This window comes from Camellia sinensis, chromosome 10 (genome assembly GCF_055761805.1).
Source record: "Camellia sinensis isolate YWXY chromosome 10, ASM5576180v1, whole genome shotgun sequence".
Classification (NCBI taxonomy): domain Eukaryota; kingdom Viridiplantae; phylum Streptophyta; class Magnoliopsida; order Ericales; family Theaceae; genus Camellia; species Camellia sinensis.
In genome coordinates, this window is record NC_138970.1 from 21,967,398 (window position 1) to 22,037,471 (window position 70,074).

The window sequence follows — 70,074 nt, forward strand, 5'->3', positions numbered from 1 at the left end:
TCACATGGGGTTGTCGGGTTGGGTCAACCGAAGCACCAACGCACCTTCCTTTGTCCGGTGGGTAGATACATACAAATTGTACGAAAATGACAGCTACTTTTTATTTTTGTTTTTTTTCAGCTTTAGAAAAGTAAAATTAAATGGAAACAATATAAAAAACAAATTCTATGATTGGACACTGGTAATAAAACAGATTATGAATTTTTATTTTTGTTAATTTTAATCATAATTTTTTTATTTATATTTAATTTAAATTATTATTTATTTTCGACAAGTAAAATTAATAAAAAATAATAATATTTTAGTTATTAAATTCAAGAGTAATATTATAAAAACTAATTAATTTATTAATTAAAACACAAACTAAATACAATATTATGTTAAGTAGTGAAACTCACATATATGTCTTGTATTTTAGTTAGTGTGTTAGTACGCTAAGGGCATGTTTGATTGGGTGGATTAGAGCATGGGATTAGGATTATTAATCCGTGGGCCCAATTATCTCATGTTTGTTTTAACATTTTGGTTTAGGATTATTAATCCAATGGATAATTAATCCAACAAATTTGTAGGATTATTAGTAATGGGGTAGGGGTGGGATTATTAATCCAATGGATATTAATCCAATTGGATAGTGAATCCTACACTAATTTAATAGGATTATTAATACTTCACTATTAGTCTTTTGAATCAAACATGACCTAAGTGTTTCTAGCATTACTCTAAACTCAATGTAGGTTTACGTAAGATGTTTAGAATATATTTTTTTTGAGTTTAATAATTAAAATATTTTTTTTTATCAATTTTACTTAAAAAATAGACAATAAATTTTCTTTTGAACCAAAAAATAAAGCAATTAAAAGATTATGATTAAATTGATGAAATTAAAAAATTAAGATTTATTTTGTTATAAAGGTTAAACATTGAATTTTTTTTTTTTTCCTTTCGTAATTTTCCAAATTTAAATTTTGAATAGTTAAGCAAACAAGTGAATGGTATTGAAATTTTGTATAATGAATATATCATGTTAATTTACGCCAAATGTCATCTTTAATCTTGATGATACAGTCCGTCCCGTGTGGATGGGTCAGGCTAGCCCGGGTTCTTCAGGTTCCGGTTTCGGGTGGTGATTCCGTCAAATGACCTGCAAGCAAGTCCAAAGGGGAACGGGGCAGTCCCCCAGTGAACCCTCCGGCGAGAGAATTAGTAGAGGAAAAACAGAAAAATGTAGGGAAGAAGATGGAGAGATAAAAAGCTTAACATTTTCTTGTGCTTCTCTTGTTGCTTATATCCTTTGGTAATCATTTCACTGTCCTTTGTGACGTGCCCCCTTTCTGCCGAAAGCCTGTGCCGTAGCTTACCTTGTTCAGGGTGAGGGGGCTCTGTTCCGACGGGGAGGTGTTGTCGTAATAAATGCTGTGATGGGCTGCATTAATGGTGATGTGTTGTGGCAATAACTCTGCAGATCTTTGTCTGCTGATGTGGCCTGTGTCTCATCTGTCATGTGTCCGAATGCCCTTGGCCCTCCACGTCCAGGTGGACTCCAGCTGTCCTGGGCTTTGCCAATCAGGTTATGCTATGGGTCCAAGGCGATGAGTTCGGGGCGGTTTGCCGTGGGCTGTATGCCTCGTGGGCCTGTCCATGTCAGTAGTCCCCCATTTCCGAGTGCAGCTTTAGTCCAACGAAGGGAATAGTAAGAAGGAAGAGAAATTCGAACCGAGTGGAGAGGTTTACAGGAAGCCGTGCCGATCGCCAGGGTAATTGAATCGGGAGAAGCTGACCGTGAGGGTGGCCGAGCGGGAGGCGTCGGCCGAGAGGCGTGCCGACCGCGAGGGTGGCCGAGTGAGAGGGGTCGACCGAGAGGCGTGCCGACCGCGAGGGTGGCCGAGTGAGAGGGGTCGACCGAGAGGCGTGCCGACCGCGAGGGTGGCCGAGTGAGAGGGGTCGGCCGTGGGGCTTGCCGGCCAGGACGGCGCGGGGCTCGAAAAGAGAGGGGGTAGGGTGGGGCCATGTGATGATTTGAAATGGAAAAGACAGGGGAAGGGGAGGGGACAGTGCATCGTGGCCATACACGTGGTAATATCGTGGGGGAAGTGAAGCGTTGGAGCAGAAATGAGACGATAGGTCACGAGTGGGGTTTTGAAAAGGCGGCTTTGGCGGTTGATTTGAAAGGTTTTGAAACGGGCAAAAATTAATGCGGAGGTAAACCGTGGGTTGTTGGTATAATGCGTTTCAACTGCCTGTGTACAAAAACCCAAAATATCCAAGTGTTAATTCCTTCACTGCATACGACATACCTGTGTAACATTTTCTGAACTTCCTCGTTCCTGCGTCAGAAGTGAGTTGCAAGCAAACCCTAGAAATGGCACAAGAAGAAGGAGTTAATGTGAGGGTGGACCCGTTGAGGGATGATGATGGGGAGGAGTTAGCAGCGCAATACAGGACGGAGGCACGGATGTTGGGGGCGGGGGTGGGTGAGACGTTGGGAGAATCGCAGGCGTCGGCCCTGATATTGGCCCCAAAGCCACTAAGCCAGGTGGAGCCAGAGCAGTGGCACACTAAGGCGGACAAATCCACACTCACGGTGGCGGGTTTGGAGGTGATTAGGGAGCGGTACCAGATTCTGGCGGAGGTAGAGTTACTGCTGCCAACATCAGGGGAAAGGCCGTCTACTGCGAGGCCAGGGGAGTTTTCCCTGTACGAGGAGGCGCTAAAAGGGGGGCTGAGGTTGCCACTGCCTCAAGTGGTGGTTGACGTGCTGAATCGCCTGGAGGTAGCGCCGGGGCAACTGATGCCCAATGCTTGGAAGATTCTGTTGGCCTGTGCGAGTGCGTGGCCTAAGGCGAACGGGGGGGGAGGCCATGACGGTAGACGAGTTCTTTTCGTGTTACAAGGCGTCAGGGCAGCAAGAAACTTGGGTCACCTTACAGGCGGTGATGCGGAGGGGATTGGTGGCGGGACTGCCCACGTCGATCAAGGGGTGGCGGCCGCGGTGGTTCTACGTGACTGTTAATGGGGGGATGGGGGTGCGCACCATCTGGAAGGTGCCAACCAGGTCGATGGAGTCGAGACTGGGGGCGATGGCGGAAGAGAGGGTGAAGCGGGTGAAGAAGTGGAGAGAGAGAGAGAGAGAGAGAAGGCCAGATGGGACGAGCTTGTCCAACCGTCTGCACTGTTTGAGGCGGGCCTGGGACCGCAGCCGGAAGGCGGAGACCTCGGCCGGGCGGAATTGGAGGCGAGGAGAAAAGCTCAGGAGATAGAGGATCGGGCCATTCTGGCAAAGGCCGAGAAGTTCAAGGAGGCGCAGAGGGACCGTCCGCCTCAACCGATCGCGCGGGAGAGAATCCGACCGCGCCCAAGGCCGTTGGGTGAAAAAGACTTAAGCAGTTTTGAGCCGCGGCCGCCGTCTGTAGACCCTATAAAGGAAAAGGCTGGAAAGGCGGTAGAAACTCTAAAAAAGAAGAAGAAGAAGAGGAGTGCCCCAGAGGAAGCAGCAGATGCGTCTGGGGCCAAGAGGGCTAGGGCGGCCCCAACTGAGGTGGAGGTCCCCGTGGCCAAGGACGCCCCAGAGGTGGTGGAGATCATCCCAACGGTGGAGGTTGTGGAGATTGCTCCATCAGTGCAAGTAGAGGCTGGGTCGACTGAGGCAGTGCCGAGCAAAATGGAACAGGTCCAGAAGAGGACTGACCCCCAGGAAGGAGGGGTTCGTCTGGTTACGGCGATCTATCATGCGCGCGCGGTAGCTGGAAGGTTGGAGGGAGAAGAAGGCCCAGCCAGGGCGGGGGCAGACCGCCTGGTGAAGATTGTGGAGGAGACGGCTCTGCGCGCGGCATCAGGGTATAACGAGGCCGACCTGCTGAGGGGGTTATGCTCCGCCCAAATAGAGGTAACTACCTTGGCAGGGGCCCTCCTTAGGAAGGCAGGGGCTGCCAAGTTGAAGGCTGAGGAGGCCAGGGTCCAGTTGGCCAAATTGAGGAAGGACAGTGCCGACTGGAAGACTGCCCATGCCGATCTGCCAGCAGTCAAGTTGGAGCTCGAGGACACACGCCGCAAGGTCGTGTCGCTCGAGTTCTAACTGGCTGGTGAACAAAAAAAGTTGGAGGAGTCTGAGAGGGCCTGCGCTGTGGCAGTCGAGCGGCATGAAGAGGCCATGACCAGTAATGAAGAGCTGGTTAGGCAAAAGGATGAAGCGGATTCCAGAATTGGAGATTTGTTGAAGGAGTTGGGGGAGGAGCGCGCCAGAGCAGAGGAGGAGAAGGGGAGGCTTCTGAGGGCGTGGGAGATAGAGAAGGCGAAGGCGGTGGCGGAGCTGGAGAGTCTGAAAAAGGGGGTGGAGGAGGAGAGGGCGACGGCGGCGGCTGAAAGGGGGGCCCTACAAAGAGAGCTGGACGAGGAGAGGGCGAAGGCAGCGTCTGAAAAGGCGGCCTACCCTGATCTGTGCGTCGCAGTAGTGGAGCAATATAAGGGGTCCTCCGAATTTTAGATGGTGGTGGACGCCGCTGTCCCCAGGAGTCTAGCTGGTCAAGAGTCGGGGGGGGGGGGGTGGGCCCATCAAGGAAGACTGCTGGAGGTAGGACAGAGACAGAGGTGATTGAAAGCTTCCAGCAGTCAGATTTCTATAAGCACGAAATGGCCGAGTTCTGGGACAGTGGTTGGAAAATGTTCAAGCGCAGAGCTGAAGAGCTGTTCCTACACTTGGACCTTAGTAGTGTGACGATAGGGGAAGATGATGTGGCCCAGACCCCCCTGGACGAAGGTATTGAAGAAGAGGATCTGGCATCTAGCGAGGAGGAATAGCCAAGAAGAAGGAAAGCTGGGCGTGTTCTATGTTTTTTTTTGTTTTTTTTGAACTTGTGAACACATTGTAAAGGAGTGAATGAATGAATGAACGTATGAAGAATTTACTTGTAATGAATTTGTGTACAAAGATTATTTGGCTTATGTTGCTAGTTGAATTTTTATTTATTTTGCTTATGTTGCCAGAATGAATGAAGTGTTATGATAGAAACTGGTCGTAAAGATTGGGTCAATAAAAATATCGTGTAAACTGAAAGTTAAAAGTTCCTCCCTGCGGAGTGCGATTGGAGTTGTATGAAAATTGAAAGGATAATTCAAAAATTGGAGTAGGCAGGTTGCAAATTGTAACTAAATAGCTGGCGAATAATCTGATTAGTGAATGAAATACGTGAGAGTATGTGAGGAGTTTAACTAGGAAAAACGTGGTCCTGGAACTGTGAAGAAACTTCATAATGTGACTAAGTGTTGAAAATGTGGTTCTGCTAGGCTTTGAAATGCTCGGTCTGGCCAAGGCTTTGAAGTGCTCGGTCTGGCCGGGGCTTTTGAAGTGCTCGGTCTGGCCGGGGCTTTTGAAGTGCTCGGTCTGGCCGGGGCTTTTGAAGTGCTCGGTCTGGCCGGGGCTTTTGAAGTGCTCGGTCTGGCCGGGGCTTTTGAAGTGCTCGGTCTGGCCGAGGCTTTTGAAGTGCTGCAAGTGGAAAAGTTATTGGGGCCACATAGAGACAGTTGAATTACGAAAACCGAGGCCATCAGTCGGAATTTACATTATGTATAGAAAGGGGAATACAACAATGTTGACAATACAAAAGTATGGACTTATTGGTAGTAACGCTTCAAATGTTCTGCATTCCAGGGATGGGGCAGGTCTCGGCCTTCCATGTCTTGAAGTCGGTAAGTGCCTGGTTGTGGTCGGGCTTTCACAACGTAGGGCCCCTCCCATTTGGCTGCCAGTTTGCCCTCGGTTGAATTCTTTATGGCAAGAGTCACTTCTCGTAAGACAAGGTCCCCTACGGAGAACTCTCGTGGTCGAACTCGGCGGTTGTAGTGTGTTCTCATTTTTTGCTGGTACGAAGCCAATCTGACAACAGCGGTCTCTCTGAGCTCTTCAACGAGGTCCAAGTCGGTTCGGTGGAGTTCGTCGGCTGCGGCCAGATCTGGATGTAAGATCCTGGGAGTGGGCAAACCGACTTCTACCGGAATAACCACCTCAGCGCCATATGTTAAGCGAAAAGGGGTTTCACCAGTGGGAGTGCGAGCAGTGGTTCGGTAAGCCCAGAGTACATTTGGCAGTTCCTCATCCCAAAGGCCTTTAGCAGCTTCGAGCTTGGTTTTGATGATTTTCAGAAGGGAATGGTTGGTGACCTTAACTTGGCCGTTTGCTTGAGGGTGACCGGGGAAGGAGAAGCACGGTTGGATCTGGAGATCTGCACAAAATTTTCTGTACTTCGCGTTATCGAATTGTTTGCCATTGTCAGAGATGATGGCTTGAGGGATGCCAAATCGGCAAATGATCGATTGCCAGATAAACCTGGTGGTGTTCCGCTCGGTGATTGTGGCAAGGGGTTCAGCCTCGACCCACTTGGTGAAGTAATCAATGGCAACGATTGCGAACTTGGTCTGACCTCGACCGGTGGGAAGCGGACCGACCAGGTCGATCCCCCACTTGGCAAACGGATAAGGGCTGCAGAGTGTGATTAACTCTGTAGGAGGAGCATGAGGGATGTTGGCGAAGCGTTGACATTTATCGCATTTGAGCACGAAGTCGGTCGCATCCTGATTGAGAGTTGGCCAAAAGTACCTAGTACGGTGTATCTTCTGGGCAAGGGACCTGCCTCTTGAGTGATTACCACAAATCCCCTCATGGATCTCCTGCATTACATAAGTTGCTTGCGCTGGATTGAGGCACCGTAGATATGGCCGGGAGAAGCCGCGTTTGTACAATACATCGTCGACAATGACGTAATTGGACGCTCGGGATTGGACTTTGGAAGCCTGCTGCTGGTCATTTGGGAGTGCTCCTATGGTCAAGAATAGGAGGATGTCGGATGCCCAAGGGATAGGTTCATTTTGAATGTATTGTATAGCTTGTAGATCGGGTGAAACGGCCGGGTGGTGTAGATATTCAACGCGGACATCATGGCTGAGAGTAGGATGGTCAGTAGAAGCCAACTGAGCCATCTCATCTGCTTTGGATTTTTCTGCCTGAGGAATATGCCTGATGTGGAAGGTATTGAAGAGGCGAGCAAGGGGGAGTGCCAGGTCTCTGTAAGCTCGCATCGTGTCGTCCTTGGCATCAAAGTCCCCCGTCATCTGACCGACGACGAGTTGGGAGTCGCTGAAAACTCGGAGGTGGCTGACCCCTATGTCCTTGGCGAGGTGGAGTCCTGCTATTAATGCCTCGTACTCGGCTTCATTTTTGCTTGCTTCAAATAAGAAACGGAGGGCACATTTGAAGTAGCTGCCCTCAGGAGAGGTGTGGATGAGGCCGGCACCGCTTCCTTCTCTTCGGGACGACCCGTCGACATTAAGAGTCCAAGAATGAGGATCTTCTGGCTCTGTTGGAGTTGGTAGGGGCGGAGGTGTTGTGGTCGGGGTCGGCTTGGTGAACTCCATGATGAAGTCAGCTACAGCCTGCCCCTTAATTGCTGTCCGAGGGCGGTAAGAGATGTCGAACTGGCTGAGTTCTACGGACCATTACATCAGTCTACCTGAGAGTTCTGGTTGCTGCATGACCTTCTTCAGGGGTTGGTCGGTGAGGACCACAATGGAGTGAGCTTGGAAGTATGGGCGGAGTCGTCTGGAGGCAATGACTAAGGCTAGGGACAGTTTTTCCAGCAAAGGGTAGTTCTGCTCCGCGCCCCTGAGAGCCCGACTGATGTAATAGACCGGCCGTTGGATTGAGCCATCTTCTCTGAGGAGAGCTGCACTGACTGCGGTTCCTGATACCGCTAGGTAGAGGAAGAGGGGTTCGCCCGTGATTGCTTGGGAGAGAAGGGGGGGTTGGCCATGCATTGCTTTAACTGTTGGAAAGCCTCTTCGGATTCAGCTGTCCATTCAAAAGTCTGCCGAAGAACTTTGAAGAAGGGCAAGCACTTATCTGTCGCTCGGGAGATGAACCGGTTGAGGGCCGCCACTCGGCTCGTGAGTCTCTGAACTTCTTTGACCGTCCTAGGCGACTGCATCTCAACCAAGGCCTTAATCTTCTCAGGGTTAGCTTCGATGCCGCGCTGACTGACCATAAAGCCCAAAAATTTGCCAGACCCTACGCCAAAGGCGCACTTCTCTGGATTGAGCTTCATCTGGTACTTGCGCAAGGTGGCGAAGGTCTCACGTAAGTCAGCAAGGCGATCGGAAGAGTATTTGCTTTTGACTAGCATGTCGTCGACGTAGACTTCCATATTCCGACCTATTTGGTGGTGGAAAACGGCGTTAACCAGCCGCTGATAAGTGGCCCCAGCATTCTTCAATCCGAACGGCATTACACAGTAGTGGTAGGTACCTCGGTCGGTGATAAATGATGTGTGCCCCTGGTCGGATGTGTGCATCAGGATTTGGTTGTACCTAGAGAAGGCATCCATGAAGCTGAGCATTTGATGACCGACCGTGGCGTCGACTAGCAGATCTATGCGGGGAAGGGGGTGGCTGTCTTTGGGACAAGCTCGGTTCAGGTCAGAGTAGTCGACACAGAGCCGCCATTTGCCATTGTGTTTGCGGACGAGGACCACGTTGGACAACCACCTAGGATAGTCCACATTTTTGATGAATTGGGCCTCGAGGAGTTTGTCAACTTCGGCGGCTATGAGGGTGTTGCGCTCCGGATGGAAAATGAGTTGCTTCTGGCGGTGGGGTCGAAAGTGGGGCTCGATGCTGAGGCGATGGGTTATGAAGGAGGGGTCGATGCCTGGCATGTCAGAATGGGTCCAGGCGAATACATCTCTGTGCTCGGTCAGGAGAGCAGTAAGGTCGGCCTTGACTTGGGAAGGTAATTGGCTGCCAATCTTGGCAGTTCTGATTGGGTTGGTGGGATCAATGTTAACTTCAATAAGTTCCTCTACAGGTTCACCTCTAACCAGCTCGTCCTCATCTCGGACGTCAAGCCCTTCGATGATCATGGCCTCTTTTAGCTTGACTTCCTTGAGTGAGGCGACATAACACTCCCTGGCCACGGTCTGCTCTCCTTTGGCAGTGCCGACACCGAGATCGGTAGGAAATTTGATGGCAAGATGATATGTAGATGTGATGGCTTGGAAGGCGTTGAGGGCTGTGCGGCCGAGGATGATGTTGTAAGCAGAGGGGCAGTCGACCACAAGGAAGGTGAGCAACTTAGTGGTCTGCCGCGGGTGCTCGCCAATGGTGATAGGTAGATCGATGGAGCCGATGGAGGTAATGCGGTCACCGGTGAAGCCGACCAGAGGGGTTTGGAGAGGAGACAAGCTCTCTTCCCCAATCTTGAGCTGGCGGAAGCAATTGAGGAAGATAATGTCTGAAGAGCTGCCGTTGTCTACGAGGACTCGTCTGACTTTGTAGTTGGAGAGGATGGCGGAAATGACAAGGGGGTCATCATGTGGGTAACGGACTCCTGCACAGTCGGTGTCGGTGAAGGTGATGGGTTCGATCCATTGTTTTGACTGTTTGGGAGGTCGGTCCACCGTCGCCACCGCTTTGTCTGAGCCCTGCCTTATTTTTCTGAGTTCTGCCTTCTGAGCCGAGCGGGATGGTCCCCCGCAAGCAAGGCCGCCTGAGATAACTCGGATTTCTCCGACTGGTGGAGGGGGATTACCAGGAGGCTGAGGCTGTGGTGGTGGGCGATCGTGGCCTTGGTTAGGTGGGCCTTGGTTGCGGGGTGGTGTTTGTCGGTGATTGTTCCTGGTGAGGTCGGTTCTTTGTCTCTGTGGAGGGCGGTTATCTGTGAACCGGCTGAGGCGGCCCTGGCGTATGAAGGTCTCAATCTGATCTTTGAGGTTAATACACTCGTCGGTGGTATGACCATGGTCTTGGTGGAAACGGCAGTATTTGGACTGATCTTTTCGAGTGGAAGGGTTTCGGGAAGGTAGGGGCCACTTGAGGGGGTAGTCCCGTTGGATCTGATTAAGGACGTGCTCCATAGGGGAGTTGAGAGGTGTGTATCGCTCAAACCGACCGGGCGGTCTGGTCGGAGTCGTCCGGTCGGCACGGGGGGGTCGGTCATTATAGTGGGGTGTTTGGTTATTATACTGGGCGGTCCTTGGTTCAGAGTCTTTCCTCTTGTCTCTAGGGGTCGGATTTTTAGGGGTGGGTTCTTGTCGAGCGGCCAGAGAATCTTCAGCATTCATGTACTTCTGGGCTTTGGATAGAAGGGCTGCCATGGTGGTTGGAGGGTTTTTGGAGAGGGAAAAAAGGAAATCCGACGACCGCAGGCCGGCCATGAAAGCCGTGAGAATGACCTTGTCGTCATTCTCAGCTACTTGAAGGGCTTCGGTGTTGAAGCGGGTGACGAAGCTGCGGAGCGACTCCCCCTCAGTTTGACGAATGTTAAGGAGTTGGATGGCTGGGCGTCTCTGACGCTGGGCTCCGATAAAATGGCTCAGGAAAGAGTTACTGAGGTGTTGAAAGGTGGAGACGGAGTCCGCCGGTAACTGGCTAAACCACAACCAAGCTGATCCCTTCAGTGTCACTGGAAAAGCTCGGCACATGATCTCGTCAGGAAAAGCGTGGAGGATCATGAGGGTGCGGTAGGTTTCCAGATGGTTGATTGGGTCCGTCGTGCCATCAAAGGAGTCAATGGTGGGCATTTTGAACTTGGCAGGCAATGGTTTGTCGCGGATGGAGGCAACAAAAGGAGAGTTGGCGGTGACTGAGGGCTTGTGCTGAATGTTCTGCATGACCCCTTGTAGTTGGAGCTTCATAGCTCGGAGTTCAACGTCCCAGAGGGGAATGTTGTCGCCATGGTCGGTCAGTGGAGGCTGGACACTGCTGGCTTCCCCCTCAGGGGCGAGTGCCACGACTGACGGTCGTGGAGGTGGAGGTGGAGGTGGAGGTGGAGGTGGTAGGCTCATATGTGGAGGAGGAGGGGGTTGTAAACCTTCTGGGTTGGGCGGAGGGGGTGGTGGAGCAGTGTGGCCCGGGGTTCTTTCTTGGTTGGGTGGAATGTCTGGGGGTGGGGCGGTTAGGTTTCTTTGGAGTAAGGCGTTGATCAGGGCCTGGTTTTGCTCGGCCATGCGGTTAATGCTGTTAGTAAGTTCGATGATGTATTGTGGTGGGTTGTTTGGATGGGAAGGGTCTGTTTGGTGATCGGTGGTATTATGGTGAGAAGCCATGGATCTAGTCGTGACCATACACCTGGACGGGTGAGAGGAAAAGGTAACGGTGAAAAGAGAGGGCTCCGGCGATAGTGAACACAACTAGCGCACGAATAAACCACAAAGTTTCCCACAGACGGCGCCAACTGATGATACAGTCCGTCCCGTGTGGATGGGTCAGGCTAGCCCAGGTTCTTCAGGTTCCGGTTTCGGGTGGTGATTCTGTCAAATGACCTGCAAGCAAGTCCAAAGGGGAACGGGGCAGTCCCCCAGTGAACCCTCCGGCGAGAGAATTAGTAGAGGAAAAACAGGAAAATGTAGGGAAGAAGATGGAGAGATAAAAAGCTTAACCTTTTCTTGTGCTTCTCTTGTTGCTTATATCCTTTGGTAATCATTTCACTGTCCTTTGTGACGTGCCCTCTTTCCGCCGAAAGCCTGTGCCGTAGCTTACCTTGTTCAGGGTGAGGGGGCTCTGTTCCGACGGGGAGGTGTTGTCGTAATAAATGCTGTGATGGGCTGCATTAATGGTGATGTGTTGTGGCAATAACTCTACAGATCTTTGTCTGCTGATGTGGCCTGTGTCTCATCTGTCATGTGTCCGAATGCCCTTGGCCCTCCACGTCCAGGTGGACTCCAGCTGTCCTGGGCTTTGCCAATCAGGTTATGCTATGGGTCCAAGGCGATGGGTTCGGGGCGATTTGCCGTGGGCTGTATGCCTCGTGGGCCTGTCCATGTCAAATCTCCCGACTTAAGATGTTTGAATTGGATTTCCAAAAATCTTGACCCGTTATGGGTTGGTTTGGGAAGTGGGTTAGTTTTTTGATTTTTTAACTTTTTTAGTTATTTTAGCCGGTGCTAAAAAGCTTGATTTGCGAAAGACTTTTTGACTTTTTAGTTTTTTTGAATTTTTTTGTGAGAGAAAAATGTAATGATTATGAGTCGGATGTGATGTTTAATTTTTTGTAACTAAAATAGCATATTTTGTCTTTTATGACTAAAATAGCCACTTTAGCCCTTCCCAAACAATGCCTAATTTAATTATAATTTTATGAAAATATACTTGTTTTTTATCATGGGTATGGCTTCTGTCCAGTCCGGGATCCGGACTGGACCATGCTGTTGGGCTCGTAGGGGCCCACGACAGGTCCCGTTTTGATAATTTGAACCGTTCAATATGTAGAACTCGTCGAGTACAATATACTTATAAAAAATCACGTTGATTGGATATCGATAGCTATGTGATCAAAACAGTTTTTTTTTCAACCATTAATTTGTTCACCGTCCAATTTTTTTAATACGAGACTGATTTGATCATATAGCTATCGATATCCGATCAACGTGATTTTATATATATATATATAGTACTCGACGAGTTCTACACATTGAACGGTTCAGATTATCAAAACGGGACCCGTAGTGGGCCTCCACGGGCCCAACAGCACAGTCCAGTCTGATCCCGGACTGGACAGAAACCATACCCTTTTATCATTTATTTGTAATTTTTTTTTGGGCAAGGTTTCTCTAGTTTACTTTGTGGAGTGGACGATGTTGATGGGTTCATGGGATTTACTATATGTCCTATTTCGATAATCCGAACAGTTTAATATGTAAAACTAATTGAGTATTTCATTTTTACATGTTGATCAGATATCAACAACCCTTCGATTAGAACACATTTTTGTCGATAATTTATTTTTAAAAATATATTTATTATTGACAAAAATATAATTTGATTAAGGAATTATCAATAACTGATTAAAGTAATTTTTTTTTTCATAAATAAAATACTTAATAAATTTTATACATTAAATAATTTATATTATCAAAATAAAATCTGTGATAAGTTACACGGATCTAACTGCACTGGTCAGTCGTCCGTTTTTCTGTTTTTTATGTTATTTCTCGTTCGAGCTATGGTCCAAAAGCAAAAGTAAAAGCAAAAACAAAAGCAAAAGCAGAGTCGGCCCCTCCCTCACATGGGTAGTTGTACTGGGTTGGGTTGGGGTTATAAATGAATAGAATAATTCATAAACAAGCTCGAATTTTTAATTTGAGAATGACTTGTTTGAATTCAGTTGGTTAAATTTATATTGTGCTTGGATTTATTAAAATCTTAATAAATAAGTCTAAACATTTAAAGCTCAGTTGGTTAATTTGGTTGGTTAACTGCTTCTTGTTTAATATTTATTTAAAAAATAAAATAAATATATTATTTATGTATTAAATAATAGAAAAATATATTTACAAATAGGATAAATATAAGGGTGACTATTGGTTCAATGTTAAAATCTTAGCCTAATAATTTTGAGATTATGAATTTAAGTTTTGAGACAATCATTTTGTGCACTATTTCAAAAGTTAGGTGTGTACTCAAATTTTTTTCTCCTAAACACATATTAATGTGTATTAATTGAGCATTATTTTATATATTTAAATAATATAAGTATCAATAATAGCTAAATTTATTTATATGTACATAATAGTTAACTATAGATAATATATTTATATAATAGTAGTGGTAGATATTATTATTTTGGTAACATATTGACTTTTTTTTTAATAAATTTATATATATTGTATAAGCAAAATTTCAATTGTAACTTTAGTCTTATACTTAAGTATGAATTTTTAATTTCTTTGACTCGTTAAGATTTGTGAATAGGTTCGGGCTCGAGTTAAGCCAAAGCCAACTTGACTCGAATTCGTTAAAATCTTAATAATCAAATCTAAACATATTAAAATTTGACTCAGTTTGACTCGTTTGCAACTCTTGTTGGGGTCTATCGAAGCATAAATGCGCCTTCCTTTAAATGGCAATTACTTTTTATTTATTTTTTTCTTTCATAATTCAATTAATTTTTAGATTTTAAAAAATAAGAACTAAATTTTGAATAATAAACTATAAGTAAAAGTTATACTATCAAACACTTTAACATACTCTCTTACAATATAAATATATATAAACAATTAAAAAATATTACACCAAATAATCCAAATTATAATAAATTGTGAAAGTTAATTTAGTCCATGTACAATTACTCATCTCACATTTGAAAATAAATCCATAATTTTTATGATTTTTCTCGCAATTATTAATTGGCTAAAAAACTCATTTTACTTTTAAAAAAAAACTTTAACTCATTTGAAATATCTATTTCCCATTAAAAAACTCATTTTAGCCACTATAAAGGCAATTAGAAAAGGTACCCCCAACAAAAACAAAACAAAACAATAAGCTTCAGTTGGATTGTGTTGTTTGGGCGATAGGGATTTGTCGCGGCTCCGTCACATTATGAAAAAAAATGATTGACTTTATGAAAAAAAAAAAAAAAAAACAAAACAAAACAATATGTCAATTATTTATGAAAAAAAATTAAATCGATTAGATAATTATAATCACGTTAGTTCATGACAAAAATAAATGACAAACAATATTTAAAAATTTGATCATTCATTTTTTGAAAAACAAATGTAATGAACCAACATATTATGATTATTGGATTGATCTGTTTTTTCTTATGAATGATTTACATATTATGATTTAAAAAAGAACAATTCAGATCATTTGAATGAAACCTTAATAGACTCTGCGAATCAAAACAATACAACAGCTGAGCCCAAACTATAATATGTCAAAACAAACTAATTATTTTAGTATTAATTTTTTTTATAGGCTTAATTTTTAGCTAGTAAATTAACTTTTTAGTTAACTATAAAAAAAAACTTTAAAAAGACATGTCATTATATCAGTCATGAATATTTCTCTTTTTTTTTAAAGACAAAATACGCTTTATGTGTTGCACTTTGTTCTATGTATGTAAAATAAATTATACTTACCTGTCATAATTTAAAAAAAAATATAATTAATTCTATATTTTTGATATAATTATATTGACTTTATATAAAATTTTAATTCATATAACACTTAATTTATTTTTCATCAATAACTTTTTCATCATATAAATGAAAAAAATAATATTACAATATCTTTCACACTAAAATGTTTATTTACCATTATTTATTTCAGTATCTAATTATCATTGGTATTTATTTTGATAATTTTAATTATATTAAAAGATAAATTAATATAATTATATATTAATTTATTAAACTGTATTATCTCAAAAGGAAAAACCTCAAAAGAGGTGAGTGCTGCATCAACAGTTAAGAGTTCTTTGTTTAGCTTTTGATACTCTCCTTTCATTTGATTTCGTTGTTGTCTTCCTGAAAAACTTTACTCTTCACTGCCGGCGAATGATTATACTGTGCATTTTTCATCTGTAAGAGACGGAACAAAATCTCAAAGGTTTTTCTTTCTTCATTTCCTCCTTCAATTAATCATATATTATTACTCCTATCTTTTTATCATTGCTTCTTATCCCCCCCCCCCCCCCCCCCAAAAAAAAAAAATCTCTATAATCTTACATTCTTCCTTCAATTTTATTCTGTGTTCAAGTGTTACTCACCAGAAAAAAAGAAAAAAAAAATTCTGTATTCCTTTTTGATTTTAGGGAGCTTTGTTATCTCCTCCACTTCAACTCTATTAGAACTCTTGTTGAACAATTATCAGAATAATATTCTGTTGTGTGTTCTGTTTTCATTTTATAAAGCTCCCTTCTTGGTTTCTATTTCTGTTATAGTACAAAAGCTCTCCTTTCTAGTCCCATTAAATGACAATATAATTCTCTATATTCAACCCTGCTTGTCAGGAAATTTTTTTTTTGTTTTCCCTTTTGATTTTGTCAAGTGTCATCAAAGTGTTTCTTTCCTGTCTTCAGATCCTCTGCAAAATAGTATTTCTCTCTTTGTTCTGTTTTGATTTGCAAAGCTCAGTTTCCTCATTTCCATTTTGATTGTAGTAGAAATCCCTTTTCGTTGTGTTCTAGTCTTTTACATTTTAAGTTTTCACTATCCTCAGAAGAAAAACGTGAGAGAAATGGTCGTGAACTTTGTTCTTCCTGTAGTAATGAAGATTGGAAAATATCTGGTTGCCCCAGTTGGCCGCCAGTTTGGTTATTTGATTTTCTATGACAGAAACATTAAGAATCTGGAGAAGCAGGTCCAAAGGTTGGAAGATAAAAGATTTGGAGTACAGAAATCAGTTGAAGAAGCAGAGGCAAAGAGAGAAACTATTGCACCAGGTGTCGAGCGGTGGTTGAAAACAGTGAACGACCTCAACGAAGAGGCTAAGAAATTCCTCGAGGTTGAAGTGAAAGCAAACAAAGGGTGTCTGAATGGGTGGTGTCCAAATTTGAAGTCACGCTATTCCTTGAGCAGAAAAGCTACAAAGAAAGCTCAAAGTGTGGAAGAGCTACATGGAGGAGGAGTTTTCTCTAGAGTATCCTATCCTACAGTTGTACCTTCTGTGGGGACAACATTTGTATTCACTGGAGGTTTTAAGGGGTTTGAATCTAGAAGATCGATTATGAATGGAGTTATGGAGGCACTGACAGATGATAGTATCTATGTGATTGGGATATGTGGGATTGGAGGTGTTGGTAAGACAACTATGGTGAATGAAGTTGCCAAGAGAGTGGAAGAAAAAAAAATGTTCGATATTATAGTGATGGTAGTAGTGTCCCAAAACCCAAACTTGATTACTATTCAAGTCCAGATAGCCAAAATATTGAATTTACAAGATTTTGGGGGAAACAATTTACCAACTGGAGCAGGGAAGATACGATCAAAAATATTGAGCTTTGGAAGAGTCCTTGTAATATTGGATGATGTATGGAAGAGACTAGAATTGAATGACATTGGAATTCCATTCGGAGATAATCACAAGGGTTGCAAAATTGTGATGACTTCAAGAAATAAAGATGTATGCAACAGCATGGGCACACACGAGAATTTTGAGGTTGGCGTCTTACATAAAGAAGAAGCATGGAATCTTTTCAAGGAGATGGCTGAAATTTCGGACGAAGGTACAAGTCACCCAACTGGTTTGCTGTTGACGCAGATGGCAGTTGCGAAGGAATGTGGAGGCTTGCCGATTGCTATTGCTACAGTAGGGAGGGCACTTAGATGCAAAAACAAGCATTCATGGGATTCCGCTCTTGAACAATTACAAAAGTCTATGGTCAAAAACATCACTGAAGTAGATGAAAAGGTGTTTAAATCTCTGGAGTTGAGTTATGATTCCCTTGATAGTGATGAAGTTAAGAAATGCTTTCTGCTCTGTTCTTTATATCCGGAAGATTTTGATATTTCAATTGAAGATCTCGTTAGATATGCGATTGGGATAGAGTTGTTTGAGCGCATTGATAGTGTGCACCAAGCAAGAAACAGAGTACATTCCTTAGTTGATGACTTAAAAAAATGCTATCTATTGATGGAAAGTGAAAATGAAGAGTGTATCAAAATGCATGATGTCGTACGTGACGTGGCTATATCAATTGCATCTAGGAAGGAGCATTCGATTGTCGTGAGATGTGATGAAGTATTGAAAGAATGGCCCAAGAAAGACCGACTCCAAAAAAACACTGTAATTTCATTAAAAGTTGATGGTATGCATTGGCTTCCTAGTAATTTAGAATTTCCAAATCTTCATCTTCTAAAGCTAGATTGCAATGCTGGATTACCACCAATCTCATTAAAAGATCTCAACAAAGGAATGAAGGAAGTCAAAGTACAAGAGACCCAAGATAGTTTTTACCAAGGAATGAAAGAACTTAAAGTGCTAGCTTTATCCGATATGTACGGCTCATTGACGACATCACTTAGATGCTTGACCAACCTTCGAACCTTGTCACTTTTTCATTGCCGACTTATTGATGATGATATCTCTGTTATCGGAGCATTAGAGAATCTGGAAATTTTGAGGTTTGGCGGCTCTTATATCAAGGAATTGCCAAAAGAAATAATAGGTCACCTTGCTCACTTGAAGGTACTTGATTTGTTGGGATGTGTAGTGGAAAGGATTTACGCAGGGGTTTTGTCAAGCTTATCAAAGCTAGAAGAGTTGTATGTTGGGTCTATATTTCGAAGTTGGTGTGAAGTTGAAGAAAGCAAAGAAGGTGCTAAAGCAATTATCGATGAGCTGGCGTCCTTGTCCAATTTGGTGGCTTTGGATATTGATCTAATAAACATTTCCTTCTGGCCGAGAGGTTTGGTCATTGAGAAGTTGAAAAGGTTCAATATATGCGTTGGTTTTGGATTTCACTATTACACCCCTTTATGTTATCCTTTGTTATCAAATCAGTTGCAGCTTGAAGTTGAAAACATGAGTGCCATTATTGAAATGAGGCTTAATTTTCTGTTGAAGAGCACTGAAATTCTGACTTTAGCCCGGGTAAAAGGTTTGAAAATTCTCCGTGATTTGGTCGGCGAAGGTGGTTTTGAATGCTTAACGAAGTTGAGCCTACGATACTTGGATGATTTGGAATACCTCATCAATACAGCAGATGGGGTTCCACAGAGTGATTTCAAAGGAATTACTAGTCATGAATGCCTACTACCGAACAAGGCTTTCAGTGCATTGAAAGTGTTGGAACTGTCTTGCCTGCCTAAACTGACAAATTTGTGGAAGGGTCCCACCCAACTTGTATGGCTCGGCAACCTGACGATTGTATATGTGAAAGGTTGTGATAAACTGGAAAGTATGTTATCACTTTCCATAGCTAGAGATCTAGTGCAACTGCAGGACCTTTCCATAGTTTTCTGTGAGATGATGGAAGAAATTGTTTCGAGTGAAGGAGGAGAGGATGAAATAGCAGCAATAACAACAGATAAAATCGAGTTTCCTAAACTAAAGAAATTGCATCTCAGAGACCTGCCAAGTTTGACTGCTATCTGCAAAGCTATGAATGCAATTGAGCTGCCACAACTGAGGTCCTTGTCACTGTCGAATATGCCAAAGCTGAAGCGTCTCTGTCCTGCTTCAGATTCAGAGAGTAATTGTGATCCCATCATTCAACCCCTCTTCAACGACAAGGTATGCTTTTCTTATTTAAGAGCTTAATTAATTGCTAATTTGTGAACCACTTTTCATTTTATTTACTATTACATCTCTATTTGAGTTTTAAATTTTTTCATAATTGGGTAATAAGATCGTCTGCATCACTTTTCATAATTGTGTGTTTACATACATATTTGTATTTATATATCTTTATTCCTACCAAATAAAAATAAATAAAATTTATATATCTTGAACCATAATGGTGGGCTTTGCATTGAAGTGAGAGGATCATATAGGGCCATGTTGCTCTGTATGGAAAATTCTATTTTAAAAAACAAAAAATTAGCTTGATTTTTTGGTATGAATGATTTTTTAGGAGGGTCATACAAAATGAATGGTTCGGATCCCTACAACAAATGAATAGTGCGGTTTGCATTACTATTACAACAAATGAATGGTTTGGATCACTATAACAATTTTTAGAGAAAAAAATTTAGAAACAAAATATTTTAGTTGCCAAAAAATTCATTGTTGTATTTTTAGCGATAAAACTAGACATTTAATAATAAATTGCTACCTTTTTAGAACAATTTTTTTGTCAGAAAATAAACCTTTTTAACACCAAATTATTTTATTTCTAAAAGTACATTAACCAGTGATATTTTAAAATTTTATCACTAGCCGTCATTTTTTTTACTTTCTCGGTCCATCTTTTCCTACCGATTGAATTTGCTGCCCAATATTTTTTTGTAATAATATATTTTCACTTTTGAGGATAAAAATATTTGGTTGAAATTTGAATCTTAATATTTTTTGTAATAATATTTTCACTTTTAACAGCAAAAATGTTTGTTCTTAAAATATTTATGAGTATTATTATTCAGGTCAAAAAATTACATTCACTTTGTATATTTAGTAATGTGACATTCTATTAAAATATCTAAATTAACTTTCTCTTCATTATTTTTTAATTATCAACCAATTATCTTATTAACAAATTATTAAATTTAAAATGTAGACTTGCATATTATTTTTTTTGCAATTGTAATAGAGACCCCATATATACCTGACCCTCACAATTCCTAATTTCATCCCAACCACTCATAATGTGAGGCTCATACATACATGAGTGGACTCTCTACACACCAAGGATTAAGATCAAAGGATAAAGCTTGGGAGCTCGAATGAGCTCCCCCCAAATCCCCCGAAAATGGAAACAGAAGGAAACAGAGGGAAAAGAGGGGGAAAAGAAGGTGAAGGCAAGAGAGAGAGAGAAAGAGAGAGGAGAGGAGAGAGGGAAACAGAGAGGGAGAGAAGAGAGAAGAGGGAATGGAGACACACACACACATAGAGGCCCCTGCATTCCGGCCAATCGTCGCAGCTTCGCCGATCGTCGAAGCTCCGCTGATCGTCGCAGCTCCGCCCGGCCGCCGTCGCCTCCGCCTATGCCTTCTCTTCTTCTTTCTTTCTTCTTCTCTTCTTTCTTTCTTCTTCTGATTTTCTGATTGAAAAAAAAAAAAAAAAATGAAAACGACGAAACGACGTCGTTTCGTAAATTAGGGGGATTCAAGGGGGCTCAAATCGAGCTGCGTAGCATTACTCAAGATCAAATTGAAGGTCACGGAACCCAAGAAAGAGGTTCCAAAGATTTCTATTTTTTTAATATTTATATATTAGAATAAATCATTGAGGTGGAGCCCACCGCATAGGGCAAAAAGTTGAGAAAATTCATAATTTCTTTTCCTGTCAACCCACCAAGCTCAACAACTCCATAATGAGGAAGAAATAAATCAATTATCATAAAAGGTATAAAATTTCTCCCTATAGGAATTGAGTTCGAAAGTTCACATGAAAAGTGTTACATAATTACAAAGTCAAATTTTCTGTTGATTAATTTAAAAAGAATAGTACTATATGCATCAATTAGTATATTAATTAGTGTATTAATTGATGATGTGGCATAATTTAAAAGATTTTTAGTATTTGTAATATAATTAATGAGTGGAGTCAATAATAATATCATAACTAGTGTTAGTAAACTAGTTAGTACACTAATTAGTGTATGTAGCACGACCGTTTTAAAAATGATATATTTGAGTGGTTTCAATTTTAAAATATTTATTCAGAATATCTTTTTAACTTCGGTGAACTAACTTAATGGTTCATTCATTTTGTCCGGATCATAAATGAATAAATAGATATTTAATTAAACATTATAAATTTAATGTAAATTGGGTTTTAATTTATTTTGTTCTAATAATAACTTGAGATATTAAACTTTATAAAATAATATACGGAAAAACTATGGAGCACACTCTTTAAAAGTTGTGTACCATATGCATCTTATAATTAAAAAGAAAAATGATATAATTTTATATTTTATGAGTCATAACTAAAAACAATAAAAAAAATTGTCATAACTAAATCCAACATGGGACATAACTAAAATAATGTCATAACTTAAGAAAAAATTAATTAAAATCGAAAATGACACAACTAAGTGTGCATATGATACACCCTTTTGAAGGGGTGTATATTAAAATTTCCCAATAAATAAAGTGTAAACTGGGTTATGTAAGCTACAATTAAGTCAGCATCTACGCAATTTTTTAGTTAATCACTATATATATAGTCAATGTAATCATATAAGAAAAGATTTAGGGAAAATTATATTTGTAGTTTTTGTATTTTAGTCGTTTTGACATTTAGTTCTTATAATTTTAATTAGCTCGATTTAGGGCCGGTCAACCGTTGCCTCTGCTTCCAAATTTTGATAAAATTTAGGGCTCACAATTAGAAATAAGTATCATGTGGTTTTATTTTAAATTTATGTCATAATTACTTCAATACTAATTTAATCTATTTATTTTTTTATTTTATTGTATCATGTCATTCTTGGTTTGTGTCTATAATGTTTCATGTTAAAACTTTCACTCTTAGTTAAAAGTACCAAGTGTATGGTATAAGTTAAATTTTATGAAATTAATCTCTACTAAATAAAATTATTCATAAAATATTTGATTTCAACTCAATTATATTTCCTTATTTTTTTTAAAAAAATATAGCATATAATTATTATATATTTTTTAATAGAATGATTGTAAAATATGTAACAAACAATTCATATCTTAAATGAAAAAATTATAATATATAATTATATATATTAATAGAATGAAACTAAAATATGTAACAAAAAAATACATATCTTAAATGGGAAAAAAAAAAAATTTCATATTAGTCTAACTTGTTAATTACGTGTAAGGTTTGAGTTATATCAAAAATTCTCACCTAGCCCTAACTATTTTAGGAAACTGAAAAATAAGAATTTAATTCAACTAATCTAAGTTCACAATTAAATTGAAAGGTCATAGTAAATTATGAATGCTTATTAGTTCTATATTTAAAGAGGGTTTGGCTTCCCTCCCGTCCGTGATCGGACTGGAGGGTGCTGTTAGGCTTGTGGGGACCCACCACTGGTCTCGTTTCGATAATCCGAACCGTTTAATATGTACAACTCGTCGAGTACTATATGTCTGTAAAAAATCATGTTGATCGAATATCGATAGCTATCTCATCGGATCAGATTTTTGTCAACTGTTTATTTTTTCACCGTCCATTTTTTTATATACAAAACTGATTTGATCACGTAGCTATCGATATCCGATCAACGTGATTTTTTGCAGGTATATAGTACTTGACAAGTTCTACACATTGAATGATTCAGATTATCAAAATAGGACTCGTGGTAGGCCTCCACGGGCCCAATAGCACCCTCCAATTCAATCACAAACTGGAGAGAAGCCATACCCATTTAAAAATACAATAAAAGTACTATTTAATTAACACTTTTCCGTAATTGTTTAAATTTTATTTTGTATTATAAGTTTAATTTTTTTTTTTCTTTTGTTGTAATCTAGATTTGTTAAATCATAAAATAGTAAGACTATATTTTTAATTTTTTTTGTTATTGTAATGATTCTTCATATCTTGAAATATTAAATAAATTTTGGTGGTGTTAGTTATAACTCATTAGTGTGATATTTGTTATGACTTGGTTATATACATTGTCATGTTGATTATGATACTGTTTTGGCTATGACTCAAAATATGTTTAGTTATTAATTTATTAATTTTTTATTTTTTAGTTATGACTGGGAAATATTAAGTTATGACATTTGTGGTAATCAATCCCACAAATATCATACCTTGCAAATAGTTTACACTTTTTTAGGGTGTATACAATAGTATGACGTGCACCTTCTGAAACAACATATGATATGCAACTATTGTGTGACCCATATTGTGTCGTATCATAAAAAGTGACTTGTTAAACTGGTCATCCAACATGTTACATGAAAGAATCATAAATTTTTCCAAATATCATAACAATTACAATTATTATAACAATGTCATAATATATACAACGGTATCATAATAAAGACACTATCAATCATAACAATACGACAATGACTTATAACAAATGTAATTATTTCGAACAAATTATCATAACATTTTTTTTATTGTGATTCACCATAACAAATCATAACTTTTACTAATAAATCATAACCATAGCCCGTTGATTATAAATTTTTCTCCAAAATTATAACAATATTCACAAAATATCCCAACTTTTAAACTTCCGAACACAATTGATTAATCAATTGTATAATATATATAACACAAATATCATGACACTGTCCTAACTTTTGTCGTTATAGTACAATTACATAACACAAATATCATGACACTGTCCTAACTTTTGTCTTTATAGCACAAGTAATTGTATATTCAATTGGCATGAAAGAGTGAATGGAAAATCATAATTGATTGCAAAATAAGTTGAGTTGAAAGACCACAATTGATCGTACAATCAATTAGTAGCCATTGTAAATGAAAGGTGGATTGAACAATCACAATTGAATGTACAATCGATTGGTATAGATTTATATTATTGTTATTTAATTGATTGTACCATCCATTAGAATAAGAGAGTTTCGATGACCACAATTGATTATGAGTTTTTGAGAGAGTCTTCAATAAAGAAAATTATAACAGGTTGAGAAGGTCCTCAATTTTTCTAATTAAATTATTTAATAGTTCAAATTAAACTTCTTGATATGTATTGGTTAAAAAGTAAGGTGCACATGATGTGCACATTTTGATGATGTACACACCCTAGCAGTTCCCATGAATGTATAACAAAAAATATCAATCAATATGTATGACAAAGATCAATCTAAACAATTCTGAAGATTAATCTAACGACACTAATGATTTGCCAAACAAAAATTAACACCTACAATTCATAACATAGAGACTTGAACTAGCTGTTCAATGGGACTTCAGGGATTATAACGAAAATATATGAGAATTATTATTGTACGAATTCAATATGGGATTTTCTATTGAAAAACCCTACTTATAAAATCTGAATTTGATAAAGCTTTTTACAATGTTCTTTAAATTATTATTATGAATTAAGGCTAATCCATATAGATTTGAAAAACATTGATAAAAAAACTACAAGTTAATACACTTTTAATTTTTAAGGTAAATCAACTTTGTGCCCTTGAAGTATTACCAATTCATTTTTTGACCCTAAACTTTATTTCCCAATTTACTCCTTACACCAGTGAATTTTTTTAGTGTGGTGTCTTTGGAAGATTCTACTTTTAATACAAATTAAAATTAAAAAAATGTATGTTACATAGTTTTGAAATCATTAAAGAAAAATGGTAAATTTAATATAATATAGGGCAAATTACGACAGTAATCTCTGTATTTTACTCCTTGTGTCATTTTAATTTTTGTACTTTCAATTGGTTCAATTTTGATCATGAATTTATGATTTTGTTTCAATTAATTATTATTCTTAGTTTTTTATTTATTTATTTTTTTATTTTTATAGAAAACACACACATAAGTGTCATGTGCCATATTTTTTAGGGCAAAATTGTAAACTTAACTCAATTAGTTAACCTCAATTAATTTAGTAATAATGTTTCTCAAAAAACACTTAACGATATTATTAATTGGACCAAATTGAAATAAAATTTAAAATTAAGGGTCAAAATTGAGCCGATTGAAAGTGTAGGGATCAAAATGCACAAGGGATAAAATATAGGGACCACGGTGTAATTTGCCTTATAATAGATTTTCAAGAAGAATTCTATCATACACACCCTATACCATATGCACCCTTAGTTATGAAAAATTTTCTTCGTTAGTTATGATAAATTTTCTTCTTTAGTTATGACATTATTTTGAGATTTTGGTTATGAGTTTTTTTTTTTTTTTTTTTTTAATTATGACCCAAACAATATGAAATTATGTCATTTCTTCTATAGTTATAGCACTTATGGTATGCACCCCTCAAAAGGTGTGTATTGTCGTCTTTTCCTATTTTCAAAGTTAACATAAATCAGAAGAGACGTGTGAAATAAGTTTATAGTCAAATTTATAGATACACATATAGATATAAGAAATAAATAATAAGAAAAAAAAATTAGTAGGATTGGGATTGTAGTAAAAGCAGGATCATAGTGCTAATAGAATCAGAATTATAATGTCTCCTATACGATTTTATAACTATAATTATGGTCACTGCAAGATCTTAGGCTTCTTTGGAAATTGTCAAAAAAGTCAAGTTATTGACATATTTAGGTTATATCATTTTTTAATTTTTTCATGTCTTTTCGTAATAAGTAAAACAGTTAATTTTTTTTGCACTTGCTAGAACAACCCTTAATAAATATAAGATTTTATTGTGATTCGAATTATTTGACCCAACTAAAATTATAAAATCGTAAGATCTTACGATCTAAATTAAGAATCTGATAACCATGAAAAAAAATCCTTGTACCTCATTGAACTACTGATTGATTCGACGCCCCATCACCTTGAATTTAATGTGTATTTTTATATTTGGAAAATTTATGAATATATGGTGTATTAAGATTCTGATGGATTAAGAATCTAGATTAAGGCCCTATTTGGAAAGTTGAATTTGGGTTAAAATAGTTAATAAAGATAAAATAGATTAAAATAGTTAATAAGACAAAATGTCACATCCGAACCATAATCGTTTTATTTTTTTTTCCTCTTACAACCATCAAATCAATTATAAAAAAAAAGTCAATTATTTTTCTAAATACAACTTTTTTAGCCAAATTAAAATAGTTAAAAAGCCGATTAAAATAGTTAAATAGCCAACTAAAATGACCTATTCCCAAATGGGGCCTAAGACTCTCAGTATACCAAAAATAAATTGTGTGTATTTTTATATTTGGAAAATTCAAGAATCTAATAAAATGGGTTAGGTTTTTTAGGTCAATGATCTAAAAATGTATTGCAATAGATTTGTAAGAACTGTTTACATTTAATTATTCAAATATGAAGTATATTAATTTGAAAACTAAATGGATGATGCTTAATGGAATCAAGTTTGTTGTGCTTAGTTATGTTTGTAACACCATGTGAATGAACTCACAGGATAAATTGGCTACCATTGAAGAATTGTCCATCTATCACATGGAGAATCTTATGGAAATTTGGCCTGGGGAACTTGAAGCAAAACTAAGAAAGATGAGAGTTGAACTTTGTGATGGGCTCTCAAATATTCTTTTTCCATCCAATTCAATTAAGGGCATGCAAAATCTTGAAGTACTTAAAGTGAAGGACTGTCGATCTATTGGAGTAGCCTTTGACCTTGAAGGACTTGTTTGGGAAGATGGCATATCAGATTGGGCACTCCCTTCATTAAAAAAGGTGGAACTAAGCCATCTACGAAAGTTGACACATGTTTGGAAGGACAATTTACCAGGAATTCAAGGCTTTCAGAATCTAAGATCCTTAATAGTAAATGATTGTGATAGTTTGAGAAATCTAATCTCATACTCTCTAGCCAAAAGTCTTGAAAAACTACAAGAAATAGAGGTAACTGAATGTGGTATGATGGAATCAATCATTGGAAATGAACCACATGCAGATGATGCAGGGATATCAAATATTATCATGTTCCCTCAACTGAATAGTGTCAAACTCAGTGATTTGCCAAGCCTTAATAGTTTCTGCTCTGAGGCTTGTATGATTGAGGGATCATTGTTGGAAATAATAGAAGTAATCAACTGTCCCAAAATGAAGATACTCCCATCAGCATTTCAGCGTAAGCTAGAGCAACAACAGGAAGACTTTTCAGCCTCGTCTCAACTCCATCTCTTGGATGGAAAGGTACGTTAATTAACTTTAAAATATAGCATTCACCGTTAATTAATTATCAATTCCTGCAAAGAAAAATGGATGGCAAATGTCTGTTTTTGAAAATAGACCAACGATTTTTTTTAGATGACAAATTGAACATGTTTCAATTATCAGATCGAGATAATTTTTTGTTTGGAAGATTTACGCAAAGGGCTCTAAAAAATAAACAATTAAGATATTTCAATAATCTAAATTGTTTATTTTGTGAGAATTGTGCATAAATTATCAATTAAAAAATCATATTGATATGATAATCATAATATTGTAATTTTATCATATTTATGTTCAAAAAAAAAAAAAAAAATGGAAGATCGTCCAGTTTTTTGAATCCATTTTTTTGAAGACAAAGATGATAAAATCATATTGTTTTAATTATTGAATTAATATGATTAGTTTATTATTATTATATTTTATGATCTATACACAAAGACTTTCATAAAAAAAAAAAAACAATTTAAATTAGCAAATGGGACTTGTGATAATCGTACGCCCCTACCCTACCTAGCCCAACCACTCTTCCATATATTTTAACAAAGATTTATTAGGTAAACAAATTTGTAAACATCAATTCTTGGAGTTCTCCATTCTAGTTTATTGATGAACAATAAATGGACAAATAGATGGACATGTGGACAAAATGACAGATTTGTGAATAAATAGATATATGGGTAAATGTTATATGATATTTGAAATTGTTGTTATCATTATGGATAAAAAAAATAATATATAATTTCAGACAATTGCCCCCAAAATTTTAATTTTAAATTTAAATGATTAACCAGAGTGTTCTTTATTAAACTAATATATTGATAATATATGATATGATAAATTGTATTAATTCCCCACCATGATTTGATCATAACTCCCACTTGATTTGAACAGTTTGAGATGCTCAATTAGTCAATCAATACCCATCTAGTTCAATTTTGTTCACATATTTTTTGAATGTGTAAACAATACACATATTTTAATTGATGCAAATAATAAAACTAATTATTTTGGGTCGAGTCATTATACTTTTAGATATGGGATTTACATATTAAAGGAATCCTATTTTGTGTATTTTTTTTTATTGTATAAACAAATTCATTTTCATGTCATGCACTCCTTAATTTGTGTTAATTTTGGCTAATGTATAAAATGTGTCCTATGGTATTTCTATCAAAGGTGGTTTGCCGTATTTGTTAAAATTATGACAAGTTGTGAAGATCATCGTTATAAAAAATTAAATTAATTTGAATACTATAATTACATTATTATATTACATTTATTTTCAAAATAATAAATAGTATATAATAAAATTATAATTGTTGTCCATTTCTATATGACAAATGTGATATAATCATGTAATTATAGTTGTCTAAACAATCTGATTGATTTTCTTGATAGTTTTTTGTTATGATTGGCTTAGATCATTGAGGTTGGCTTCGTGATGGGCCTAGAAGCTCAACAACACCTCCAATTAATTTTGCCAACTGAATAAAAACGTTACTCTAATTTGATATATTATTAAAGATTTTTAGGTCTCTTGAATCTTACTGCTTTATCCCTACTCAAATTCTCCATTCAAAGTCCGTAATTTTTTTTTTTTTTAACGCTCTAAAGTCCATAAGTTTATATTGGTACTCGTTATTGTGACAATGACTTTTTGGATCTTGTCTCTTAATGAGTGAAGCCTTCTTAGGGAATATATATATATACGCACATAAGTCTTAACCATGATATTTAAAAAAATGAAAAAGATTTATAAATAAATTTTGGGTTAATTATAAAAAAAATCTTAAGGTTTTACACATTTTTTACTTTAAACCCTAATGTTTCAATTTTGACAAATTAAATCCTGATGTTTCATTCGTATTTCGATTTGCCTCCTTCGTCCGTCTCTGTCTGCGTAAGGTAACAAAGGGAGTTTAATGTGAAAAATACATGAAACTTTGAGATTTATTTTGTAATTAAACCTTTTTGTTTTTAATGATTTTAATTTTAAAAAAATGGTTAAATACACAAAAAAAACCCTAAGACTTCATGTATTTTTCACATTAAACCCCAATGTTTTTCACGTTAAACCTCCTCCGTTACCTTACACAGACGAAGATAAATGGAGGGTGCAAATTGAAACACGGATGAAATTTCAAGATTTAATTTATCAAAATTGAAATATTGGAATTTAAAGTGAAAAATGCGTGAAATCTTAGGGATTTTTTTTTTTGTGGTAATTAACCCATGAACTTTTATATATACAACTTATTAAAAATTAGGTGAGAGTTGCAAAATTTAGGGACTACTATGTAATTTTTCTTTTTTTATTATACTTGTAGAGTGAGATGGTAACTGTCTAACAGGTGTTAGGGAAGAGAGTTGGATGTGTAAAATTTAAATAGAAAACGCGATTTCTCTATTTAATTTTTGGCTTGAAGCACTGCTTTACTATAGTTTTTCTTGATGATAGACTACTGTATTCTAAAATTCATTTTCAGATTCCATACAAGCTCTTGTACCATATTGTGTCTGATTATTCTATTTTAAGATTGTATTTGGTTCACGAATTTGGACATAGATTTGAAAATAGGAAATAAATAAATAAAAAATGTGTGTGAAATTTAGGTAAATATAATTATATTAATTTCACTCACATTTTATTTATATTTTCTCTTTTCCTTTTCAAATTTCTCCTCAAATTCATGAACCAAACACAACATCAAACCATTTGGATGCTACTGTTTTTCTTTAATTAAATTCCATGCAGTTGTGTCCTAAGTTTAAACCCTTCATTTTCCTTGGCTATTGTTCAAATACTAAGGTTGTATTTTGAATCATGGATTTAGGTAGGAATTTTGAAATAGAAAAGGAAAAAGGTCAATGTGATTAAAGTATAAACTAATTTTTTCTTTATTGTTTCCTTTTCAAGTTGCTATCTAAATTCATAATCCAAACACAGCGTAAAAGATACTCATGATTTGATCTTTTAAATGTTGACTTACCAAGAAAGATTTTAATCGTTGTTGGGTATCTTACATTATGCAAATATTTTATAGGGCAGAAAATATCATTTGTCCTCAAACTAGCACTCAAAAATTAACCTCTATTCTTTTAATAATATCAATTGATGTTGAATCAATTTTATCGCCACTGTTAATTGCCGAATATGATCAAATGAAAATTGTTGATATGATACCAAAACATAATTTAAAATTTCATTTTATTTCCAAACTATCCCCAAAACTCCTGAATAAAATGAAGGTTTGGGGTAAAGTAACAATGTCACTAACACTAACACAGTTAAGTTTAATGGACTTGCAGTTTATTTCGAGACGCAATTATTTTTCCCCCTTTGAAAATCTTACCATCACAGACATAAATGGATCAATAGAGATGTGGCACAACCAACTTGAAGTTGACCAGCTTGTCCGAGTGAGATCCATGTTGGTCCAATTTTGCGGGAAATTATCAAATGTGATCTCGTGGAATTACATGAAAAGACTAGAAGATCTAGACCGGCTGAAGGTATGGTGGTGTGATTCACTGGAAACAATATTTGACCTCCAAGGGTCGGTATGCGCTGGAACTACTGGTGAGGATGCAACAATGATCATTGGGTTAGGAAATTTGAAATTGATGAATTTGCCCAAGTTGACGCATATATGGAAGAATGTTTCCCAACAAACTCATTGTTTCAAATATCTAACATCCCTAGAAGTGGAGAGGTGTGACAACTTGAGATATCTGTTCACAATTTCCACGGTCAAGATCCTGGTGCGTCTAAATTATCTAAGAATTGGAAATTGCAAGAAAGTAGAAAAGATTGTTACCAGAGAAGAAGAAGAAGATGATAATGATAATGATCATGATGACGATGACAAAGATAACGACTTCAGTGAGGAAGAAGATTATTATGTTGATGATCATGATCATGATCATGATGACGATGACGATGACAACGACTTCAGTGTTGAACTTGAAAATCTTCCGAGTCTTGTGTGTATTGGAATTCCAGAATCCCAAATCCATATCTCCAAATTGCATGTAGATTTCTGCCCCAAATATCGAGGTAACCAATTATACTTCTACGCAAATATGCTTCTCTCAAGAAAGCAACTTCACTACCCTATATACCTGCCATATGGACATTTCCCAAAATGCGAGTGGTTTAAGAAAGAAAATTCTTTCCAACATTTTCTTCATCTATTCATCATAAAATAGTTGATCCAAAAGTCATAACTAGTGATAATAATTAATTGTTGAATTGTTGGATGAAAAAAAGTGTTAGAGAGAATTCAAATCTGCAATTTAGCTGTTGTCATCCATCGTTCAGTTACATCCAATCAGACCTGTTGGCTTCATTTACCATAAAACATGTGAGGATTGAAGCTAGCACCTTGAGAAACCACTCTCATTTTGTTTTTGCTAAGGGCAAATTATGTTAGTAGTCCCAATAATCTTTGTGTCATTTTTATATCTGTAATTTTAATTAGCTCAATTTTAATTCTAAATTTATGATTTTTTCTCAATTTAGTCCAATTGCTTACAATTGTTAGTATTTTAATAAAAAATACACATACCAGTGACATGCCATGCTTTTAGAGTCAAAATTATAAATGTACTCAACTCAGTGAGTTAGCCCCAAGTAATTTAGTGATCATTTTTCGTCAAAAATACAAATGCCGTTATCAATTGGATTAAACTAACAGAAAGTTTAAAATTAAGGCAAAATTGAGTCAATTGAATATATAGAGATCAAAATAATATAAAAGACAAAATATAAAGACTACTAGTGTCATTTGCCCTAACAATAATAAGAAAATGCTACATATAATTATATTTCTAATTATCTCATTTTTTCATACACAAATAAATGGCTTGTATATGCGTTTATGAATATGAATCCCATTTTTTTTTGTGTCTAGAAATGATAAAAAGAGATTAAGAAAAAATGAAATTACATATAACATTTTGTCTCCAAAATTCCAATCCTTAATAAACTATGTGCATGTTCTTCATCTTAAGATATTATTATTGTCTCCAACAACTGGTATGATTTCGGAAAATAATAGTATATCCTCCAGATTTTGAGCGTTGTCTACACACTAATTTCTTAACAACGTGATAGCCACTAATATAGTATTGGTTAGCAATAGATTAATTCATTAACTTATGCTCTGTTTGGATATTATTCTCATATTTTCCATTTTACATTTTCCTTTCCATATTTCATTGACATTATTCTCAGATTTTCTATTTTTCATTTTCCTTTCCGAATCTTTATCCGAATTCAAGATCTAAAACACGGACCATAGTTTTAGGTAGGAATTTAAAAAGAGAAAAGGAAAAAAGAGTGAAATGTGAATGAAAATATATATTAAATTTTTTCTCTATTTCCATTTACCTTTTCCATTTTCTCTCTATCCAAATTTATAATATAAACACAACACAAAGGTATGCACTTGGTTATCTTTGTTTGTTTTATTTTTTTGGTTTTTTGTTTTGGCAATGTTATGAAAGTAGAGAGACTGTATATTGAATTGTATAATGAAATACAAGAAGCCTGTATTTATAGGTTGTGAAGAAACCTAGATAAGTGTAGAAAAGAAGATAGAGATACATAAGAGATAAGTATAGAAAAGGAGATGAGATACATCTACAATACAGATAAATAAATATAAAATAATATATATATATCTAACACCTCTCCCCTCCCCCCCCTCTCAAGCTCAAGGTGGTAAGTTAGATATCAACTTGAGCTCGGAGAGGAGATCAGAGAAGTGTCTTGGAAGATGAGCTTTGGTGAAGAGGTTGGCAGTCTGATCAGCAGAGGTAACAAAGAGTAGACGAACATGGCCACTAGTAACATGCTGTCGTATGAAGTGGCAATTGATCTCAATATGCTTGGTGTGATCATGGAAGACATCATTATGTGAAATCTGAATAGCACTTTGATTGTCACAACAAAGATTGGTGGCAGCAGAATGAGAAACACCCATGTCAGAAAAAAGCCAACGAAGCCACACAAGCTCCTGAGTAGTGTCAGCAAGAGTATGATACTCAGCCTCGGTACTAGAACAAGCAACAAGGGTTTGCTTCTTGCTACGCCAGAAAATGAGAGAGTTGTCCAAGAAGAAACAGAACCCAGTAGTAGAATGACGATCAGTAGGATCCCCTGCCCAATCGGCATCAGAAAAGGCATGCAACTATAGAGAAGAGTGAGGGGAGTAGTGAAGACCATGAAACAGAGTTCCTTTGCGATAGTGCAAAATGCGAACCATAGGAGCATAGTGTGGAGAGCGAGGAGCAGTCATAAATTGACTGACAATGTGAATAGCATAAGCAATATCTGGACGAGTAACTGTGAGATAAACAAGACTACTAACTAGCTGATGATATAAAGTGGCATCAAACAATAGGGGGCCGTCAAGATGTGTAAGACGAGTCCGAGGATCAACTGGAGTAGTGACAGTCTTGCAATCGGTAAGGCTAACATGAGCAAAGAGATCAAAAGTATACTTGGCCTGGGTAAGAAAATAACCAGAGGAATCTTGAGAAATTTCCAAGCCAAGGAAGTAACTAAGTGAACTCAAATCTTTCATCTCAAACTGGTGATGGAGAAACTATTTGAGACTAGAAATACTCATTGTGTCATCTCCAATGATAATCATATCATTCACATAGAGGAGAAGGAGAATAGTATCTCGCTTCGTCTTACAGACAAACAAGGCAGAATCATGGGCACTGGAAGAAAAACCAAAGTCACGAATGGTAGAGCTGAACTTGGCAAACTAGGCACGCGGAGCTTGTTTCAAGCCATACAAAACACGGCGGAGTTTGCAAACCTTGTTTGATGGAACAGAAGAACCAAGAAGGGGATTCATATAAACTTCCTCAGTGAGATCACCATTGAGAAATGCATTCTTGGCATCCATCTGATAAAGACTCCAGTGGCAAGTAGCAACAACGACAAGTAAGCTGCGAACTGAAGTAAGACGGGCAACAGGAGCAAATGTTTCCACAGTCAATCCCATATTCTTGACTAAATCCTCGGGCGACAAGGCGAGCTTTGTAACGCTCAATGGAACCATCAGAATGAGTTTTAATCTTGTAAACCCATTTGCAACTAACAGTACGCTTTCCAGGAGGAAGATCAACCACATCATAAGTATGAGTTTGATCGAAAGCCTGCAGTTCATCAGTCATGGCTTGTTGCCAAAGAGGGTTAGAAGAAACTTCTCAATAAGAAGTAGGTTCATGAGAGCAAAAGGCAGTGAAACCAACAATATAATTATGGAGAAGAATAGAAGGTTGCCTTACCCGTATAGAATAATGCTCAGGTGGATGAGGAACCTCAATGGAAGTAGGTTCCAGTTCGGATCTGGAGAAGGCGTAGGGCCATCAGCAGACACAGGATCCTCAAGATGGATGATAGGCATAGGCAGCTGTGGAAGCATAGTGCTAGAATTTGTATTAAAGTCATCAGAAAATAGATCTATAGAAATATCAGTGAAGACTAGTGAGTGGGTGGACTGTGGGAGGTGAAACTTGGAAAGAGCGGAGAACATTTTGTGTTCCTAGAAGTTCACATGACGGAAAATACGAAGACGCTTGGAGATAGGATCCCAACAACGATACCCTTTATGTTCTATACCATACCCTAGAAAACAATAAAGACGAGAACGAGATTCGAGTTTAGTGTGTTCATGAGGCTGAAGTAGAACAAAACAAGAAAAACCAAAAACTTTAAGAATGGTATAATCAGGAGGAGAACCATACAAGTGCTTGTAAGGAGAAGTGTTAGCTATGATAGGGGTAGGGACTCAATTGATGGTGTGGATGGCAGTGAGGGCAGCTTCCCCTCAAAATTTTTCAAGACAAGAAGAAGAGGGAAGAAGAGCCCGAGTAGTATCTAGAATATGACGGTGCTTTCTTTTGGCTCGGCCATTTTGTTGGGAAGTGCCTGTGCAAGATCGATGAGAGAGAGTAACATGAGCTCGAAGAAAATAAAGAAAATCATAATCCAAGTACTCTCTAGCATTATCAGAACGAAAAAGCTTAATAGTACGAGAAAACTGAGTGCGGACCATAGCAGAGAAATCATAGTAAATCTGTTTAAGTTTAGAGCGATTTTCGAGAAGAAAAATCCAAGTTTAGTGAGAAAAATCATCAACAAAAATCACAAAATATCTAGACCCCCCCATGGTAGGTGTAGGGGAAGGTCCCTAAATATTTGAATGCACAAGATCCAAAGGAGCAGTAGAAATAGAATTATTTTTATTAAAAGGTAAGGCAGGTTGTTTAGTAATTTGACAAGATAAACAATCGACATCTCCAAGACGGACACGACCTAACTGACCATTAGAAACTAAAATTTTCAAACGACTAAAAGAAACATGTTCTAAGCAACAATGTCAAAGATGGAAAGAAGACATAGTAGATGTAGTAGCAACAATAGATGATTTGTGTGGACTACGAAGATGGATAAGCTCGAACAGACGTCCATGCTTACGACCTATCCCAAGGATTTTTCTCGTCTGAGGGTCCTGCACCAAACAACCATTAGCAGAGAAGGTAATAGTTAGACCAAGTTCACATAACTGACCAACAGAGATAAGGTTTATTTTAAGAGAATGAATATGGTAAGCATCAGAAAGAGACACAGTGGAAGTAGAGATTTGGCTAATATGACTAATAGGCATATAAGAACCATCAGCAATGTATATAGTGGGAGCAGAAGAGGATGATGACAAAGAAGAAAATAGAGTGGTGATTATAGTATGCAGAATCAAAATACCATGAAGAGTTACCTGAGGTTACTGAAAGAGTAGTAGAGGGAGGAGTACTAGATTTGTTGAGCACCTGGTGGATAATAGACCCAACATCATCCATAGAGAAGGAAGGAGCAGAAGAACCCCCAGAGGCAACAGTAGCAGAGTGAGAACCGTAGACAGATTTAGACTGAGACCCAGAATGAGAAGCCCCTTTCTTAGATGAAGTAGTGGAGGGAGCTCGAGAACAATTGCTTTGGAGATGGCCCAGAGCAATCTTGTGACAAATCAAGCACTCCCGAACCTGGTAGTGAACAAGAGAATGATTGGCTGGTAGGCCTTGGTTGCGACAATAACTGCATATGATTGGCTGTGAAGATGAAGATCTCTGAGAAGATGGCGTAGCAAGAACAGAATCCATGTCTTGAGATCTGAGACTCCTAAAATGAGTCTCCTCTAATAGAAGCTCAGTAATGGCTTGCTCTAAAGTGGATAAGGGCAAACGATGGAGCAAAGAAGTACGCGCGGGCTCAAAAGTGCTGCTAATGATTCTGATAAGTAATAAATAATTGTGCATCATCAGAATGAGCCCATGGAGGTTCAGAAAGAGCGAGCTGGTCCCAAATAGACAACATTTGAGATAAGAAGTCATTGAGAGACTGACCGGGTGCCTAGCGCATGTGATGAAGAGTTTGCAACAATTGATACTGATGAATATGTCCATTGGTCTGATAACGTTCCTTCAAGGAATCCCAAATTACTTTGGCATGAGAGGCAAGGGAGTCATCATCCTGAAAGCGTCCAAATTGAGGGTTGATGGAAGGAACTAAGGTAGCCCGGAACCATGTGATAATTTGATAATTCTTACTTTTCCATTCGTCAAGATGGTTATCGAATGCAGAGTTTGTCTCATCCTCCTTCTAGTTGGGTTTGGGAAGAGCACCAGTAATGATCCGCCAAAGGCGTTTGCCTTTGATGAAACTCGAGAGAGCTTGAGCCCAACTAACATAATTGGACCCATCAAAGATAACAGAAGCAGATTGGATGTTCTCTGTACGATCCATAAATGCCAAAACAGAGGTCACCAACAGATTCAGAAGGCTAAAAAACCTTAGGGACAGGTAGGGCTAATGTCAGCACTGTGGCTATGATGATGTCAGCAACAAGGCAGCGGTGAAGTAGACCTGACGTCAGCGGCTGAGGAACAGGAAAAATGACTGAGAGAAGCCGATCGGAAGCCAAGGGGATTCGGCTAATGCGAAAGCTGATGGGCAAGCCGACGGCAGATCAGCTGAGGCCTTGGGGCAGAAATCGATGGGCAAGTCGACGTTGGATCGGCTGAGGCGCTAGTGCGAAAGGATTGCTGATGCGGAAGCCGAGGGAAGCTGGCTGAGACGATGCGTGCGGGAGCATGCTGAGAGTGGAGGCGGCGTCAATTGACCCGCTAGTCTTTGGGAGGTGTGTGAGGGCGCGTGTGCATTCCGATGGCGTTGACTTCATCGTGATGAGACGAAGAGCTGGGTATAGTCCAAACATTGAAATAGGAATAGACTAGATATGCAGACACTAACAGAAACTGACAGAGGACAGAAGCAATCTGCCAAAAAAAAGTGAGGAAAAAAAATGCTAGGAGAGAACCCTAGGCTCTGATACCATGTTATGAAAGTAGAGGGACTGTATATTGAATTGTATAATGAAATACAAGAAGCCTGTATTTATAGGCTGAGAAGAAACCTAGATAAGTGTAGAAAAGAAGATAGATACATAAGAGATAACTATAGAAAAGGAAATGAGATACATCTATAATATAGATAGATAAATGTAAAATAATAATATATATATCTAACACGCCAATATTTTGCCAATTGGCAGGAGATTAATTAAAAATTACAAATCTAAATATCTATGCGATTATATAAGCAAAAATATAATGTGGTGATTGACACTGTCTCAATCTATTTTTGAAAAGTTGAGTCCTTAAATAAATTTTTTTTTCTTCTTTTTATTGTGGGTCAAAAGTGACCGTTTAAATAACTTAATAGTTAAGCCACCTCTAATAAATGATATTCCATAGGAGAGGTGGTGTTGATTATTACTAATCATTTGATACTTGCCACATGCAGGTTATGATGTGGAAGGGGAGTAATATTTACCATTTGCTGCGGCGCATCGCCAATCTCTTTGTAGAAAAGGTATGCATTATTGCTATACACACTAAATAAAAAATAAACAAAATTAATAATAATAAAGTAAAAGTAAAAAAAAGATTACACCAAATGCCTCTTCATCTTGCTGATAAATATACTGTGGGTTTATCTGTTTATGCTCATATCTTAAATTTTTAGTGTATATATATTTGGTTTGAGGGTTTTCAAATAATATTTTTTTGGACAAATTATACTAATAGTCTTTATATTTTGGTTCTTGTGTCATTTTAATCATTATAATTTCAATTGATTTGATTTTTATCCGGAATTTATAATTTTGTCCTAATTTGGTCAAATTGATTATAATTGCTAGCATTTTTTTAAATGAAAAATGCACACATGAAAGGCATGTTTCTTGCTTTTAGGGTGAAATTTTAAACTAGATTAACTCAGTAAGTTTATCTTAACCAACTCAGTGATAATTCTCTGTTAAAAAAAATCCTCATGACGTATGTTATCAATTGAATCAAACTGACTCAAAATAAAAAATAAAAAATTAAAATTAAGCCAATTAAAAGTGAAACCAAATTGACACAATGGGCCGAATGTAGAGACTATCAGTGCAATTCACCTTATTTTCTTTTAAGAATGTTAACACTCTGCTAAACGGTTTCATTGTGTGAAGTAAAGAGTTATATTTTCTGTTCTTTGGTGGTTTACAGACTTCGTTTGTGTGAATTAGAGAAATAGTGCTTTTTTTTTTGGGTCAATAAAGAAAAAAAATTGTATTAAAGAGAGAAATTTCCTTTGCAGTCTATCCAATTCTTCTAAAATTGCTTGAGGGATCCTAAAAGGATAAATTAGTAGACTGTTAGGTTGGCCAAAGTTTAGACAGAATTCATCAATTTTTTATTTCATATAGTACAATTTTCATGTTACTATATACAGAATTCATTTCATTGGCTAGATAAGTTCAAAATAAACTAATCTGATATTAGATACGAGAGTTTATTATTTTTCTCTATTTTAATGTAAGTTTATCTTGTTCAAATTATGATGATTTAATTTCACAAATAATTCTCTAACAAGTATGTTTGTACTAGTTATTTCTTTTTTCTTCCCCAACATCCTACCACCACCACCACTACAACACGCTATTACTACTAGTAACCATTATTTCAGAGTTCTAACTAAATATTGGAAAATATTTTCAATGTATTATTTTCCAACCATGACATTTTTTAAAACAAAACAAAAAATCTTTTTCACATAAAATATTTTACCGAAACAAACGGAGCATAAATTTATAAAATTAATTACATTTATGGACATCACAAACATATTAATTTGAAATTGTGTGAAGATGAAGTCTTATTCGATGGTGTTTCATATCTATATATATACACAAAATCATTGAGAGTAAACTCTTTATCATTAATTCAGTAAAGAAAACATTTGTCTTTAAAAGCAATGCCAATTGAGTCTCAAAGAAATGGGTAAAAACTCACTGGGATGAGTTTAGTTCAGTTAGATCAAATGGCTGTTAAGTTTTTTCATACCGAAATTTCATCTTAGGTTCAATTACTCATAAGGTTACATTTCTGAAGAAATAACAATTTATTGCTGTAAATCTAATTTTGAAAGTGATATACGTATTGTTCTCAATAGAAACTTTTGTATGAATAATTCTTTGCTAAAGCAATTTTCTTTCCAAACTACCTTAAATAGAAACATTGCACAACGAATGGTCTTCTCAACAGTTGTCCTTTTGGATTGTACAGATTCCACTATGAGGATTTGAACCTTTCATTTTATAAACACGGTGTGTAAGTCATTTATAAAAATTTAAGTTTATTTGATAACTGTAACAATATGATTTTATCATCTTTGCTTTCAAAAGAAATGAAATTTATTTTTTTGAAGATAAAGATGATAAAATGATGTTGTATTTATCAAATCAATCTAATTATATTTAGGAGTAATACTACAATGACCATGTCTTTATGCCATATAGGGTTTAGTATCTCATTTGTCATAAATACATTGGTTGAATGAATCCCATCACTTATCTTTATTACCAATATAATGATGACACATCCCATGATAAACCAAATGAGGTATAAAGACATAATTATTGTGGCATTACTCCTAAAAATAATTGGAGAACTATTAAGAAGCCCAATGAGAGCTCTGTGCAATCCAAATGGAAAAATTACCGACAAGCCCATTCCTGGTATAAATATTTTACCCAATTACATTCTCAAAATTTCAAAATGAAAATTTATTAGGAAAAATTACACTAACCTCCTTTGAGATTTAAAGAAAGTACAATAAATTTTACAAATTTAGCATAATTATATTAGACTCTCTTAATGTTTTAATTCACAAAACACTTAGCCCCGTTTTCATTGATAATTTATTAATCATATGGATTGAAAATTAATGTTATCTCTTTTATATTGAAATATCTATTTTACATTATTTATCTTTGTGTTTTCTAACCATTTACATTCATTCCGGACGTTTCAACCTTACTAAAAGAGAAGTTAATGAAATTATGCAAAAACTATGGGAGTTGTATTTATTCTTCAAATCTTAGGAGAAGTCAGTGTAAATAGATAGATATTTAGCTCTTACGTGAAACCAAATTTAATTTTTCTATTTGGCAATGCCTTGACAAAAGATGTAATATATTATCGAGCATTTATATTGCATATATGTTTGACCTCCATTATTAACTGATAATAAATATTGCCAAGCCTAAAACATGTTGCATTAGGATCTTCTACTTGCCATTGGATCATCTTAAGGTGCATCTCCACCATTGCAAATTGGAAGTCAAGTAAAGAGAGCAAGTGGAGGATTTGGACTCTACACAAGTGTAAAACCCAAGTTTTAAATATTATTATTTTATTGGATAGATTAGTAATTAAATTAACTTATATGAGTCATTTATTAATATCAAAGAATTAGTTATGAGATGGCATTATATTTCCTATTACTTAGATGGGTAATTTTGTAACTTTGAGAAATTAGGTTAATAAGCCCACCTATTGTGGCTTTAAGTCTTGGAAAACAAACAAAACAGAGGTTATGAATTGTGCCATAGGCGGCTAGGGTTTGAGAAGGTAAAAGATAAAAGAAAAGAAAAAGAGAAGAGAGGCTTGTGTTGCAGAAAGGGTTTGGAAGAGTTGAAGGTGAAGGCAGCAAGCAAGGGTTTGGAAAAGTTTAAAATTAAAGAAAAGAAACCCAAACCAAGGAAGAGGGAGGATTCATAAGAGTGGTGGTTTTGCTTTATTCATCACTTAGGTAAGATTTATTTTATTGTATTCCTATCTATGATTTTAGTGTTAATATATCAATAGATGATTTTATGGGCATATATGATTAAATAGATATATTGATGTAGTCTATGTTGGGGGTCTCAATTTTGCTCAATTTTAGAGTGTATTTTGCATCCCATTTGGGTGGTTCATATTTTGAGATTGATATGTGATGGGTTAAGTTTAATGGTGGTGTATTTGTGGGATACACGATTGACTACAAGCAATTACAAATTGTTACGTATATATAAACAACAATAGAATAATATGGGTTGAGAATTTCCAAAACCGTGATGGCTTTGTTTTGATGCTAAATTGGGGGAGTTCTCAATAGGCAATTGGGTTAATTTATTTTATTGTTGTTACAAGAAGAGATGAAGGGATGCACATAATAATTGTTTATGCGGTGTAATATTTTATTAGGTTTGTGAGATTGAGGTGGATCTTGGTAAATTGAGATTAGCTTGGAAAATATTATTTTAGCTGTTTGAAGGTAAGTAACCCTCTATCACTGCTGGTTCATTTTCATTCGTATCAAATCGTTTAAAATCATAAATATTTATTTATAACCTTTATGTTCTCTTAAAATAAAATATGGGTCAAGTATAAAATAACATCGAATATTATTACGAAAATTATTCGAATATTTGGTGAAACTATTCTGAAAATTGTACCAAATGTTTATTCTGAAAATATCGAATATTTTTATTTAAAAGTTGTGTATTGTTTGAATTCTGAGCATCACTCTAGTCTGACTATGATTTGGACCCTAGCCAATGGGGGTTATTTATTGGCACAGAAACTAGTTTCTTTTGGGGCTTTACCACCGGCCTACGTGTGGTTCTGGGCCTTGTCACGGGCTAAGTGACCGTAGTCACCAAGACTTGGGTTTTGTGAATTGCATCATTGAACCATTTGAATATCGAACCATCAATTTTGAACAACGAAATTTCATTGAATTACCTCATTGTCTTTTCAATTAAAATGTATTGCTACACTGTTTATTTTCAGCTACGAAACATCTTACAAAATAATTGTTCATTTATTGAATGGTAGCAAAAAAATATATTTATTGGTTATCTACTATTTTTTTTGTATACTTGATCCAGCTAACAGTGATGGTTGGTTATTTACTGGGCTGTCTAGCTTACCCTTATTTTGTTTTTCAGATTCTGAGGAGTAGAGCTGCGCGGGGTTTTTACTTGTGGGAGTGCCGAGAATAGGACTATGATTTAAGTACTTGGATTATTATTATTATTTCTTTTATTAGTGGACTTGGTGGACAATTTCATATGATAAGAATTATCTATTTGTATGGTTTTTAGCATTATGATATTTAAGGATTTAATTTGAGTATTTTACAATGTTGGTTATGTGTTGGACTCTTAGCCTTGCATGCTCACTTAAATGAGTGTGCGGCGTTGTCACGGAGCTTGGGGCGTGACAATTTTATGGTATCAGAGCCAGGTTATAATTTTAAAGGCTGGTATAAAATAGTGGTGAGATTGGGTAGATGTAGTATTGGGAACGCTTATAATTTGATATAATGTTAATTTTATTTACATGTTATAGGGACTTGAGAATAGAATAAGATGAGGTTTTATTATTGATGCATATAGGTTGCAATGGAACATGAGGAGACATTGGGAAATCTCGTGTGGTTAGTACAGATAGCAGGAGATTACTTGTAGACTTGACTGTTTTAGATATGCGGGACTTTGACATAATTCTTGGAATGGATTGGTTGGAAACCAATTATGCTTCTGTTGATTGTCGAGGCAAAAGGGTAGTATTTCAGTTTCCTGATCAACTAGGATTTTGTTTTCTGGGTAGTGGACTTAACACTCCTCCTTTGGTAGTCTCAGCTTTGCAAGATAGACGATTGTTGAGGAATGGTTGCGAGGGTTATTTTGCATCTGTGAGAGATATTCATGAGACTGGATTGAAGTTAGAGGATATTCTAGTTGTAAAGGGATTTCCCGATGTTTTTCCTGACAACTTACCGGGGTTGCCACCAGATAGAGAGATTGAGTTTGTCATCAAATTGATACCTGGCACGGGTCCTATCTCTAGGGCTCCGTATCGAATGGCCCAGCAGAGTTGAAAGAGTTGAAGGAACAATTACAAGAGTTACTAGATAAGGACTTTATTAGGCCTAGTGTTTTTCCTTGGGGTGCGCCCGTTTTATTTGTGAAAAAGAATAATGGTAGTTTTCGCCTTTGCTTTGATTATCGAGAGTTAAACAAGGTGATAATTCGAAATAAACATCCTTTGCCTAGGATAAATGACCTATTTGATCAGTTGCAAGGAGCACAAGTCTTTTCTAAGATTGACCTTCGTTTTGGCTATCACCAGTTGAAGGTTAAGGCGGAAGATATACCTAAGACAGCCTTCTGAACTAGAAATGGGCATTATGAATTTTTAGTGATGTCATTTGGGTTGACCAATGCGCCTATAGCTTTTATGGATTTAATGAACAGAATATTTCAACCCTTCTTAGATTAGTTTATGGTAATTTTTATTTATGACATTCTTGTGTACTCGAAGAGTAAAGAGTAGCACAAAGAACATCTGAGAATAGTGTTGCAGATATTAAGGGAGAAGAAATTATTTGCTAAATTAAAGAAGTGTGAATTTTGGCTGGAGAGTGTATCATTTTTGGGTCATGTGATATCTAGAGATGGGGTGTCTGTTGACCCTAAGAAAGTGGAGGCGGTGGTAGAGTGGAATAGGCCTACTAGTGTCACTGAAATTTGTAGCTTCTTGGGTTTAGCAGGTTATTATAGAAGGTTTGTTGAGAGATTTTCCCAAATTTCTATGCCTTTGACTCGTTTAACACAAAAAAGGGTTAAATTTGAATGGTCTAATGATTGTGAGAAGAGTTTCCAGGATCTAAGGAGTCGATTGGTGTCTACTCTAGTACTTCTAGTTTCGTCCGGAGATGAAGGTTTTACCATCTATAGTAATGCATCGAAGATGGGTTTGGGTTGTGTCCTGATGCAGAATGATAAGGTAGTGGTATATGCGTCTAGGCAATTGAAGCCATATGAGCAGAATTATCCTACGCATGCTTTGGAGTTGGCTGCAGTGGTGTTTGCATTAAAAATCTAGAGGCACTACCTGTATGGGGAGAAATGTGAGATATTCACTGATCATAAAAGTCTGAAGTATATTTTCACTCAAAAAGAATTGAATATAAGGCAAAGGAGATGGTTGGAGCTATTAAAGGATTATGATTTGACTATCAATTATCATCCAGGAAAAGCCAATGCAGTGGCTGATGCCATGAGTAAAAAGACCCCAAGTAATTTGGCTACCTTGATCACTGACCAAAAGAATATCTTAGAGGACTTGCGAAAGTTGAATATTGAGATTAGATGGCACAACCATGGAGCGCAGTTGGCAAACCTTAGGGTTCAACCCACATTGATTAATAGAATTAAAGACGCTCAAGGAAGAGATCCTCAGTTGCAAAAACTTAAGGCTGAAATGGAAATAGGGCTACAGATGGAATTTTGTATGCACAAAAATGGAACCTTGAGATTTGGAAGGAGGTTATGTGTGCCTAATGATTTAGAGCTCAAGAGAGAAATCCTTAGAGAAGCTCACAGTTCAGGGAAATTGCTCAGTATGTTGCTCAATGTTTGGTATGTCAACAAGTGAAAGGTGAACATCAGAGACCTGCAGGTAAGTTACAACCTTTTCTTATTCCCGAGTGGAAGTGGGAACATATTACTATGGATTTTGTGACAAGGTTGCCTAGGACCCAAGGTGGTAACAATGCTATTTGGGTTATTATTGATCGATTGACCAAATTCGCTCACTTTCAAGCTTTTAAGGTAGGGTTCTCCTTAGAGAGGTTTACAAAATTGTATATCAAAGAGATTGTGAGGTTGCATGGTATTCCGATGACCATAGTGTCGGACAGAGATAGCAGATTTATATCTATGTTTTGGAGGAGTTTGCACGCAGCTTTGGGTACTAGTTTGAATTTTAGCACGACCATTCATCCTCAAAGTGATGGACAGTCTAAGAGAACTATTCAGACTCTTGAGGACATGTTGAGGGCCTGTATTAATGATCTTGGAGGTTCTTGGGATGAATATTTGGCCTTAGTGGAGTTCTCTTATAATAATAGTTATCATGCGAGCATTCAGATGGCACCATATGAGGCTTTATATGGACGAAAGTGTAGATCACCTATTTATTAGGATGATGTGGGCAAAAGGAAGTTGTTAGGGCCTGAGATTGTGCAACAAACAGTGGACAAGATCAATCTTATTAGAGAGCGACTTCGCACTGCACAGAGTAGATAGAAAAGTTATGCAGATAATAGGAGACGCGATTTGGTGTTTGGGGTTGGAGTCCATGTGTTCCTTAAGGTGTCTCCTATGAAAGGAGTAATGAGATTTGGTGTTCGTGGTAAACTGAGTCCTAGATTTGTTGGACTATATGAGGTTTTAGATCGAATTGGTGAGGTAGCTTACAGACTTGCCCTACCACCTTCACTAGCTGGAGTTCATAATGTTTTTCATGTCTCAATGTTAAGGAAGCATATATCGGATCCTAGTCATGTGATTGATCATGCACCGTTGCAGTTTAAGGAGGATTTGACATATGAGGAACACCCTATACGAATTGTTGATAGGAAGGAACAGGTTTTGAGGCGTCGAGTCATCTACTATGTTAAGGCTCAATGGAGTAATCACTCAGAAAGAGAAGCAACTTGGGAACTCGAGGATGAAATGAAACGAAAGTATCCCCAACTTTTTGAGACATCAGGTATGTCAAATTTCGAGGACGAAATTTCTTTTAAGGAGGGAAGGATGTAAAACCCAAGTTTTAAATATTATTATTTTATTGGATAGATTAGTAATTAAATTAACTTATATGAGTCATTTATTAATATCAAAGAATTAGTTATGAGATGGCATTATATTTCCTATTACTTAGATGGGTAATTTTGTAACTTTGAGAAATTAGGTTAATAAGCCCACCTATTGTGGCTTTAAGTCTTGGAAAAACAAACAAAACAGAGGTTATGAATTGTGCCATAGGCGGCTAGGGTTTGAGAAGGTAAAAGATAAAAGAAAAGAAAAAGAGAAGAGAGGCTTGTGCTGCAGAAAGGGTTTGGAAGAGTTGAAGGTGAAGGCAGCAAGCAAGGGTTTGGAAAAGTTTAAAATTAAAGAAAAGAAACCCAAACCAAGGAAGAGGGAGGATTCATAAGAGTGGTGGTTTTGCTTTATTCATCACTTAGGTAAGATTTATTTTATTGTATTCCTATCTATGATTTTAGTGTTAATATATCAATAGATGATTTTATGGGCATATATGATTAAATAGATATATTGATGTAGTCTATGTTGGGGGTCTCAATTTTGCTCAATTTTAGAGTGTATTTTGCATCCCATTTGGGTGGTTCATATTTTGAGATTGATATGTGATGGGTTAAGTTTAATGGTGGTGTATTTGTGGGATACACGATTGACTACAAGCAATTACAAATTGTTACGTGTATATAAACAACAATAGAATAATATGGGTTGAGAATTTCCGAAACCGTGATGGCTTTGTTTTGATGCTAAATTGGGGGAGTTCTCAATAGGCAATTGGGTCAATTTATTTTATTGTTGTTACAAGAAGAGATGAAGGGATGCACATAATAATTGTTTATGCGGTGTAATATTTTATTAGGTTTGTGAGATTGAGGTGGATCTTGGTAAATTGAGATTAGCTTGGAAAATATTATTTTAGCTGTTTGAAGGTAAGTAACCCTCTATCACTGCTGGTTCATTTTCATTCGTATCAAATCGTTTAAAATCATAAATATTTATTTATAACCTTTATGTTCTCTTAAAATAAAATATGGGTCAAGTATAAAATAACATCGAATATTATTACGAAAATTATTCGAATATTTGGTGAAACTATTCTGAAAATTGTACCAAATGTTTATTCTGAAAATATCGAATATTTTTATTTAAAAGTTGTGTATTGTTTGAATTCTGAGCATCACTCTAGTCTGACTATGATTTGGACCCTAGCCAATGGGGGTTATTTATTGGCACAGAAACTAGTTTCTTTTGGGGCTTTACCACCGGCCTACGTGTGGTTCTGGGCCTTGTCACGGGCTAAGTGACCGTAGTCACCAAGACTTGGGTTTTGTGAATTGCATCATTGAACCATTTGAATATCGAACCATCAATTTTGAACAACGAAATTTCATTGAATTACCTCATTGTCTTTTCAATTAAAATGTATTGCTACACTGTTTATTTTCAGCTACGAAACATCTTACAAAATAATTGTTCATTTATTGAATGGTAGCAAAAAAATATATTTATTGGTTATCTACTATTTTTTTTGTATACTTGATCCAGCTAACAGTGATGGTTGGTTATTTACTGGGCTGTCTAGCTTACCCTTATTTTGTTTTTCAGATTCTGAGGAGTAGAGCTGCGCGGGGTTTTTACTTGTGGGAGTGCCGAGAATAGGACTATGACTTAAGTACTTGGATTATTATTATTATTTCTTTTATTAGTGGACTTGGTGGACAATTTCATATGATAAGAATTATCTATTTGTATGGTTTTTAGCATTATGATATTTAAGGATTTAATTTGAGTATTTTACAATGTTGGTTATGTGTTGGACTCTTAGCCTTGCATGCTCACTTAAATGAGTGTGCGGCGTTGTCACGGAGCTTGGGGCGTGACAACAAGCACATTGAATGTAATAGCTTTCAACTAGTCTTTAATGTGTTTCATTTTCTAAATCTTTATTGCCACTGATTTCCAAGGTATGCTTTTCTTAATAAAGAAGTTAGAGAAAGCGATTTTGGCCCTATATATGAATAAACCAAGGCTACAAGGTGTTCTTATGTATAAACAAACTATTTAGTTGTTACGATTACATTTTATCTATTGTTGGGTTTGTATAAAGCACATTGAATGTGCTTGCTTTTAATTAGCATGTATTCGTTTTCAAAATTTGATCGCAAATGTTCTGCTATGTATGTTGTTCTTGATAAATAGGACGTGGAAGGATCTACTCAATTTCTATGAAGATCAAGAAGTTGGAGAAGTAGATAGCAGCCCTATTTATGTAGAAACCGGCTACAACTTTACAAGGTGTTCTTATTTATGAAAAATTGTTTAGCTGTTATGATTTCATTTTAACTTTTGTCTGATCTTTGAAAATAAAAACAGAACAAAACAAAAAACAAAGCCAAAAAAAAAAAAAAACTATTGTCCCAACTTGAATAATTTGTTTGCTATTATGTGGTATTGTTAGGTTTGTATTAGAGTGTCTTTATGTGGTATGGCTGGGTTGATTGTGTTTTTTGTTTTGTGGTACAACTGAATTGACTTTATTATTAGCCATTATTATTTGATGTGAGTTGTTGTCTCTTTGTTTTTTTTTATTTAAATATGACCTATTGTTGATGTACTTAAATGTGATTATTTTTTTATTTTTTAAGTTGCATATTTTAAATATGCAATTTATTATCTAGTCTCTGTTACTATCTTGGTTTAGCTAATTCATAACCATAAATTGTATGTTACGAGGAAATTGATAAAAATGTAACTTAATAGAGTGTAAATATGTCTAAATTAACAAAAGAAAATTCTAGATTGAAAAAATGGTATTGCTTGAGTGACTACTTGACTTTATTGAATGGCTTGAAAGCATTGCATAGGAGAGCACACTTTGAACTCAAAAACCATGATGTAATCAACTTTAGGTTATGTTTGGTTTATAAATTTAGATAGGAATTTGAAAGAGAAAAGAAAAATATAAATGAAATATGAATAAAATATAACTACATTTCACACACTTTTTTTCTCTTTTCTTTCTAAATCTCTACTTAAATTCATGAACCAAAATACAGTCTTAAGTAAATTCTTATCTTATAGAGAACTTTTTTTGAAAAAATCTTATGGAGAACCTGTTTGCACACAAAAAACATGTGTGAGCTTGTTCGTTTTTGTTTGTTCACACAACGAACGAAAAAGAAAGAGAAAATATTAATATCAAACTCTTGCCCCACTTTTCTCTTGATCTAAATATTCTTTAATCAAGTAGGTGTATGGTTTAGTTTATAATTTATTTGTATGTTGTTCTTTACTTATCTTATTTTTGGTACTAATTTTCTTAGCTAGTTCATAGGCACATATACCAAAAGATAAGGAATCTATCTATTACTATAATGTACCCTACTCTATCAATATTCTTCCAAACAGAATCTGAGTTTAAAAGGTCCCCGGCATCACCCATGAGGAAGTGATTATCATTTTCTTCAAGATTCACTGATTTCCTCAAAACTTGTTCGTCTTTTCCATTAAATTTCAAAACAAGCAATCAACCTACACCATTGTGGCTTGAGGTTCCCTTACGATGATTCTGTTTCTTTTTTGTAATATCCCCTGTAGTTGGATATATGGTGGTCCTGTGAGGGAGGTGGTTTTGGTCTTTTTCGGCAGGTTTAAGGAGGTGTACAATACTACATATTCCAATACTTCCACAATAAACTCATTACTCCAATTCCCTGCATTTAAACTCTGTAAGAGGAGCTAATTTGAGCTCACTAAATTAATTAGGCCCAATAGTCCAAGGTTGGTAGACCCGAATTTATCGCAAGTCCAAGATTGGTGGGCTTGAATTTATCGCCATCAAACGGGCTGAATCACTCTAAGCCTCGAAAGGGTTCGGATCCACGAACTTAGAGACTTACTCAAGTTCGGACTCGAAAGGGTTCGGATCCACGAACCTAGAGATCCGAAGCACCTGGCTTCGAACGGATTCAAACGCAATCTAGAAGTCGCTCCGTTAATGAGTCCCAGAACACTTGCGGGCTCGGAGCTTTCCGGGATCTACGCACCAGAACCATGGGCGTAATGGAGTTCGAACAAAGGACCCGATCCCGAGGACGGTGAGTGGAGATAAATTCATTCTTCGGTTAAACTAGCCTATACCCGGGTCGAGGTGGCACGACCCCGGGGGGTCCATGAGACTCGGCAATATTTTGCGGCAGGACGTCCTCTGGGACTACCTCTGACCCTTTGGGATGATTGGGGATCATTGGTTAGGTGTGGCTAAGAAGAAGGGTTCGCCGAGAGGTTGATCTCTTCTTCGGGGTTTTCCTCATCCTCGGAGAAGTCACCTCCTCGGACAAAGTGGTTAGAGAGAATATTCCCCATGTGCCTTGCACATGGGCTCCATCCTACATCATGAGGTGCCTATAAATAGCACCCACCCATAGCTTTACAAGGGATGAATATTTGGAGAGATGACTCTTGGGAAAGAACTAATTTCCCATCTCCATTATCAACCTTGAGAGTGAAAGTGGGAGATCCATGGGAGAGCCTTGCCATTATTCTCTCTCTAGCTATTTTGCCTTCTTCTTCACCCAATCTCTTATCTCCATCATCTCCTTTACTCTTATGTTCTTGAGTTGAGACCATTGAAGAATCTAAGCCTCTCATATTTCTTCTAGAGAATTCGAAGTTGTTCTTCAAGGATCTTTGAAGATTTTCGAATTTTCCAACTCCTTTCTTGAACCCTTCTCCTACAAACTCTTAATTCGGAAACAAATAAAAACATCAATGAAACACTTTGTATCCAAGTAGGGCTTACTAAGCCACTCATGGTGTAGGAACCCACACTTTATGTCCTCATCATGTTCATGAGCATCGGTATGATTATGACTTGTTTAGCTTGCATGTGTATGTTGTGATTTGTTTCGCTTGAGCTAATGCGATCCATGTCTTGATTTGAAGCCTTGTGATTTGTCTAAGTGTAGTATGCTTGTCTTATTCCTTCCTTGATGTGAAACTTAGGTTACGCCTTGCCTGAGTTATGCTAGCCGACGTTATTCCAATGCCGAGGTCATCCTTAGTCTAGCATTAGTATCTTGAAACCCCTTGTCGACCTCAGTCCTTGCCTTGACCACATTAGCCGAGATGTTACCTTGCACCCAAGTGATCTCGTCCTGGAAGTGGTATGACCTAGGCCGAGGTGTGGCGCATCTAGGCCAAGATGTGGCACAGCTTAGTCAAGTGTTGTCCTTCCTAGCCGAGGTCATTGTCACCTTAGTCGCCGAAGTCTTTGTTAGCCGATGTCATAGTCTGTCAGAAAGCCCATACCGCTTTGCTTGTTGAACACCCTTCCACCATGCTTTGTCTAGCCTGTCAGCCACCTTTTCAGGATGAACCCAACCAGTCGCCGCCACGTGTCTCAGCAGAGGGTTAACCCCAGAACCGGGTATAGAAAACTATCATTTGGTATCATAAACTTGCCTTGTAGAGAGAGAGAAGCTCTAGAAGAGGGAGAAGAGTTCTTGAGAGAGAAGTAGATCTTCAAGCTTGATTCCTAGAGATCGAACCGTTAGATCCGTGTTCTAAGGTTAGATTCTTGATCCGCTCATGATGTTCTTTATGTTTATGTTATTGCATTGCATGATTGAAAATGATTTGTAAGCCATGCATCGTTTTGAAGCTCGATTCTAGAAAGAGAAAATGACATTCATGTGTTCTTCAAGAAAGTCTTGTTTTGATCCGAAAGCTTTTCGCCTAGACTCAAGTTTTGTGTTTGTTCTTGCATGATTTTCAACTACGGGTACCCAGGTCCATGTTTTCAAACTCATAGCACGAAAATCCCAGATTTGTGATGGCAGATTATGATCAAACATTCGTATTTTTCATGCTTTCACACTCATGTTCTTCATGTTCATCAACAGAGGGAAACCCAGAGTTTCCCGACCTCTTTTCCTTGCATGTGGCCCTCGGGAACACACCTCGGCAAGGAGGTGTGGAACCTCGGCCTAGACCTGGTTGGTGCCCAGCATGTTTTCCGAAAACATTTGTGTACATGAGAGACTTGTTTGAAAGCGCATTCAATAGGCTTTGCCATGTGTTGTAGGACTTGGGCTTGTCTCGACCCCGACGTGTGAAGAAACGATGTGAGTGGTATTTCTAATAAAGCTATGTTACACTTGTTTTGATAAATCTTGTTTTGCCTTGTCTTGAAAAGTATTTGATTTAGCATGAATGACTATCCCTACTTGCATATTAAACACTATCTTGCTTTGATGACATGTCTTGACAGTCCTTAGTGCTAGAGGACTATAAACTTTCGCAGCACAGCTTGTCTTGACAGTCCTTAGTGCTAGAGGACTATAAACTTTCGCAGCACAGCTTGTCTTGACAGTCTTTAGTGCTAGAGGACTATAAACTTTCGCAGCACAGCTTGTCTTGACAGTCCTTAGTGCTAGAGGACTATAAACTTTCGCAGCACAGCTTGTCTTGACAGTCCTTAGTGCTAGAGGACTATAAACTTTCGCAGCACAGCTTGTCTTGAAAGTCCTTAGTTGCAGGGGACTATAATGCAACTGCACTCTTGTCTTGGGAATGTCATCACCCTCTTGTATTAAGTAGATGTAATAACATCCAAAGAACTTGAAAGGCCGGCAATGAACTTGATTTCCCTCTTGATTGTAAAGTATGCTACGTATTGTTTTGAAAGAAATCTTGGCTATCAATCATGCAAACCTTTATTTCTAATATCATTCACTGAGTATCCAAGCTCACCCTCTCTATATATATATGTAGGTGATGAACAAGAAGGCATTGAGGCCTAGACGTGATTGCCGATGTGTTTTGGGCGCATAGCCGACATGTTTTGGATTTGTGTTTTGCATCGTCTTGAAGATCATGCTTCTCGGCTTATTTTTTCATTTGCACTTGTATATGTCGGCTTGAGAAGCCTTTTGGTCAAGATGTGTTTTGTATTTCATTTCATTCTTGTATTTAAGTTGTAAGACTTGTAAAGTTGTTTGATGTATGACATTCTACTGGACTTATGCACGGCTCTCATGGACTATTTAGATTTTGTATATGTATATATATTGCTTCCGCACTTGTAAGCCCCATATTTTATACTCTGATTGTGTGTGATTTTTGTAAGACGGCCTTTGGTAACCTCGGGTTACTGGCCATCACGGCACCAAACTACTAGGGGCGGTTTGGGGGCGTGACAGAATGGTATCAGAGCACAAGATCCTTGTAGTACGTTAAACACACACCTTGAGTCCTAGAGAGCCTAGGATTTCCCTTAGAAGAATGTTAAGATTGCATCATATTGCTTGCTACTTGACTATGTGTGCATCGTTTTGGCCCAGACGCTCGTTACTTGCATATGTGTTATCTGTTCAGTTGTTTTAAAGTCTCATCTTGCATCCCCCCCCTAGCATCATGAGGAGAGGTAGACCCCAGGTTGGCCGAGATCGATCGGAAGACAGGTTGGAGAGATTGGAAAGGTTAGTCGAAGGCTTGGTTCGTGAGCAGAGGCAACCTAGGCCGCAGGATACTGGTACCACTTCTATGCATGCCGAACAGACGAATGGCCGATATGCAGCTCCACCCCCTCCAGTGCCACAAGTGCCTCCATAGCAAGCTTTGTATGGGAACGACACGATAACTCTAATCAGAGAGTTCAAGAAGATGAAACCGCCGAGATTTCAGGGAGGCATAGAACCAATGAAAGCCGAGGCATGGGTTTTAGAGATGGAGAAGTTGTTTGAAGTTTTCCCCAGTACAGACGCCCAGAAGGTATCTCTGGCAGCATTCACTTTAGACGACGATGCTCGTAGGTGGTGGATGATGGTCCGAGAAAGCAATCCGGGTTTGACTTGGGCAAAATTTTTGGAGTTGTTCTACAACAAGCATTTTATAGCGATCCCGGGTTTACCCTTGTTATACCGTGATCCGGACATGTGTCCGTGGATGTTAGTAGTTGTTTATTATCTTGTTTACATCCTTTTTACTTCGTATTTGAGTTATAGGATGTGTTGGGCGGGTTTGTTACAGGTTGGTTGAGTTTAGAAACCAAAACTAGTTGCCCAGATTTTGGCCTGTACGCTCGAGCGGGGTTTCTGGCGCTCGAGCGGAGATTACACCCATTCAGTATTTTTTTTCCTGTGCAGTGTTGTACGCTCGAGCGTAGAGTTGGAAGCTCGAGCGGAGGCCTGGTTCTGCAAAAGTGCTGGGCGAGTGCATTCTGCGCTCGAGCGGGAGGTTGGCCGCTCGAGCGGAAGTCTGTGAGTGGCCGCTCGAGCGGGGTGTTTTACGCTCGAGCGGAGACCTGGGTTAAAGTCCTTAATTTGTGACTCTTCAAATCACTTTTTCACTTTCTCTTCTCTCTCTTACTTTTTCAAAATCACCATTGTTGAGCCTCTCACTCTAGACCCTACCTTCTCTCTAGGTTTTGATCTAGTAGGAGTGATTTGCTCACCTTTGGCCTTTACAAAAAAGTTGTTGATCGTCGAGGGCTACATTTTAATCTGAAAATCACGGGTTTTGGAGCACGTTGGGTTTTGTCGTCTTCTCCTTTGGGACTCCGAATTTGAGGTAGGGATATCCTACTCCTCTCTATGGATTTTGTCTTTAAATTTTAGTATTTTGAGAAGTTGGGGTTGGTTTGGTAATTTGGTAAAAGTTTGGGGCTTTTGTGCAATTTTACAAAAGTTGGGGTTTTGTTCATAATAAACCTAGATGCATGTTTGGCATAGAAAAATGGAATTGATGTTAAATCATTAATGAAAATGGGACCTAAGGGTTGAAATGGTAATTATGGGAATAGACCTAATTACATTGTTTAAATAATTGGGATAATTAATTGTGAGGAATGAGGAAATGAAATGTTGATTGAATATCCATTGTGCATTTATTTTCTGTTTAGAAATAACTGCTTTGGGCTATCGGTGGAGGATAGTCGTGATTGTTGTAGACAATGCATGATGATTAGACAAACTGAAACTAATCAATGGAACGAGTCATGGAACTTGACGGTTGATAGAATACATTAACTGTATGTATTGGGTGATTGTATATAGAACCATTGTGTTTGTATACGTTGTGTGTAGAGGAGGAGATAGGGGATGTACTCCGCGGTTTAGGGGAAGATAGGGGATGTACCTCTAAACCGGATAGCGTTGGGAGAAGATAGGGGATGAACTCCGTAGGCACAGCTCATATGCTTGTCTAGAGAAGTGAAGATAGAGCTTATATGCTTATCTTTGTGATGTGTGGATACAGCTTTTATGCTTATCTGTGGATATTGTGGTTATACATATCTGTTGAGAATGTGGATATAGCTTATAGGCTTATCTGAATGTGGGATATTGTTTTTATACATATCTGTGGAAATGATGATAGAGCTAGCATGCATATCTGTTGAAGAAGGGAAAATGAAAGGAAACTTGGACTCATAAGTCGTATGACATAAATATGTGATTTATGTGATTGTATCAGAGTTGGCCATCTATCAATTGCTAATATTTTAGTCATTGTTCATGGTTGGTTTAGTATATTTCTACTGGGCTGTGGCTCACCCTATATGGGAATATCATTTTCAGGTGCAGGTAGCATGCCACCTCCAAGGACATAGCTGGGAGGCTAGTGGCGGACATACTTTTGTCGCTTAACTTTTGATGTATTACATGTAATTTCAAGCCAATGGCTTAATGTGTAAACGAGTTAGTACCCTTTTGTTGTAACCAAGTGTTAACTTGGAAAGCTGTAAGCCCGTAGGGCATTTTGTTTTGATGTTAACATGTAATACATATGTATATGGAACTCTAATGAATAAAGGAATGACGTTGGGTTGTATGTAAATGCATGTCTTATCTGATGGGTTTAATGCTTTTATTTTGAGGGCGTTACAACTTGGTATCAGAGCGTACCGAGTTCGAATACTTTGGGTACGTGGGAAGTGATTAGGATCACAATGGGTTTGTCTCGCTTGACAGAGACCTAGATGTAGTACCATATGCTATGTGCTTACTTGATAACATGCTTATGTGACTATGTGGGTATGGGATTTAATTTCTAGGATGTTGATTGGACCCTTGGGTTTCTGGAGTCTTGTTGGAAAGGCACTTGATCAATGCTGTTTCTAACCGAAACTCTAGTAACGCCTCGGGACTATCATTATCCGGAAATGAAATTCGTAAGTGCTTATGTGTTTACGTGCTTATGTGGAGTGAATTACAGTGGTCCATGCATTAGGACGTGAGTGTTTAGTTTCGGCACATTTGTGAATGTGCTAACGTTCTGTGTTGCCTTTATTAGGATGTCAGGACGAGGAAGAGGTGCTAGGCGTGGTAGACCTGCGAGGCAGGAAGCACCGTTACCGGGTGAGATTCCGGCAGTGCAGGAGGGGGTTGGTCAGGCCAATGTGGCCGAGCCAGTGGGTCAGCAGGCTATGGGTGCCTTGGCCAGAGAGATAGCAGGAGTTTTGGGTATTCTTAGAGCTGGGAATCAGGCCGCTGAGGCAGGGCCTTCTTTCTTGAAGAGGGAGTTCTTCCGGTCTAATCCGGATGAGTTTATTGGAGATCCGAAAGAGCCACTGAAGGCTGATGAGTGGCTAGAGCAAATGAGTAAGACGTTCGAGATGCTTGGCATCGAGGACGGAGCACTGAAAGTGACCTTGGCATCCTTCCAACTGAAGGGAGATGCGGGTCAATGGTGGAAGTATGAGAAGGCTCGTGTTGGTGGTACTTGGGAGGCGTTTATAAATGCTTTTCAGGAAAGGTTTTTGTCTGCAGTAGCTAGGGAGAAGCTGAGGGATCAGTTCAGCCGGCTTAACCAGCAGGGCTTGTCAGTGGCCGAGTTTGAGGCTACTTTTACCAGTTTGTCCAGGTTTGCACCTGAACTGGTGGCGTCTGAGGAACACCGTTGCTATGAGTTTGAGCGAAAGTTGAGGCGGGGCCTCAAGTTGAGGGTTGGTGGGTCTTACATCCGAGAGTATAGACACCTGGTAGATGCTGCAGCTCATATGGAGCTCATGATGCAGGAGGAGGATGAGGGGCAGAGAGGTTCCAAGAGGAGCCAGGATGGCCAGGGTGATGGTAGGAGGCAGAGGAGTTCTAACCCTCAGCAGTCGCAGGGTGGTGTTGCTAGATCGACCTTCCCAGTGCCGAGTGCAGGCTCCGGGAGAGGTGGTCAGGGGGAATTCACCTGTTACAAGTGTGGCCAGCTGGGTCACAAGGTTTCTGTTTGCCCGCAGAAGGGTGGAGGTCAGAGAGCTGCTTCTTCTTCAGCTAGACCGCAGAGTCAGAGTTTGGGCAGGGGGCAGCCCTTGTCTTGTTATCAGTGTGGACAACCTGGGCACCTGAAGAGGTTTTGCCCGCAGTTGAGTGCCACTTCGGGAGCGTCTGGTTCTAGGCAGACGCAGAGTTATCAGCCAACTCAGTCTGTGCAGGCCTCGAGGGCCAATCCGAGAGCTTCGTCATCCCAGTCTGTGCAGCAGTCTTTTGCTCCGAGAGGTGAGCAGGTAGACCAGGGGCCTACGGGGCGCGTGTATGCTGTTACCGCGCAGGATTTGGTACCAGCTCCATCAGTAGTGAGAGGTACTTTTCTGTTTTGCAACTCGGTTGCTAATGTGTTGATAGACACGGGTGCATCTCATTCTTTTGTATCTGCTGCATTTGCATCTGTTTTGGAATTGGAGTTAGCACAGTTAGCATCTCCTATTTGTGTGGTATCGCCTTTGGGTGGTGAGTTGATCCTGAAACAGGGTGTTAGAGGATGTGATATTGAGGTCGCCGATTATAGGCTTCCTTTTCCGTTTGTTGTCATGCCCATGAAGGGTTTTGATGTTATTTTGGGTATGGACTGGCTATCGTCATACCGGGCTGTTATTGATTGCTACCGCCAGAGGGTTACATTATGTACCTTGAGCGGGGAGTGGTTCCATTTCTTGGGAGACCGGGTTGGTAGTGTTTTGCCACCGGGGTATGATTCGCGAGGGCGAAGTGAGCTTAGTAGTCTACTTGCTAGCTTTGAGAGTAGTGAGTGTGTTGAGACACAGATTGTGTTGCCGAGGGTGGTTTGTGAGTATTCGGATGTCTTTCCCGAAAACCTTGTTAGTTTGCCACCTTACCGAGAGATAGAGTTCTCTATTGATTTAGTGCCCGGCACGGCGCCGATTTCTATGGCACCTTACCGTTTTGCTCCAGCAGAGTTGGTTGAGTTGAAAGTTCAGCTCTAGGAATTGCTAGATAAGGGTTTTGTTCGCCCTAGTGTTTCGCCGTGGGGAGCACCGGCCCTCTTTGTTAAAAAGAAAGATGGGGCCTTGAGATTGTGTATTGACTACCGGAAGTTGAATCGGGCTACGGTTAAGAATAAGTACCCTATGCCCCGTATAGATGATTTGTTTGACCAGTTGAAGGGTTCCCGTTGTTTCTCTAAGATAGATTTGAGATCGGGTTACCACCAGTTGAGGGTCAGGGAAGAGGATATTCCGAAGACGGCATTCCGTACGCGGTATGGCCATTATGAGTTTTTGGTGATGCCATTCGGGCTTACCAATGCACCGGCAGTCTTTATGGACTTGATGAACCGGATTTTCCGGGAGTTCTTAGACCGATTTGTGGTCGTCTTCGTGGACGACATCCTTATCTATTCACCTTCTGAGGAGGAGCATGAGGTACACTTGAGAGTGGTGCTTGAGTTACTTAGAGCCCATAGGCTGTATGCCAAGTTTGGGAAGTGTGAGTTCTGGCTGGGGGAAGTTAAATTCTTAGGCCACGTGGTATCCGGGGAAGGGGTGTCTGTTGATACATCCAAGGTTGAGGCAGTGCAAGATTGGGCACATCCTAAGAGTGTGTTTGAGATCCGCAGTTTTCTGGGATTGGCTGGGTATTACCGTCGGTTTGTGAAAGATTTCTCCAGGTTAGCATCACCGTTGACTAGACTGACTAGGAAGGGAGTCAAGTTTGTGTGAAGTGAGACTTGTGAAAAGTCGTTCCAAGAGCTGAAAGTTAGATTGACCACCGCTCCGGTGTTGATTATTCCGGAGAGAGGGTTGGGTTATGCGGTTTATTGTGATGCCTCGCGAGAGGGTTTGGGTTGTGTGTTGATGCAAGAGGGGAAAGTAGTAGCTTATGGCTCACGTCAGTTGAAAATACACGAGAAGAATTACCCCACACACGACCTAGAGTTAGCAGCTGTGATCTTTGCCTTGAAAATCTGGAGGCACTACCTTTATGGTGAGAAGTTCGAGGTGTTCTCGGACCACAAGAGTTTGAAGTATCTGTTTACACAGAGAGACTTGAATTTGAGGCAGAGGAGGTGGATGGAGTTCATCGAGGATTATGATTTTGAGTTGCACTATCATCCGGGAAAGGCCAATGTTGTGGCCGATGCCCTTAGTAGGAAGATCATTAGTGATGTAGCTTGCATAGCCATCCGGGAATGGGAGATGTTGGGAGCACTTGGCGAGTTTGATTTGCTACTGGGCGAATCTATTGAGGCTGCGGCCTTGTTTTCTGTTGTTGCGCAACCTACACTTGTGATTAGAGTGTTAGAGGCACAGAGAGGTGACCTTGAGGTAGAATCCCTCCGAGAGAAGATCTCCAGTGGGAAAGTTGAGAAGGGTTTGACGGTGTATCCCGACCTGAGTGTGAGATACCGGGACCGTTTGTTTGTACCGGAGTCTTGCCGAGAGGAGGTACTCCGAGAGTTTCACCATTCGCGCCTTGCGGTGCATCCGGGAGGTACTAAGATGTACCAGGATTTGGGCCGCCAGTTTTGGTGGCGGGGTATGAAGAGAGATGTGGCTGTTTTCGTATCGAAGTGCCTTACTTGCCAGCTAGTGAAGGCCGAGCATCAGAGGCCAGCGGGTTTGTTGCAACCCTTGCCTATTGCCGAGTGGAAGTGGGAGCATATCACTATGGACTTCGTTGTAGGTCTTCCGAGGACGCAGCGGGGTAGTGATGCTATTTGGGTGGTTGTAGACCGATTGACTAAGTCGGCGCACTATATTCCTATGCGCGTGAGAGATTCGGTGGATCATCTTGCCGATTTGTATGTTCGGGACGTAGTGAGATTGCACGGGGTCCCAGTGACGATCATCTCAGATAGAGATCCTCGTTTTACTGCTAGGTTGTGGCAGAGTTTGCAGAGTGCCTTGGGCACTAAGTTGACCTTTAGTACGGCTTATCATCCTCAGACTGACGGGCAGTCCGAGCGTACTATTCAGATCCTCGAGGATATGCTTCGGGGTTGTGTCCTGGATTTCAGTGGGACGTGGGAGAGGCACTTGCCCTTGGTAGAGTTTGCCTACAACAACAGTTTTCAGTCTAGCATCGGTATGGCACCGTTTGAGGCCTTGTATGGCCGACCGTGTAGGTCTCCAGTTTGTTGGGCCGAGATGGGTGATGCACCTTTGTTGGGTCCGGAGTTGGTTAGGGAGACGACGGAGAAAGTTGAGCTTATCCGTAGGAGGCTTGTTACAGCCCAAAGTCGGCAGAAATCTTATGCTGACCGTAGGAGGAGGCCTTTGGCGTTTGAGGTAGGTGATCATGTCTTTCTGAAGATATCACCTAGGCGAGGCCTGATGAGGTTTGGAAAGAGTGGGAAGTTATCCCCTCGGTTTATTGGTCCTTTTGAGATCCTTGAGAGGATTGGCGAGGTTGCTTATCGGTTAGCCTTACCGCCGCAGTTGTCTGGAGTGCATGACGTGTTTCATGTGAGTATGCTTCGGAAGTATGAGCCAGATCCATCACATGTGTTAGATTGGACCGATTTAGAGGTAGATGAGGATGCCTCGTATGAGGAGAGACCGGTTCGGGTCTTGGATAGGCGGGATCAGGTCCTGCGTGGCAAGACCATTCCTTTGGTGAAAGTCTTGTGGAAACATCACGGAGTGGAGGAAGCCACTTGGGAACGTGAGTTGGAAGTTCGAGAGAAATATCCGGACTTGTTTGTTGATATGTGATCTTGTGTTTAAATTTTGAACAATTGTTGAACTTAAGAGCTTTTATATATGTCTTGAGTTGTGAAACATTGAGAATGTTTGGTTTATTGGAAGTGTGTTTTGGGAACTTGCCTTATATGGAAGTTGAATGTGACATTATATATGTTGATATATTTTTGAAATTGGAAAGATAGTGCATATTGTTGATGCATGTTGAAAGTACATATGTTGTTTACATATTGTGATATGTCTCTTGTTAAAGGGATGGGATGACCGGTAATGGGTCGAATTGTTGAATGTTAAAGTGTAACATTGTCTAAAATGAAGGAAAATCTGTTTTTGAAAAACTTGTGCTTAATTTCGGGGACGAAATTCTTTAAGGGGGGGAGGTTATAGCGATCCCGGGTTTACCCTTGTTATACCGTGATCCGGACATGTGTCCGTGGATGTTAGTAGTTGTTTATTATCTTGTTTACATCCTTTTTACTTCGTATTTGAGTTATAGGATGTGTTGGGCGGGTTTGTTACAGGTTGGTTGAGTTTAGAAACCAAAACTAGTTGCCCAGATTTTGGCCTGTACGCTCGAGCGGGGTTTCTGGCGCTCGAGCGGAGATTACACCCATTCAGTATTTTTTTTCCTGTGCAGTGTTGTACGCTCGAGCGTAGAGTTGGAAGCTCGAGCGGAGGCCTGGTTCTGCAAAAGTGCTGGGCGAGTGCATTCTGCGCTCGAGCGGGAGGTTGGCCGCTCGAGCGGAAGTCTGTGAGTGGCCGCTCGAGCGGGGTGTTTTACGCTCGAGCGGAGACCTGGGTTAAAGTCCTTAATTTGTGACTCTTCAAATCACTTTTTCACTTTCTCTTCTCTCTCTTACTTTTCCAAAATCACCATTGTTGAGCCTCTCACTCTAGACCCTACCTTCTCTCTAGGTTTTGATCTAGTAGGAGTGATTTGCTCACCTTTGGCCTTTACAAAAAAGTTGTTGATCGTCGAGGGCTACATTTTAATCTGAAAATCACGGGTTTTGGAGCACGTTGGGTTTTGTCGTCTTCTCCTTTGGGACTCCGAATTTGAGGTAGGGATATCCTACTCCTCTCTATGGATTTTGTCTTTAAATTTTAGTATTTTGAGAAGTTGGGGTTGGTTTGGTAATTTGGTAAAAGTTTGGGGCTTTTGTGCAATTTTACAAAAGTTGGGGTTTTGTTCATAATAAACCTAGATGCATGTTTGGCATAGAAAAATGGAATTGATGTTAAATCATTAATGAAAATGGGACCTAAGGGTTGAAATGGTAATTATGGGAATAGACCTAATTACATTGTTTAAATAATTGGGATAATTAATTGTGAGGAATGAGGAAATGAAATGTTGATTGAATATCCATTGTGCATTTATTTTCTGTTTAGAAATAACTGCTTTGGGCTATCGGTGGAGGATAGTCGTGATTGTTGTAGACAATGCATGATGATTAGACAAACTGAAACTAATCAATGGAACGAGTCATGGAACTTGACGGTTGATAGAATACATTAACTGTATGTATTGGGTGATTGTATATAGAACCATTGTGTTTGTATACGTTGTGTGTAGAGGAGGAGATAGGGGATGTACTCCGCGGTTTAGGGGAAGATAGGGGATGTACCTCTAAACCGGATAGCGTTGGGAGAAGATAGGGGATGAACTCCGTAGGCACAGCTCATATGCTTGTCTAGAGAAGTGAAGATAGAGCTTATATGCTTATCTTTGTGATGTGTGGATACAGCTTTTATGCTTATCTGTGGATATTGTGGTTATACATATCTGTTGAGAATGTGGATATAGCTTATAGGCTTATCTGAATGTGGGATATTGTTTTTATACATATCTGTGGAAATGATGATAGAGCTAGCATGCATATCTGTTGAAGAAGGGAAAATGAAAGGAAACTTGGACTCATAAGTCGTATGACATAAATATGTGATTTATGTGATTGTATCAGAGTTGGCCATCTATCAATTGCTAATATTTTAGTCATTGTTCATGGTTGGTTTAGTATATTTCTACTGGGCTGTGGCTCACCCTATATGGGAATATCATTTTCAGGTGCAGGTAGCATGCCACCTCCAAGGACATAGCTGGGAGGCTAGTGGCGGACATACTTTTGTCGCTTAACTTTTGATGTATTACATGTAACTTCAAGCCAATGGCTTAATGTGTAAACGAGTTAGTACCCTTTTGTTGTAACCAAGTGTTAACTTGGAAAGCTGTAAGCCCGTAGGGCATTTTGTTTTGATGTTAACATGTAATACATATGTATATGGAACTCTAATGAATAAAGGAATGACGTTGGGTTGTATGTAAATGCATGTCTTATCTGATGGGTTTAATGCTTTTATTTTGAGGGCGTTACACATTTCCCCCTCAGCGTCCGAGACCGAAAGACCACGGAGTTTCAGAATCTGATCCAAGGGAACAAGACGGTCGCAGAATACGATCGTGCCTTTACTGAACTAGCGAGATATGCGCCTCATATGGTTGACGACGAGTACCGAAAGGCGAGGAAGTTCGAAAGTGGGTTGCGTGGACCGATACAAGATCGGGTCAATATGCTCAATATGCCGACGTACGCCGGAGTACTGGACAAGGCCATCCTGGCTGAAGCTAACTTGAACCGATACCAGAGTTCAGGTGAGGGTCAGAGGAAGAGACAGAGTTATGATAATCGTCGAGTTCCGTTCAATGCCAAGAAGAAGATGAGTACGGACAATTCCAGCAACTCCAATCAAGAGGGTAACGTTAAGCCGATGTGCGCGAGTTGTGGAAAGCTACATTTCGGGGTTTGTCGTTGGGCAACAGGAGCTTGTTATGAGTGCGGCGAGATAGGCCATCGCGTGAAGGACTGCCCGAAAGCAAGGACCGATGATGGGAGGAGGAATGGAAGCGCCTCAGGCTCTGCACAGAAGAATAACGTCGGGGGAATACAGGCGAGGCAAGGCAGAGTTTTTGCATTAGTACCAGGAGACGCCCAGAATGCCGAGGCGGTAGTGTCAGGTACCCTCTCAATTTGTTCTCAAGATGCATACGTATTGATTGATTCGGGTTCTACGCATTCATTTGTGTCCACTATATTCGCCGAGAAGTTGGATAGAGAATTAGAAACCCTTGATTATGTATTATCTGTGTCTACTCCATCTGGGAGAAATATGATTGTTACATCCATTTATAGGGCGTGTATTGCTATGATTGAGAGTGTAGAATTGTTAGTTGATTTGATGCCATTAAACATGACTCACTTCGATGTTATATTGGGAATGGATTGGTTAGTGGCGAATCATGCATCCATTAATTGTGTTACTAAGAACGTCACATTGAAGACCCCAAGTCAAGCCGAGGTCATTTTCCAGGGTAAAGGAGTAGTACCCCCACCTTACTTAATCTCATCCATGAAGGCCTACAAGTTGATCCAAAAAGGATGTAAGGGTTATTTATGCAGTATACTAAGTGATCTGAATGGAAATGTTGAGTTAGCCGACATACCCGTTGTTGAGGAATTCCCCGACGTCTTTCCGAATGAGTTGCCTGGCCACCTTGTCGATAGAGAAGTAGAGTTTACTGTGGACGTCTTGCCAGGAACACAACCTATCTCCAAAACACCCTACAGAATGGCTCCAGCTGAACTTAGAGAACTGAAATCGCAATTACAGGAATTGTTGGATAAGGGATTCGTCAGGCCGAGCACTTCACCGTGGGGGGCACCCGTTCTATTTGTTAAGAAAAAGGACGGCACCCTTCGTCTTTGCATTGACTACAGAGAACTTAATAAGGTGACCATTAAGAACAAATACCCATTGCCAAGAATCGATGATTTGCTTGATCAACTACGAGGAGCACGAGTCTTTTCCAAGATTGACCTTAGGTCAGGCTACCACCAGTTGAAGGTTAAAGCCGAGGACATTGAGAAAACCGCTTTTCGGACAAGATATGGCCACTACGAATTTTTGGTAATGCCCTTCGGAGTAACCAATGCCCCAGCAGCATTCATGGACTTGATGAACAGAGTCTTTAAGCCGTACCTAGATGAGTTTGTCATTATTTTTATCGACGACATATTGATCTATTCCGGGAGTGCGAGCGAGCACGAGAATCATCTGAGACTTGCCCTGCAGACCTTGAGAAATAAGAAGTTGTACGCCAAGTTAAGTAAATGCGAGTTTTGGCTTTCCAGCATTTCATTTCTAGGACATGTGATTAATGAAGACGGTATATCAGTTGACCCCAGTAAGATTGAAGCCGTTGTGAATTGGCCGACGCCGACCAACGTGTCCGAGGTTCGTAGTTTCCTGGGTTTGGCAGGTTATTACAGAAAGTTTGTGAAGGATTTCTCGAGGATTACAGTGCCATTGACACAACTAACGAAGAAGGGAGCAGCTTATGAATGGACCGACGAAAAAGAATCAGCTTTCCAGGAGCTGAAGACGAGGTTAGTTACAGCACCAGTTCTGGTACTACCATTAGCTAATGAAGAATTTCAGATTTACAGCGATGCTTCACACAGAGGTTTGGGTTGCGTTTTAATGCAAAAAGGTAAAGTCATAGCGTACGCGTCTCGTCAGTTGAAGCCCAATGAAAAGAATTATCCTACCCATGACCTGGAGTTAGCTGCCGTGGTTTTTGCTCTGAAGATCTGGCGTCATTACCTGTACGGAACATCTTGCCAAGTTTTCACCGACCACAAGAGTCTGAAATACTTGTTCACCCAGAAAGAGTTAAATATGAGGCAGAGAAGATGGCTCGAGCTGTTGAAGGACTACGGCATGCAGATTCAGTATCACCCAGGTAAGGCAAACTCCGTAGCCGACGCATTAAGCAGGAAACTAGTCGGAAGTTTGGCGTGTCTGGCAACGGTCTCAGCGGAACCGACCATCGTTGAGGAAGTGAAGAACAGGCAGATGGAAGATAAGTTCCTAAAAAGGGTAATTGATGAATTCGTCTCCAAGCCGAGGCCAGGTTACATAGTGGAAAATCAGGTGCTTAGGTTCGAAGGAAGATTGTGTGTAGCCGACGTACCAGAGTTAAAAAGGAAGATTTTGCAAGAGGCCCATAGTTCCAAGTTTGCCATTCATCCAGGGAGCACCAAGATGTATCGGGACGTAAAGCGGACCTTTTGGTGGCCAAACATGAAAAGAGAGATAGCCGAGTTTGTATCTCAGTGTCTGTGTTGTCAGCGAGTGAAGGCAGAACACCAGAGACCAGCAGGACTTCTTCAACCCTTGTCAATTCCTGAGTGGAAATGGGAGCACATCTCCATGGATTTCGTAGTGGGTTTGCCGAGGACGCAAAGAGGTATGGATTCCATTTGGGTTGTAGTTGACAGGTTTACTAAGTCAGCTCACTTTTTGCCGGTCAAGACTACATTCAATGCCAACCGACTTGCCGAATTGTACATGAATGAGATCGTTAGGCTTCATGGTGTGCCGATGTCCATTGTGTCAGACCGAGACCCGAAGTTCGTTTCTAGATTTTGGCAGAGTCTACAAGGAGCCTTGGGAACAGAGTTGAGATTTAGCACAGCCTTTCACCCCCAGACCGACGGACAGACAGAAAGAACGATTCAGACACTCGAAGACATGCTCAGACTGTGCGTGTTGGACTTCCAGGGAAGTTGGGAATCGCATTTGCCATTAGTAGAGTTCGCGTACAACAACAGTTATCAAGCCAGCATAGGCATGGCGCCGTATGAAGCTTTGTATAGAAGGGAGTGTAAATCGCCGATATGTTGGACTGAAGTAGGAGACAAAGCTCTAATTGGCCCCGAGTTGGTTCATATGACAACTGAAAAGATCAAACTCATTCAGCAGAGGATTAAAACTGCACAGAGTCGACAGAAGTGTTATGCCGACCAAAGAAGGAGGGAGTTAGAATTTGAAATTGGGGATCATGTATTTTTGAAGGTCTCGCCGATGACAGGAGTTTCGAGATTTGGGAAGAAGGGTAAACTTGCACCCCGATATATTGGGCCGTTTGAAATTCTTGAGAAAGTTAACACCGTTGCTTACAGACTCGCTTTGCCGCCAGATTTGAGCCAAGTCCACAGCGTGTTCCATGTTTCGATGCTGAGAAAATATATCCGAGACCCACTGCATGTAATAGATTACTCCGGGGTTGTAGTTAATGAAGACTTGGGCTACGAAGAGAAGCCGATGAGAATTATCGACAGACAAGTGAGGCAGTTGAGAAACAAGTCGATATCAATGGTGAAAATCGAATGGGAGAAACATTATGGCGAGGAGGCCACATGGGAAAAGGAAGAGGAGATAAGAATCCGTTACCCGGAGTTATTCGTAGGACAAGGTAACTTAAGTTTGGGGACCAAACTTCTTTAAGGAGGGTAGACTGTAGGAACCCACACTTTATGTCCTCATCATGTTCATGAGCATCGGTATGATTATGACTTGTTTAGCTTGCATGTGTATGTTGTGATTTGTTTCGCTTGAGCTAATGCGATCCATGTCTTGATTTGAAGCCTTGTGATTTGTCTAAGTGTAGTATGCTTGTCTTATTCCTTCCTTGATGTGAAACTTAGGTTACGCCTTGCCTGAGTTATGCTAGCCGACGTTATTCCAATGCCGAGGTCATCCTTAGTCTAGCATTAGTATCTTGAAACCCCTTGTCGACCTCAGTCCTTGCCTTGACCACATTAGCCGAGATGTTACCTTGCACCCAAGTGATCTCGTCCTGGAAGTGGTATGACCTAGGCCGAGGTGTGGCGCATCTAGGCCAAGATGTGGCACAGCTTAGTCAAGTGTTGTCCTTCCTAGCCGAGGTCATTGTCACCTTAGTCGCCGAAGTCTTTGTTAGCCGATGTCATAGTCTGTCAGAAAGCCCATACCGCTTTGCTTGTTGAACACCCTTCCACCATGCTTTGTCTGGCCTGTCAGCCACCTTTTCAGGATGAACCCAACCAGTCGCCGCCACGTGTCTCAGCAGAGGGTTAACCCCAGAACCGGGTATAGAAAACTATCATTTGGTATCATAAACTTGCCTTGTAGAGAGAGAGAAGCTCTAGAAGAGGGAGAAGAGTTCTTGAGAGAGAAGTAGATCTTCAAGCTTGATTCCTAGAGATCGAACCGTTAGATCCGTGTTCTAAGGTTAGATTCTTGATCCGCTCATGATGTTCTTTATGTTTATGTTATTGCATTGCATGATTGAAAATGATTTGTAAGCCATGCATCGTTTTGAAGCTCGATTCTAGAAAGAGAAAATGACATTCATGTGTTCTTCAAGAAAGTCTTGTTTTGATCCGAAAGCTTTTCGCCTAGACTCAAGTTTTGTGTTTGTTCTTGCATGATTTTCAACTACGGGTACCCAGGTCCATGTTTTCAAACTCATAGCACGAAAATCCCAGATTTGTGATGGCAGATTATGATCAAACATTCGTATTTTTCATGTTTTCACACTCATGTTCTTCATGTTCATCAACAGAGGGAAACCCAGAGTTTCCCGACCTCTTTTCCTTGCATGTGGCCCTCGGGAACACACCTCGGCAAGGAGGTGTGGAACCTCGGCCTAGACCTGGTTGGTGCCCAGCATGTTTTCCGAAAACATTTGTGTACATGAGAGACTTGTCTGAAAGCGCATTCAATAGGCTTTGCCATGTGTTGTAGGACTTGGGCTTGTCTCGACCCCGACGTGTGAAGAAACGATGTGAGTGGTATTTCTAATAAAGCTATGTTACACTTGTTTTGATAAATCTTGTTTTGCCTTGTCTTGAAAAGTATTTGATTTAGCATGAATGACTATCCCTACTTGCATATTAAACACTATCTTGCTTTGATGACATGTCTTGACAGTCCTTAGTGCTAGAGGACTATAAACTTTCGCAGCACAGCTTGTCTTGACAGTCCTTAGTGCTAGAGGACTATAAACTTTCGCAGCACAGCTTGTCTTGACAGTCCTTAGTGCTAGAGGACTATAAACTTTCGCAGCACAGCTTGTCTTGACAGTCCTTAGTGCTAGAGGACTATAAACTTTCGCAGCACAGCTTGTCTTGAAAGTCCTTAGTTGCAGGGGACTATAATGCAACTGCACTCTTGTCTTGGGAATATCATCACCCTCTTGTATTAAGTAGATGTAATAACATCCAAAGAACTTGAAAGGCCGGCAATGAACTTGATTTCCCTCTTGATTGTAAAGTATGCTACGTATTGTTTTGAAAGAAATCTTGGATATCAATCATGCAAACCTTTATTTCTAATATCATTCACTGAGTATCCAAGCTCACCCTCTCTATATATATATGTAGGTGATGAACAAGAAGGCATTGAGGCCTAGACGTGATTGCCGATGTGTTTTGGGCGCATAGCCGACATGTTTTGGATTTGTGTTTTGCATCGTCTTGAAGATCATGCTTCTCGGCTTATTTTTTCATTTGCACTTGTATATGTCGGCTTGAGAAGCCTTTTGGTCAAGATGTGTTTTGTATTTCATTTCATTCTTGTATTTAAGTTGTAAGACTTGTAAAGTTGTTTGATGTATGACATTCTACTGGACTTATGCACGGCTCTCATGGACTATTTAGATTTTGTATATGTATATATATTGCTTCCGCACTTGTAAGCCCCATATTTTATACTCTGATTGTGTGTGATTTTTGTAAGACGGCCTTCGGTAACCTCGGGTTACTGGCCATCACGGCACCAAACTACTAGGGGCGGTTTGGGGGCGTGACACATGGTCTGCCTACTACAAGGAATCCTATTGGATTTCTAACTTCCATTTCCTAATAAACTCTCTCTAGCCAAATAAGTTTTTAGATAATAACCTTACTCCAAAAGATATCATCATCAATTCCTAGTAATCAATCAATGAGCGACATGGTAATATTATTAACACAT

The 70,074-nt window shown here is 39.1% G+C and overlaps 3 protein-coding genes across 8 annotated transcripts; 2 read left to right on the forward strand and 1 right to left on the reverse strand.

The window, feature by feature from the left end:
* Positions 1-5,111: 5,111 nt before the first annotated feature.
* LOC145800209 (uncharacterized) lies at positions 5,112-7,407 on the reverse strand. Its single transcript, XM_082889861.1, has 2 exons — positions 6,739-7,407; positions 5,112-5,165 (listed from the first exon to the last, which is right to left on the reverse strand). The coding sequence occupies exons 1-2, from the start codon at positions 7,405-7,407 to the stop codon at positions 5,112-5,114; spliced, it is 723 nt and encodes a 240-aa protein (XP_082745987.1).
* A 7,793-nt stretch (positions 7,408-15,200) lies between these two features.
* Positions 15,201-48,846, forward strand: LOC114319367 (disease resistance protein At4g27190-like). Of its 6 annotated transcripts, none has more exons than XR_014341802.1 (6): positions 15,201-19,005; positions 26,461-27,198; positions 30,529-31,276; positions 38,102-38,170; positions 42,618-47,212; positions 47,889-48,440. XR_014341802.1 is itself a non-coding variant. In XM_082891039.1 (5 exons), exons 1-4 carry the CDS (start codon positions 16,009-16,011, stop codon positions 38,122-38,124), a joined length of 4,506 nt encoding a protein of 1,501 aa, XP_082747165.1. In that variant the 5' UTR covers positions 15,201-16,008; the 3' UTR covers positions 38,125-38,170; positions 48,483-48,846. The 6 variants fall into 6 exon arrangements, 4 of the variants coding, with proteins under 4 accessions (XP_082747165.1, XP_082747167.1, XP_082747166.1 ...); XR_014341803.1 differs by lacking the exon at positions 47,889-48,440 and adding an exon at positions 41,872-41,941 and having other exon boundaries at positions 42,618-42,814; XM_082891039.1 differs by lacking the exons at positions 42,618-47,212; positions 47,889-48,440 and adding an exon at positions 48,483-48,846.
* On the forward strand, positions 43,157-48,535 carry LOC145800210 (uncharacterized). Its single transcript, XM_082889862.1, has 4 exons — positions 43,157-43,508; positions 44,708-45,095; positions 45,998-46,230; positions 48,483-48,535. Exons 1-4 carry the CDS (start codon positions 43,157-43,159, stop codon positions 48,533-48,535), a joined length of 1,026 nt encoding a protein of 341 aa, XP_082745988.1.
* Positions 48,847-70,074: the final 21,228 nt, after the last annotated feature.

Excerpts from the sequence above, each read along its gene's own strand:
- LOC114319367 (XM_082891039.1), top strand. The coding sequence starts at position 16,009 with ATGGTCGTGAACTTTGTTCTTCCTGTAGTAATGAAGATTGGAAAATAT. Across the intron at positions 27,199-30,528 it reads TCCATCTCTTGGATGGAAAG|TTTATTTCGAGACGCAATTA; the intron begins GTACGTTAATTA and ends ATGGACTTGCAG. Across the intron at positions 31,277-38,101 it reads TTTCTGCCCCAAATATCGAG|GTTATGATGTGGAAGGGGAG; the intron begins GTAACCAATTAT and ends TGCCACATGCAG.
- LOC145800210 (XM_082889862.1), top strand. The coding sequence starts at position 43,157 with ATGCGGGACTTTGACATAATTCTTGGAATGGATTGGTTGGAAACCAAT. Across the intron at positions 43,509-44,707 it reads CAAATTGATACCTGGCACGG|GAAAAGCCAATGCAGTGGCT; the intron begins GTCCTATCTCTA and ends ATTATCATCCAG. Across the intron at positions 46,231-48,482 it reads CCAACTTTTTGAGACATCAG|GACGTGGAAGGATCTACTCA; the intron begins GTATGTCAAATT and ends CTTGATAAATAG.
- LOC145800209 (XM_082889861.1), bottom strand. The coding sequence starts at position 7,407 with ATGGAGTTCACCAAGCCGACCCCGACCACAACACCTCCGCCCCTACCA. Across the intron at positions 5,166-6,738 it reads ATTACGTCATTGTCGACGAT|ATTATTCGCCAGCTATTTAG; the intron begins GTATTGTACAAA and ends TTCACTAATCAG.